Source organism: Triticum urartu, chromosome 2, assembly GCF_003073215.2.
Source record: "Triticum urartu cultivar G1812 chromosome 2, Tu2.1, whole genome shotgun sequence".
Classification (NCBI taxonomy): domain Eukaryota; kingdom Viridiplantae; phylum Streptophyta; class Magnoliopsida; order Poales; family Poaceae; genus Triticum; species Triticum urartu.
The window spans coordinates 153,840,197-153,912,285 of record NC_053023.1 but is presented as its reverse complement, the minus strand read 5'-3'; the positions used below and the strand labels follow the sequence as shown (position 1 = coordinate 153,912,285).

The window sequence follows — 72,089 nt, the reverse complement described above, 5'->3', positions numbered from 1 at the left end:
AGGACAAAAGATGTCATGCAAGTTCTTTTCCATAAGCACGTATGACTATATACGGAATACATGCCTACATTACATTGATGAATTGGAGCTAGTTCCGTGTCACCCTATGTTATGACTGTTACATGATGAACCGCATCCAGCATAATTATCCATCACTGATCCGATGCCTACGAGTTTTCCATATACTGGTTTATTCTTATTTACTTTCCCGCTGCTACTGTTACAATCACTACAAAATACCAAAAACATTACTTTTGCTGTCTTTACATTTGTTGCTGCTACCACCACTATCATATTACTTTGCTACTAAACACTTTGCTGCAGATACTAAGTTTCCAGGTGTGGTTGAATTGACAACTCAGCTGCTAATACTTGAGAATATTCTTTGGCTCCCCTTGTGTCGAATCAATAAATTTGGGTTGAATACTCTACCCTCGAAAGATGTTGCGATCCCCTATACTTGTGGGTTATCAAGACCTTTTTCTGGCGCCGTTGCCGGGGAGCATAGCTCTATTCTTTGAGTCACTTGGGATTTATATCTGCTGGACACTATGAAGAACTTGAGAGATCCAAAAACCAAGATCTATCCCTCAACTACGAGGGGAGGTAAGGAACTGCCATCTAGCTCTGCACTTGATTCACCTTCTGTTATGAGTATGTTTGCGACACCTACACCTGCTTTTGCTATTTGTTCTGATATGTCGCATGTTATTGATGATGCCACTTCTGCTATGCATGATACTCATGATGAAACTGCTTCTATGCCTGATACTATTGTGCCCCTTAGTGAATTTCTTGATGAAAAAATTGCTAGGGCTAGAGAAAAACAAATTATTGAATCTGAATATGATGATGATAGTGATGATGAAAATATGCCTGTTATTCCTAAAGGTTATCTTTTTGATAGGGAATCTTCTGCCACTATTTTTGCTTGCAAAGATAGATATGAGCTTAAGAGGTTATTGATTAAATGGAACAAAGAATCACTTAGAGATAAAATGAAACCCGATCATGCTTTTGCTACTTCACCTATATGTGTTCCTGATAAGGATTATGAATTCTCTGTTGATCCTGATATAATTACTTTGGTTGAATCTGATCCGTTTTATGGCTATGAATCTGAAACTATTGTGGCACATCTTACTAAGTTAAATGATATAGCTGCCCTGTTCACTATTAATGAGAGATCATGTTACCTCTATTTACTCAAAATATTTCCGTTCTCATTAAAGGGTGATGCTAAGATATGGTTTAATTCTCTTGATCCTGGTTGTGTGCTTAGTCCCCAGGATATGATTTATTACTTCTCTGCTAAATATTTCCCTGCTCATAAGAAACAAGCTGCTTTGAGGGAAATATACAACTTCGTGCAAATTAAAGAAGAGAGCCTCCCACAAGCTTGGGGGAGGCTTCTCAAGTTACTTAATGCTTTGCCTGATCATCCTCTTAAGAAACCTGAAATACTTGATATCTTTTATAATGGACTAACCGATGCTTCCAGAGATTACCTGGATAGTTGTGCTGGTTCTCTTTTCAGGGAAAGAACACCGGATGAAGCTGAAATTCTATTGAATAATATGTTGACAAATGAAAATAATTGGGCACCTCCTGAGCCAGCTCCCACTCCAATTACTGAGCCTATTCCTAAACCAACTCCGAAGAAGAGAGGTATTTTATTTCTCAGTCCTGAAGATATGCAAGAGGCAAAGAAATCTATTCAAGCTGAAGATGTTAAGAATTTACCTCCTATTGAAGAAATACATGGTCTTAATTCACCACCTGTTGAAGAAACATATGATCTTAATTATTTATTTACTGAAGAACCTCCTGATCCCGATATCCCGACATAGGTAGTAAAGGTAAATTCTCTCTATAGATATGATAAAGTTGAAGTCCCTCTTACTAAAATTGCTAGTCAGTGCTTGGATGAGTTTGATAACTTTATGTTTAAGCAAGACAACTTCAATGCTTATTTTGGTAGACAATTAAAAGAAAATGCTTATATGATTAGACGCTTGGGTGATTATATGGTTGATATTAAAGGTGAACTTAAACTTGTTAGCAAACATGCTTCTATGGTTACCACTCAAGTAGAACAAGTACTTAAAGCTCAAAAGGAAGTGCTTGATGAAATGAATAGTAAGAAAAATGATTATGCTGTTAGAGTGGCTACTAGAACTGGTAGAATGACCCAGGAACCTTTGTATCCTGAAGGCCACCCTAAGAGAATCGAGCAAGATTCTCAAAGAAATAATATTGATGTTCATAGTTCTTCTAAAAAGAAGAAGAAGAAAAATGATAGAACTATGCAAACTTCTAGTGAACCTATTGTTGAACCACCTGATAATCCAAATGATATTTCTATGTCTGATGCTGAAACACAATATAGTAATGAACATGAACCTAGTAAAAATATTAATGGTGATGTTCATGATGATGCTCAACCTAGTAATGACAATGATGTAGAAATTGAACCTGCCGTTGATCTTGATAACCCACAATCAAAGAATCAACATTATGATAAAAGAGACTTTGTTGCTAGGAAACATGGTAAAGAAAGGGAACCTTGGATTCAGAAACCCATGCCTTTTCCTCCGAAACCATCCAAGAAAAAGGATGATGAGGACTTTGAGCGCTTTGCTGAAATGATTAGGCCTATCTTTTTGCGTATGAGATTAACTGATGTGCTCAAAACAAATCCTTATGCTAAATATATGAAGGATATCATTACTAATAAAAGAAAGATACCGGAAGCTGAGATTTCCACCATGCTTGCTAATTATACTTTTAAGGGTGGAATACCAAAGAAACTTGGAGACCCCGGAGTACCTACTATACCTTGCTCCATCAAAAGAAATTATATTAAAACTGCTTTATGTGATCTTGGAGTTGGTGTTAGTGTTATGCCTCACTCTTTATATCGTAGACTTGACTTGAATAAGTTGACACCTACTGAAATATCTTTGCGAATGGCTGATAAATCAACTGCTATACCTGTCGGTATTTGTGAGGATGTGCCTGTTGTGGTTGCAAACATTACTATTTTAACGGACTTTGTTATTCTTGATATTCCCGAGGATGATAGTATGTCTATTATTCTTGGAAGACCTTTTATTAATACTGCAGGGGCTGTTGTTGATTGCAACAAAGGCAATGTCACTTTTCATGTTAATGGTAATGAGCATATGGTACACTTTCTGAGGAAACAACCTCAAGTTCATAGTATCAACTCTATTGGAAAAATTCCATCGATTATATTTGGAGGTTTTGAATTTCCTATTCCTACTATCAAGAAGAAATATGATATGCTTATTATAGGGGATGTGCATATCCCTGTTGAGGTAACTTAGTGTTATTCGAAATTTCTCCGGTTTCATGATTATCGGAATGAGTTTGTTAACAAGACTCGATCAACCTTGTTAGTGGATTCTTTTTGATGAGCATGAGATGGATGAAACTAGAAGCACAACCTTCTGTACCCTCTCTATATTTTCTGTTAATTAGTAGAAATAAAGTAAAAATAGTATTTTTCTGTCTGTTTCCTAACTTATCCGTGCAATATAAAAATATCCCGAAAATAAAAGTCCTCAGAATGCCATGCCAATTTAATATGATTTTTTCGGGAATATTTGAGGATTTAGTGTGCAAAAATTACCGCGGAAGGAGCTGTCACCTGGCCACGAGGGTGGTGGGCGCCCCCCCCCCTCTAGGGCGTGCCCCTACCTCGTGGGCCCACGGTGGCCCTCCTCCACTTATCACAGCACCCATCTTCTTCCTCTATCTCACACAAACCCGAAAAACCAACTCAAGCACGAGTTCCAGTCAAATTTGTGCTGCATAGGTGACCATGTTCTTGAGCTTGAATGTCAAATTTATATGGTTCCAAGTAGTTCTAATGCTTGATATGGGCTCTAGGCACTTGTAGGAGTAGTTGCTACCAGTTTTATTGAATTTGGTTTACTTTTATTTTGAAGTTACTAAAAATTTCAGATTGTTTCAAAAAAATGATGAGGAGATTATTGAGGGGCTCATCAAGCCAAAGCTCAAAGGAAAAGGCACCTAAGCCTAAGTATAATTTGCCACACACCGCGGAGATTCGGGCGTGTGAATGGCCTTCTGAAGATTTCTTGAGAGCAGTCGGTATCTATGAAGATTTTCATGAATTGGCTCACAATGCAGGCCTCACCGCTTTCCTCCACGACCAATGCGATCAGTATCTCTTACTCACAAATACCTTTGTGCAGAACTTTTATTTTCATCCTAGGAACTCACCACCTACGGTGGAATTTCATTTATACGATGAGCCTAAGGAGATGTCACTTTATGATTTCTGTTGGATTTTTTTAGTCCCTTTTGAGGGCAAGACAGAAGAACCACATCATGATGATGTGGCTAGGTTTATTGATAATATCACTGTAGGAGAAACCAGGAAGGTTTCCGATGAACGAATCACTAGCATACATTTTCATGTTTTGCGTTACTTTGCATTATTTGCTAGTCGTTGTTTAATTGGACGCAGAAATTCTGGAAACCTTAGTATCCCTGATTTAATTATTCTGCTCCAAGGTTTATATAGTGATAACACTTTTAGTTTGGGCGGTATTATTGCTAGACGGTTAAATATGAACCATACTAAGGGCCCCATCTTTGGAGGCATTTATGCCACACGCCTAGCAGCACATTTTAACATACCTATTAGGCATGCTGAGAAGGAAGAAAAAGTGCTACCCTATGTTTATCTAGATCATAAAAGTATGGTGGCACATGATTTTATTGTTAAAAATAGGGCAGGGGAGCTTAGATATCAATTGTTCTTCAATAAACATCATCCTGAGACTATTACCTTGCCTGCTCCTTCTTTGTTTAATTTGACTGTAGGCACGTACCTTGTTCCGTTGATGGCTATTCACGCCTACCGGAACCCTGCACCAGTCGAGGAGCCAGAACAGGAACCACAAGATGAGCCTCTACGAAAATCTGTTTATTCTTGGGATCCAAAGATGACTGTCAGCCAGTGGCAGTCAGAGTCTTCCTCTTCATCACAGTATGACCCCAACAACTATTATTATGGATATCCGCCAGGCCAGCCGTGGCCATAGACCAACTTAGGCCAAAAGCCTAAGCTTGGGGAGTACATATTTCTCATCGACATTACATTTATGTTCACACACACTCATTACTAGATGTCGGTGCTCATACTTTTTCACTGTAATATCCATGCTAGTTTATGTTCTTTTTCCTGCTTTCTTCTTGTGTGTTTGTTAAACCTTAAGAAAAACCAAAAAAATTAGTAGTAGTTTATTTTTCTGCTGCAGTAGTAATAATTAAAAAGAAAACCCAAAAATATTTCCCGTTCTTCTTCTGCCTGTTGGGAGCTTTCCCGTGTAAATAGTTTTATTTCTTTTATTTGGGGGTTAGTAGGAGAAGACCATAATTAAATTGCTGAAGTGGCTCTTATATGCATTATTGTTAAATTAACCAAAGAGCCCATATTGCCTTGTCTTCTCCTGTTTATTGAATGCTCGCAGATTCCAGCTTAGTCCAATGCACGTGCACTCTTATTATTATTCACACCGTTCGGTCGTGCAAGTGAAAGGCAATTATAATGATATATGATGGACTGACTGAGATCAGAAAAGCTGGTATGAACTCGACCTCTTTTGTTTTTGTAAATATGATAAGCCCGTCGTTCTTGATTCAGCTTATTATGAATAAACATGTTTGCAATGACAATTAGAGATCATAGTTGCTTGTGCCATGCTTGATTAGCTATGAGTTATAATGGTTTACCTTGCGTGCCAACATGCTATTAAAATGGTTATGATGTGGTATGATAGGGTGGTATCCTCCTCTGAATGATTTAAGTGACTTGACTTGGCAGATGTTCACGCATGTAGTTGAAACAAATCAACATAGCCTTCACGATATTTATGTTCATGGTGGATTATATCCTACTCATGCTTGCATCCAATGTTTATTAATTTTAATGCATGTACATGGCTGTTGTCGCTCTCTAGTTGGTCACTTCCTAGTCTTTTGCTAGCCTTCACCTGTACTAAGCGGGAATACTGTGTAACATCCCGATTCTCGGAATGTTTAAGAAAAAGTTCTCCAAAAATTAGGGCGAGAAAATTTCATTTGTTCTATTTGTTAACGAAGCTTAAATTGGACTTTTTCTAATTTGGAGGATTTAATTTGAACTAATGCCAACCTAAATTAAAATTTGATTTTACCTCTTCTCTTTTAGTCGGGCTTTATTTTCTTTTCAGCGGCATATTAAAATGTGCGCCTTTGATTTTCTTTGGTGTTTTTTTATATTCATTTGGCTTTGATTGAGTGTTATTTATTTTCGGGTTTCCCTAAAAGGGACTCCACTTATTTTCTATCTATCAAACTCCGAACAGAAATTCCAAGTCTCAATCCATATATCTCTATTCTGTGTGTATCTTATTTTCTTTTGTCCATCGCATAGGCTAATCCATCTATTTCTTTTGTTATATTCTCTCTCTCTCTCTCTCTCTCTCTCTCTCTCTTCTAGGGTGCATCCACATTTTTCTTCCAAACCGAACTGGCCAAGCCCGTCTCTGTTTTTTTCTTCTCTCTTCCCAGTATTCCACTTGGGCCTGGCCGATCTGGTCCATTACCCCAAGGGACACCTCTCCTCAGCTTCTCTGGACGTTCCCACTATCCTCTCATCCTCATCTTTTCTGTACGCTCCCACTACAGAAAGAAAGGAAACTTACATCATGAAGAAAGCCACCCACTAAATCCCTTTAATTGCTACCGTTTTCAAAGATAAATAAACTGCCCCATCTCCATCGAGCGAAACCTCCTCTCCTTCCTCTTCCCTTTGTACGTTCGTTCTCAACCTACAGAACATAAGAGAAAACCTACAGCCACCACACACACCCCTCCTCCAATTCCTTCAACTCTCAACCGTTTCAAGTTCTCAAGATATGTAGAAGTGTGTCTTGATCTACTCTTCCAATCCCACCACTTGTCATGCCCTCTCCCTTCTCTTTCTCTACAGAAACTCTCTCTTCAAAGAATGGTGCTCCATGGACGCCGGTGCTCGTTCCCGGTGACGTAGACCATCTCCATCAGCACCCTTGCGCCCCAAGGTCCATCTCCACACCACGAATCCATTCAAAGAAGAACGAACGCGTCCCGTAGACAACACACAAAGAATTCAGCATGTTCGTCTACACTGTTCATCGAGTTCGTCGGATTGATTCGTCGCGCTCGGTGAGCTTCTATCCAATTCCTTTTGTGCACCTTTAAAATATCACTCAAGTTATCTCCTAGACATCATGGTTCCTCCTATTTTTAACGGTGGTCGCGTTGATGCTATCTGTCGCATAAACCGTAGGTCATGGTCATATTTCCATCGCTTTTGTTCATCGTTTGATCTTGACCACAATAGAGGAAATGTTCTATATGGTTGTAGCAATCCCATAGTGGAGTTAGATTACTTGTTTAGTTAATCGAGTTTTATTATAGATTTTTGGTTGTTGATCGAACTGTTTATTTATATGTTATTTTCTTGTCTTCTTGATACGAGTAGGAGTGTGTGCTAGCTATCTCATAATTTGTGTGTGTCATATGGTTTACTATATTTAGTTTACTCTTATTTAAATTGCTAAAATAGTTGTACATCATTTCGGCTCGATATTGTGTGGTAGTATGTATTTCCCTTTTGTGCATGCGTACTAATATTTATGAATTATAGTCATGTGTAGTATTTTGTGTTTTTAATATAGATTGATTTTGAGTTACTAAACATCATATAATTTTGTAGTCATGTGTTATGCGAGTGTACAAGTTTTTGTGAATGTTTACCACGCGTAGAAGTTGATTGGTGTATTTAATTATCATTGTCCATACGTGCTTGGTGGGTGTTATTATTTTAATTAGATTTAGATCATTATTAGTGAAATATTTTATTTATTATATTAGTAGTATTTGGTGTTGTTTATTGTTCTATATTGAGAATGGGTACACATTTTTGGTGATATCTCCATGCATAGAACATGGTAGAATTATTGTCTTTGCCTGATTTCTTTAATTGTGAAATACTTAATGTCTCGACTATTTAATTTTGTTTAGCATGGCGTTATCATAGATATGGTTTACATATTCATTTTCATCCATGTCACATGTTGGTTTTAAATCATGCCATGTTGTAGGATATGATGTTTATTTTAATTGTGTGGTATCTAGTCGTTTACACTAGTAGTCATAAATTGGTATATTAACTTAGAACATTGCCATGCTTGTGGTGAATTGCTTGTCGTGGAATTATTATTTTTGTATGATATGAGAGTCACACATTATTGCATAGTGTTCCTCTTATTTTATAGATGTTTGGAATCCAATATAGATAAATGTTGCATTTCTTAAATTGGTGTTATGTTGATATTCTCAAATTTATGTTTTACTTTACCATTGGTTGTTAATTATCCTAGGTGTTTAATTACCTAGAATGATAGTTGTTCATACTTAGTTGATTGAGATGCCATGTTAGTACTTACTCAAAGTAGAATGCATATTTTTGATTATATGCCTACCATGTGATATACGGTTGCTAGTTTTTATCTTATATTCATGCTTTTGGTTATAGCTTACTTGGTAGGTATACATGATAGTAGTTTGATGATATCGCGTAGTTCTGTATCCTATGTCGTTGCAAGTGTAAGTGGTACTAGATAGGTAATGCAAGTCATCTTTGTTATTCCTGCTATGATATCTCATTGCTTGATGTTGTTGATGCCATGGCATAGATGTTCACTTGCTTACATGTTAATTGCTTACTCGGTGTGCTTATTTGTCATAACTAGTATGTAAGATTATGTGATCTTGCCATTCTTGATATTCATGTTAGTTGATATCAACTAAGTTATCTTATTGTTGTGAGTTGTATTCTATTGGTTTCATACTTTGGCATTCCGTGTGATGATCATTCATACTTAGCATTATACATTTGTATCTTGTTATTGCATTGTTGTATGCCTAGCATTTGATATATTTTGTTTACCTTTCTATTGCATTATGATATGCCTAGACATATTTCATGCAAGTAATCTTTCATGTCTTATGATGTTGCGTGTGTTATAGTTGCTTAGTTTAGTTCTTCCTTATAGATGTTTAACTTCATTACATCTTAGTATTATGAGTGTTTTAATACTTGTTGCTATGACTCATATACTTAGGACGAGTCATATGTCATGTGAGTAAGTTGTGCTTTGATCACACACTCAGTGTGTGCATCATGCTTTGTTATTGTAAGCATGTGGTGATAATATCATTGCTAGTGGTTATTGATATGAGTTATTCTTTATTATTAAGACCATGTAATAGTTTTGTATCTTCTCATGAGCACTTGTATGTTGAATGCTTGTGTTATTAGTAAATACATCTTTATGATCCTATACTCACATGCCGTGGGTGAGATGTGTAATCAGTTTGTACCATAGTTATTGGTTTATCTTTTGTTATATAAATGCTTACCAATAGCAGTTATGATTGGGGTTTAGTACTTGCTTGTTGTTAACCATTACACATATTTGGATTCATCCAAATATTTATGTGTGGTCGATTATTACGCTTAACCATACCATGTCTAGGATAGTTGTTCATCCATCCGTTCCATGTGTTATATAGTTTCTTGTTAATTGTTTGACAAATGAAAATGGTTTGGTACAATGGAGTGATCATATTTTATCTAAATATTTATTTATGGTTAACTTTTAAGTTTATCATGTCATGTTGTGTTTGTGTAGTTAAATGCATAGGACAGTTCCTTTTCATGTGTTGATGCCATTGCTTTTGTTATGTAGTTAGGTGTGATGTGTAGTGGGTACTACTAGTGGTTAGTATCATAGTTCATATTAAAACATTAGTACTGTTGGCAAGCCTTGATTATCCATCATCAACTAAACCATGTCAATTCATCGAGTCCTCTACTTACCTTCCAGTCGTGTTATCTCCTTTTGGAATCTCCATCTTGATCAGTATCTTGCTATCAATCCACTCTTAATTTGTTTTGGATGTTATTTGGATTTACTTTTGCTTTGGTATTTATTGTTTGTCTTTTGCTATCATTACGATGAGTAGGGAGTGACGACGATGTTGCACATGGACAGAAACAGGTTACCGAAGAAGGACTCAACAATGAAGGCATGCCTCCTTCTTTGATCATATTTATCCTATGTTTACAAAATTGCATTCTGTTTTATGGTTACTATATGCATGCTATTTTAATTCTTGTAGCTAGCATGTCGATTGGCACATTACCTTGATCCGCTTGTCGCCTATTCAATTGACACCTGAGTAGAATTATAGTATTCTGGTAGAGTAGAAATGCTCAGCCATGCTTATTACCCTATAGGTGCATTGTTGAATGACCTTTGAGTCATTGACACTTGAAACTTATCGGTGAGCTAGGCCGATTGGCCCTTGTTGATCTCCTCTACTCTCTTCTACTCTGGGTGAAACTTACCATCTGAATACTGGCGCGGGCGACAGCTGAATCAAGGATTGAAGGAGCGATTGGCTGCCCTTCACAGGTTGAAGGGGGCAATCAGTCATCCGTGCCGCATGAGGCCTAATAAGTCTTGGATTTGAAGATTGTGATAATAGTACAACCACATGCTATATGGGCACTGGCTTGGTTAATTAGTTAGTTCACTCTTATTGTAGTCATCGCCGTACCGCAGATGGGATAGCTGCCTGCGAGGAGTATCCTCGGCACAAAAGGGGGGCCCGGACTGTAAACTGCGGTTACTTCCGTGTTGAAACCTAGTGGTCTTGGCACAGTAAGTTTGGTCTAATGAAAGACCTCGTCACAATCTCCCTGCCGGTATACCAAATGGTGTACTACGCTAGCGACGGCTAGTGGCAACAAGTCGGGATTGTGTCGTGTGGGTAAAGTGTACAACGTCTATAGAGTGTAAAACTATTCGAATAGTCGTGTCCACGGTCAAGGACAGCACATGAATCTTTCTTGACGTACAGGACCTGTCTTACTTATTCCCTCTTTGCCCCTATGCTTGAAACCTATGAAGGACGTGAGTTGATCGAGGATCCTCACTTGATGAAAGTTGTTCTGGAAATAAAACATGTTTTCATCCAAAACTGCTTTTATCCAACTACTTTATTTGACAAACAAAATTAGCTTTATGCAAATGAGCCATAGAGCCTTCCTTTGAAGCCACATGTAGCTATTAGGTCCTTCCCCGAGGGAGGCATGTTGAGTACGTAATGTACTCATGGCAATAATTTTGTTGACAATAGAGTTGCATGAAGATGAAGGTGATGACTACGACTACTATGGCGATCCGTAGGAGTGAGGTCACGTGGACTACATCAACTGCCTGTGGCTGAGATGGAGTCGCTACGCATTGTACTTTCCGCTGTTTTCTGAATGTAATAAGTGTCATGAGACATTTATCTAGGCATGCCTTGTGGCAAGATATATTTAAAATTGTAATACCTTTTATGTATTGTGCAATGATATCATTTCACTGTGTTGTCAACAATGATCCTGGGGTTAACAAATATACATAGGAGGGTCTGGAAGTTTATTCTAGGTTCTCACATACTGCTTGTGCATCCAAACCCTTAAACCCCAAAGTTATTCCAGATGAGTCCACCATACCTTCCTATATGCGGTATCTACCTGCCGTTCCAAGTAAATTTGTATGTGCCAAAGTCTAAACCTTCAAATAAATATTCTGTTTTGAATGCTCGAATAGCTCATGTATCAACAAAGGTTGTCCTTATCTTCCGTGTTAGGCGGGTTATTCTCAAGAGGAGTGGACTCCGCTCCTCACTCACGAGAAAATGGCTGGTCACCGGGATGCCCAGTCCCATGCTTTATGCAAACTAAATCAAAATTAATTACAAACAAAACTCCCCCTGGGACCTGATGTATGTTGGAGGCACTCGTTGTTTTGAGCAAGCCATGGATTGATGCTTGTTGGTGGAGGGGGAGTATAAACTTTACCATTCTGTTTGGGAACCACCTATAATGTGTTTAGCATGGAAGATATCGCCATCTCTTAGTTGTTACATTGACAATGAAAGTATACCGCTCAAAATACAATTTATCTCTATTTCAAAATCGAGCTCTGGCACCTCTAGAAATCCCTGCTTCCCTCTGCGAAGGGCCTATCCATTTACTTTTATGCTGAGTCATCACCCTCTTATTAAAAAGCACTAGCTGGAGAGCACAGCCGTCATTTGCATTCATCGATGTTAATTTATTGTAACGCCCTCGATGCGGCTATATCTCCCACGTGTCGAAGCACGACTTAGAGGCATAACCGCATTGAAAGCAATGTCGCAAGTGAGGTAATCTTCACACAACCCATGTATAAAAGGGGAGGTAACATAGTTGGCTTACACTCTTCACGTCAATCAAGTACATAAATAGCATTACAACATTCAAACACTCATGGCCCGACTACGGCGCCAAAATAAAAGACAACCCAACATGCGACACGGTCCCGATCACCCCAACTGAGCTCCACTACTGATCAACTAGAACGAAACAACACAAAGAACAAGATCTTCATCGAGTTCCTCCTGAGCTTGGTTGCGCCATCTGCACGGACTCATCGGCACCTGCAAGCTGGTTTTGGAAGTATCTGTGAGCCACGGGGACTCAGCAATCTCGCACCCTCGCGATCAAGACTATTTAAGCTTATGGGTAAGGTAAAGGTATGATGTGGAGCTGTAGCAAGCGACTAGCATATATGGTGGCTAACATACACAAATGAGAGCGAGAAGAGAAGGCAAAGCACGGTCGATAAAAGTATGATCAAGAAGTGATCCTAAAACAACCTACGTCAAGCATAACTCCAACACCGTGTTCACTTCCCGGACTCCGCTAGAAAGAGACCATCACGGTTACACACGCTGTTGATTCATTTTAGTTAAGTTAAGGTTCAAGTTATCTACAACCGGACATTAACAAATTCCCATCTGCCCATAACCGCGGGCACGGCTTTCGAAAGTTCAAATCCCTGCAGGGGAGTCCCAACTTAGCCCATGACAAGCTCTCACGGTCAACGAAGGAATAGGCCTCCTCCCGAGACATTCCGATCAGACTCGGCATCCCGGTTCTACAAGACATTTCGACAGGGTAAAACTAAACCAGCAAAGCCACCCAGATGTGCCGACAAATCCCGATAGGAGCCGCACATATCTCGTTCTCAGGTCACACCGGATGAGCAAGACGTCGGGTAAGCCAGCCCAGAGTTGCCCTTGGTAGCCTCGGACATCGCTCAGTTGGACCAACACTCAGAGGAGCACTGGCCCGGGGGGGTTAAAATAATGATGACCCTTGAGTCTGCAGAACCCAAGGTAAAAAAGGCTAGGTGGCGAATGGTAAAGCCAATGTTGGGCATTGCTGGAGGACTTTTATTCAAGGCGAACTGTCAAGGGGTTCCCATTATTACCCAACCGCGTTAGGAACGCAAAATCCGGGAACATAACACCGATATGACGGAAACTAGGGTGGCAAGAGTGGAACAAAACACCAGGCATAAGGCCGAGCCTTCCACCCTTTACCAAGTATATAGATGCATTAATTAAATAAGATATATTGTGATATCCCACCAAGTAAACATGTTCCAACAAGGAACAACATCTCCATGTTCCAACAAGGAACAAACTTCATCTTCACCTGCAACTAACAACGCTATAAGAGGGGCTGAGCAAAGCGGTAACATAGCCAAACAACGGTTTGCTAGGACAAGGTGGGTTAGAGGCTTTGTATGGGAGGCATGATAAGCAAGTGGTAGGTATCGCAGCATAGGCATAGCAAAAGAGCGAGCAACTAGCAAGCAAAGATAGAAGTGATTTCGAGGGTATGGTCATCTTGCCTGAAATCCCGCAAGGAAGAAGAACGAGTCCATGAAGAAGACAAACGGACGTAGTCGAACGGGTCCTCACAAACACGACGTTACCGGAACCAACCCGAAGAAGCAACACCAGAAAAAGAAGCACACAACAAAGTAAACAACCAACACATGAACATGGTATGATATGCGGGATGCGGATGCGATGCATATGCATGATTGGACAAGGAATGCATGAACCTGGCCTCAACTTGGAAAACCAAGTGTCCACTGGAAAGATGAGATGAAATCGCTTGAAACGATATAAAGATCACCGGAATCGGAGTTACGGTTTGGAAATGGCAAGCGATTCAAATATGACACCGGTCTGCGATTTACAGCAAGTAGCCATCTAAATGCAATGAGATGACATGCTACAGCACCCAAACATGACAACAAAATACATGGCAGGGATGAATACAAGATGCTTAACAAAAGTCTAGCACTGAGCTACGGCCAATTCATCCATTAACAGGTTCAAACAAGCATGGCAAAAATGCATATGGCAAACAGATCTCAGACTTAGTGAAATTAACACTTGTCTGGAATTTCAGATCAGGTAGCACCTCTTCGGAGCAACAAAACTACATGCTACAGGACCTGAACATGGCAAAGTAAAGCATGGCATGGAGCTACTCAAAGATCTTAACAAAAGTCCCTTAGTGACCTTGAGCCAAAAGGGATCAGAAAATACAATTGCAAGCATGTGAACATGACTTGGTGAAAACTGGAGCATGCTGAAAACAGATATCAAGTAGGCATGTTTACGAGCTCGATGCACTCACTACAGAGCAAGTCATGATAATCTAAGCTTACACCCATCAAGAATACACAAAATGCAAGCTAGACATGGCAAGAACAATAACATAGCATGCATAGATCAACTACAACATCATCGGCAAAATCGCTAACAAGTAGACAATCTGCCCAGATTCACGAAGTATCAAAAGTAGAGCTCGATTGACTCAAGTTAGGGTGCTCCATAATTGCAAACAAAGACATGGATGGATAGAGCCCTACAAGATTAACAAAACATCCTTACTGATCATCCTCAAAAGAGGCACGGATCACTAGGAAACAACATGAACATATGGCATCATGAGAAAAACAGCTCAAGGACTTGGTGGAAATGCTAAGTCCCTGAAATCAGCATTACCAAGTGCCTCACTTTGCAAGCTTGTGCTAGTTACCACACACATCACAAAAATACATGGGTTGCACCTCTGGAAAGATGGCAAAACCCTTAACAAAACATATGTAGAGCTCATGGGCAAATCATGCACACAATAATCATGGCAAAAATGACAAATATCTAAATGGAGCAGCAGATCTGGCAATTATCTCAAGTAGCCCTCTTCTAACAGCATTTCGGGCATCAAGATGAACTCAAATGAAAATGATGCAATGGAATGAAATGATGTGCTCTCTGAGACGAACATTTTGATATGCTATATGCCCAAAATAGAGTTACTGATGCAAAGATATAGCATGATGAAAAACGCAAATTATTAGGGTTTGGGACGAAAAAGTCAACCTGAGACGATTTGGATCTGGATCTCACCGGCGCGGAAAACGAGGTTGGCCGAAACTGTAGCTCGCCAAAGTTTGGGGAGGAGCTGCGGCTGGAGTTCATCGTCGGAGAAGAAATCGCGGGACGGGGCGGAGGAGGTCGCCGGCGCCGGAGCTCGCGGTGGTTCCGGCGGGCGGCGGGCGGAGCGCGCCGGCGCCGGACGCGGGGCGGCTAGCGGCGGTCGGCGGCCGTGGCGGGGAGACGGCGGCGGCGGCTCGTCGGCGCTCCCAGGCACGGGGCGGCGATCGGAGCGCGGGGCGCTCGGGGCCTAGGGCGCCTCGGGCGGGCCTCCCGCGGGCCGCGGCGGGCCTCGGCGGCGCCGATGGAGAGGGAGGGAGGCGGGGACAGGTGGCGGCTCCTGGTTGGCCAGGCGCGGCGGCGCGGGGCGTGTCCGGCAGGAGCGGACACGTCCGGCGGCGGAAGAGATGAAAAAATTAGGGTTAGGGTGGTTTTGGATCTGGAATTTTCAGGGAGGAGACCATTTTATAGGTAGAGGGAGCTAGGAGAGTCCAAATGAGGTGCGGTTTTCGGCCACGCGATTGTGATCGAACGCTCTAGCTGATGGAGAGGGTTTTGGTGGGTTTTGGGCCAAATTGGAGGGGTGTTGGGCTGCAACGCACACGAGGCCTTTTCGGTCCCTCGATTAACCGTTGGAGCATCAAACGAAGTCCAAATGGTACGAAACTTGACAGGCGGTCTACCGGTAGTGAACCAAGGCCGCTTGGCAAGTCTCGGTCCAATCCGGGAATGTTTAATCCCCACACACAAAAGAAAGCTAGAAATGACCACCGGGGGTGAACGAAGCGCCGGAATGCAAAACGGACAACGGGGAAAAAGCTCAAATGCATGAGATGAACACGTATGCAAATGCAATGCACATGATGACATGAAATGAGATGCATGACAATGAAAACAACACACGGAGGCGAAAACCCGAACCCGAGAAAATAAAATAACTTAATGCCGGAAACGGCAAGAGTTGGAGTACAAATTGGGTAAGTTACATCCGGGGTGTTACAACACTCCACCATTACGAAAGGATCTCGTCCCGAGATCTAGGACTGAAAGAACGCCGGGTACTCAGAATGGAGGTGATCCTCGCATTCCCAGGTAGCTTCACGGTCGGAATGGTGTGACCACTTGACTTTGAGGAATTTGATTGACTTGTTGCGAGTCTTGCGTTCAGTCTCTTCAAGAATAGCAACTGGGTGCTCACGGTAAGAGAGATCTTCTTGGAGCTCAATGTCCTCGAAGTTGACGGTGCGGTCAGGAGTCTTGAAGCACTTCTGAAGCTGAGAGACATGGAACACATCATGAACATTTGCAAAGTTTGAAGGAAGCTCGAGTTGATAGGCGAGGTCGCCTCTCTTGCTGACAATCTTGAAAGGTCCCACGTATTTGGGGGCAAGCTTCCCTTTGATACCGAAGCGACGAGTACCTTTCATTGGAGAGACGCGGAGGTAAACATGATCTCCGATCTCGAAAGCCAAATCACGGTGCTTACTATCATAGTAGCTCTTCTGGCGGGATTGGGCTGCTTTGAGGTTATCTTGAATGACTTTGCACATTTCCTCTGCCTCTGTGATTAAGTCATTTCCAAGAAGCTGACGTTCACCGGTTTCAGACCAGTTGAGAGGGGTACGACACTTCCTGTCATACAGAATTTCAAATGGGGCTTTACCCGAACTTGCTTGAAAATTGTTGTTGTAGGAGAATTCAGCATAAGGAAGACAATCCTCCCACTTCATGCCGAAGGAAAACACACAAGCCCTGAGCATATCTTCAAGAATATGATTGACACGCTCGACTTGACCGCTAGTTTGAGGATGGAAAGCTGTCCTAAAGCGGATGTTGGTGCCCATGGCCTTCTGAAAAGAATCCCAAAACTTGGAGGTAAAGATGCTGCCACGGTCTGAAGAGATCACCTGTGGAATACCGTGCAGAGAGACAATTCGAGAGGTATAGAGCTCTGCCAATTGAGCTGCAGTGATTGACTCTTTGATAGGCAGAAAGTGAGCCACTTTGGTGAGTTTGTCGATGACAATGAATATAGCATCATTGCCACGCTTGGACTTTGGAAACCCAGTCACAAAGTCCATCTCAATGTGGTCAAACTTCCATTCTGGAATGGCAAGAGGTTGGAGGAGACCAGCTGGCCTTTGGTGTTCTGCCTTCACTCTTCTGCACACATCACACTCATTTATGAACTGAGCAATCTCGCGCTTCATTCGAGTCCACCAATAAGCCTGCTTGAGGTCCTGATACATCTTCGTGCTCCCAGGGTGGATGGAGAAGAGAGAATTGTGAGCCTCATTCATGATCACTTTACGGAGGTCACCTTTGGGTACAACAATACGATCCTCGAAGAAGAGAGTGTCCTTGTCATCAAGGCGGTAGCACTTGTACTTGGGTTGACTCTTGGCAATCCCAATCTTCACCTTTTTCACCATAGCATCAAGAAGCTGGGCTTGGCGAATTTGGTCTTCCAAGGTGGGAGAGACTTGAAGGTTGGCGAGGAAACCTTGAGGAACAACTTGCAGATTAAGTTTGCGGAAAGCTTCACAAAGCTCGGGTTTATAAGGCTTGAGAATCAGACTATTGCAATAACCCTTTCTGCTCAATGCGTCAGCAATCACATTGGCCTTGCCTGGAGTATACTCGATACTCGGATTATACTCTTGAATCATTTCGACCCATCGAGTTTGCCTGAGGTTGAGATTAGGCTGAGTGAAGATGTACTTGAGACTCTTGTGGTCAGTGAAGATGTCCACTTTTCTTCCCAATAAGAGATGTCTCCAAGTCAAAAGAGCGTGCACAACTGCCGCCAACTCGAGATCATGAGTGGGGTAGTTCTTCTCATTGGGCTTCAACTGGCGGGAGGTATAAGCAACAACTTTCTTCTCTTGCATCAACACTGCGCCAAGACCTTGGAGAGAGGCATCACAAAAGACCTCATACGGCTTGGATTCATCAGGCGGAGTCAGAACTGGAGCAGTGATCAATTTCTCTTTCAAAGTGTTGAAAGCAATGTCACACTCCGGAGACCAAACGTACTTGACGTGCTTCTGGAGAAGATTCGAGAGAGGCTTCGCGATCTTGGGGAAGTTTTCAACAAATCTTCGACAATAGCTTGCGAGACCGAGGAACCTACGGAGTTGCTTCACGTTCTGAGGAGGTTCCCAATTCACAATTGCAGACACCTTCTCAGGATTCACCGCAATGCCCTTGGCAGAGATGATATGACCAAGATAAAGAACCTCATCGAGCCAAAATTCGCACTTGGAGAACTTGGCATAGAACTTGTGTTCCCTCAACTTATCGATTACCAAACGCAGGTGCTTGGCATGATCTTCCTTGTTCTTCGAGAAAACCAGAATGTCGTCGAGATAGACCAAAACGAAGTCATTGGTGTAGGCATTGAAAATGAAGTTCATCATGCGAGAGAAAGTCGGAGGAGCGTTGACGAGGCCAAAAGACATGACAGTGTATTCATATGAACCATAGCTTGTCCTGAAAGCCGTCTTGGGAATATCTTGCTCACGGATTCGAATATGATGATAACCCATACGGAGATCAAGCTTGGAGAATACTTGGGCACCTTTGAGTTGTTCGAACAGCTCGTTGATGTTGGGAAGTGGGTATTTGTTCTTGATGGTCTTCTTGTTCAATGAACGATAATCAACACAAAGTCGGTCCGTTCCATCCTTCTTCTTCACAAAAAGAACACCACAACCCCACGGAGAAGAACTAGGCTGGATGAGACCCATTCTTTCTTGAATATCAAGTTGCTTCTTTAGCTCCTTCAACTCTTCAGGTCTGAGCTTGTAAGGACGCTTGCACACTGGTTCCGTGCCAGGCTCAAGATCGATGACGAATTCAACTGGCCGGTGCGGAGGTATTCCTGGAAGCTCTTCTGGAAAGACGTCTTGATATTCGCAAACGACTGGAATCTGCGAGATGGCATCGAGTTCACCCTTCTCATTGAGAGAAAACAGACGGATGGTATCATCACGAGCGGCAAACACAATTACATCCTCAGACGAATGAGTCAATTGAATCTGCCTGGCTACACAATCAAGCTGAGCCTTGTGCTTAGAAAGCCAATCCATTTCGAGAATAAGATCAATATCCGAGTCACCCAGAACATTTGGAGAGGACAAGAACTTATAGTCACCCAAAGTGATTGTAACATCCGGAACGCATACTCGAGATGTCATTTGACGGGCCGGAGAGACAATAGCCAACGGTTTCGGCAACACTTGAGTAACAAAATCATGCTTAGATGCAAAAGGTCTCGAGATGAAACAATGCGATGCACCAGTGTCAAAAAGAACTCTTGCGGGAATATCGTTAACAGGAAGGTTACCCATGATGACATCTGACGAATCCTCTGCCTAAGCTGCATTCATCAAGTTGACCTTGGCGTGCTTGGCGTTATGCTTGACCACAGCTGTACTTGCCGATCTCACAGGAGGAGGAGGAGGGAGGCGCCTCTGATTGAGACACTTGTTGGCATAGTGACCCTTCTGTTGGCACTTGTTGCACGTGACCTCTGAAAGCGGACGGTGGTACGGAGCACTCGATCTTGGAGCTTGAGACGAAGTCTTATTCTGAAAGCCAGGGTTGGGTGGGTGGTAAGATCCACTGCCACCTTTGCTCTTCTGCTGATACGGCTGACGGAACGGAGGAGGAGGAAGCCAATACTTCTGCTGCTTGGCCACTTGAGTAGAGGAAGAAGGAGTAGCATCTCTGACTCGCTTCTTGGAAGCATCACACCTCAGTTGAGCAGCCTCTTGCTTCAATGCCATGTTGTAGAACTCATCGTACCTCAAAGGCTCAAAGAGAACAAGAGCTAGCTGGATTTCTTCTCTGAGACCACCCCTGAACTGGTATATCATGCTCTTCTCATCAGGTACGTCCTGCTTGGCAAAGCGGGTGAGCTTCTGAAACAACTTTTTGTAGTCATAGACAGACAAAGAGCCTTGCTTCAGGTTGCGGAATTCCTCAGCTTGCTTTCAACCATGCTCTGGGGAATATGATGAGCTCGGAAATCTCGACGGAATTCATCCCAAGTGATAACACGTCCACCTCTGGAGTCCTTGCACTGCTGGAACCATTCTGCAGCTTGATCTTTGAGTTGGAAGGAAGCGAACTTGACAAAGTCCTCAGGCCTGACGTTACTGCACTCGAAATGCTTGCACAGATCCACAAGCCAATCGTCAGCATCGGTTGCCTCAACACAATTGTTGAAAGTCTTTGGCCCATTAGCAAGGAACTGGTTGAGTGTAGGAAAGTGATTCTGATTGTTGCCTTGGTTCCCTTGGTTGCCTTGATTGCGCTCTTGGAGAATTTGCATGATCAACTGTGTGTTTGCATTGGTTGCAGCCATCACAGCTTGCCATGCCTCCGGAGGAGGTGGAGGTGGTGGTGGATCAGGATTTGGAGTCGTGCGTGATGGAGGAGCCATCCTGAAGAGGTTGACATCCATTAGCACATTGATAGACAAATATTGAAGCTGAATCCAACGGAATGAAAATTGCAACATATAGTCTTCACATCCGAACAAAATGAATGAATGCATTCCTCTTGAAATGGTCACATATCCATAAATTGAGAAGCCACTTAGAATTTAGGTAGAGAAATAAATCAACAAGGTACGGATCAAGAACGAATAATCGGTAAGAAATCCCAATCTCAAACCAACTATCCGTGGAAGAAGAACTAGAGCTACTAGAATTCCCACCTATGAAACTCCCGAACCTTTCCGGTTATGCAATCAGGTGTTGGGGATACAGGGGAAGCATAATATCTCACCCAAATCTAGCAAATCCTACATCCAGCTGTATCCATCCTTCAACACATAACCGAGAAAAACTTCGGAAACCATCTACCTCAACCTTCGAAAAGCATCCGTTATACAAGTTATGGCGATACTCCTGAACTCCCGCCCCAGTACTGGGTGGCGTCGAGGTTATCTCACCAACGAACTGCATAAAAGAGATTTTCGATGTCGGCGTACTAAACTCAGGTATTCCAGAACTGCAATGATCAAATTATGACGACAACACCTCAGAGCTCAACTCCCCGGGACACTTCCACAAAACCCCTGACAGGAGGCACCAAGACAATGTTCTCGTCATAAAACCATCAGAACAATTCCAAGATACCCGCGTGATCCTAATTTTTTTAATGAAATTTGAGAAGAGAAGAGTCAAAACTCTACGTCAGGATGCCTTACCAGAGCGATGAGGAGACTGGGAAGTAAAAAAAATTCCTAAACTCTCTGATATATAATTCCTAAATGACTCAAAACATTTTTCTAGACACAACTCGGCCGCTAATAACGATCAAGCAATGGGGCTCCTAAGGTCGGGGAAGGCTCTGATACCAACTTGTAACACCCTCGATGCGACTATATCTCCCACGTGTCGAGGCACGACTTAGAGGCATAATCGCATTGAAGGCATATGTCGCAAGTTAGGCAATCTTCACAACATCCCATGTAATATAGATAATAAAAGGGGAGATAACATAGTTGGCTTACACTCGCCACGTCAATCAAGTACATAAATAACATTACATCATCCAAACACTCATGGCCCGACTACGGCACCAAAATAAAAGATAACCCAACACGCGACACGGTCCCGATCACCCCCAACTGGGCACCACTACTGATCATCAGGAAAGGAAACATAGTATCGTTGAGAGTCCTCATCGAACTCCCACTTGAGCTCGAGCGCGTCACCTGGAGCGGAATCATCAGGCCCTGCATCTGGTGTAATAGTAATCTGTGAGCCACAGGGACTCAGCAATCTCGCACCCTCGCGATCAAGACTATTTAAGCTTATAGGTAAGGCAAGGTAAATATGTGGAGCTGCAGCAAGCGACTAGCATATATGGTGGCTATCCTGTTCGCAAAAGAGAGCGAGAAGAGGAGGCAAAGCGCGAGCGAGAAACTAGAGAGCAACCTGCGCAAGCATTAATCCAACACCGTGTCCACTTCCCGGACTCCGCCGAGAAGAGGCCATCACGGTAACTCACACGGTTGATTCATTTTAATTAAGTTAAGGTTCAAGTTATCTACAACCGGACATTAACAAATTCCCATCTGCCCATAACCGCGGGCACGGCTTTCGAAAGTTCAAATCCCTGCAGGGGAGTCCCAACTTAGCCCATGACAAGCTCTCACGGTCAACGAAAGAATAGACCTCCTCCCGAGACGTTCCGATCAGGCTCGGTACCTCGGTTCTTCAAGACACTTCGACAGGTTAAAACTAATCCAGCAACACCGCCCAAATGTGCCGACAAATCCCGATAGGAGCTGCACATATCTCGTTCTCAGGGCACAATCGGATAAGCAATCCGTACAACTAAAACCAGCCCTTGAGTTTCCCCGAGGTGGCGCTGCAAGGGGATCTAGGGTGGACCAACACTCAGAGGAGCGCTGGCCCGGGGGGGGGGGGGTTTAAATAAGATGACCCTCGGGCTCCGGAAACCCAAGGAAAAAAGAAGGCTAGGTGGCAAATGGTAAAACCAAGGTTGGGCATTGTTGGAAAATCTTTAATCAAGGCGAACTATCAAGGGGTTCCCATTATAACCCAACCGCGTAAGGAACGCAAAATCCAGGAACATAACACCGATATAACGGAAACTAGGGCGGCAAGAGTGGAACAAAACACTAGGCGAGAGGCCGAGCCTTCCACCCTTTACCAAGTATATAGATGCATTATGATAACATGGCAATATAATGATATCCCAACAAGTAAATAAAGTTCCAACAAGGAACGGTCTCCAATCTTCACCTGCAACTAGCAACGCTATACGAGGGGCTGAGCAAAGCGATAACATAGCCAATCAACAGTTTGCTAGGACATGGTGGGTTAGAGGTTTGACATGGCAATTTGGGAGGCTTGAGAGAAAGTGGTAGGCATCGTAGCATTGGCATAGCAAAAGAGCGAGCAATCTAGCATAACAAAGATAGTAGTGATTTCGAGGGTATGATCATCTTGCCTGCAAAGTTGTCAGAGTTGACTGGATCCTCGAAAGCAAACTCAACGGGCTCCTCGTTAGCGAACTCGTCTTCCGGCTCTACCCAAACAAGACAAACAAAAAACAAGGACACAATCAACCATGTGCAAGGATCAAACAATATGATGCAAGGATGGTATGCGATGCGGGATGCATATGCAAGATTTGACAAGGGATGCATGAACCTGGCCTCAACTTGGAAATCCAGGTATGCCACTGGAAAGATGAGATGAAATCGCTTGAAAACAATATAAATAACGCCGGAATCGGAGTTACGGTTTGGAAATGGCAAGCAATTGAAATATGACCACGTTCTGCGATTTACAGCAAGTAGCCATCTAAATGCAAAGAGATGAACAAGCTACATCACCCAGACATGACAACAAAATACATGGGAGGGATGCATTCATGATTCTTAACAAAAGTCTAGCACTGAGCTACGGCCAAAGCATCCATTAACAGGTTCAAACAAGCATGGCAAAAATGCATATGGCAAACTGATTTCAGACTTAGTGAAATTAACACTTGTCTGGAATTTCAGATCAGATAGCACTCTTTGGAGCAGCAAAATTACATGCTACAGGACCTGAACATGGCAAAGTAAAGCATGGCATGAAGCTACTCAAAGAGCTTAACAAAAGTCCCTTAGTGACCTTGAGCCAAAAGGGATCAGAAAATACAGTTGCAAGCATGTGAACATGGCAAAAACATAATCAGTTCTCAGACTTGGTGAAAACTGGAGCATGGTGAAAACAGATATCAAGTAGGCATGTTTACGAGCTCGATACACTCACTACAGAGCAAGTCATGATAATATAAGCTTACACCCATCAAGAATACACAAAATGCAAGCTAGACATGGCAAGAACAATAACATAGCATGCACGGATCAACTACAACATCATCGGCAAAATCGCTAACAAGTAGACAATCTGCCCAGATTCACGAAGTATAAAAAGTAGAGCTCGGTTGACTCAAGCTAGGGTGCTCCATAATTGCAAACAAAGACATGGATGGATAGAGCACTACAATATTAACAAAACATCCTTACTGATCATCCTTAAAAGAGGCACGGATCACTAGGAAACAACATGAACATATGGCATCATGAGAAAAATAGCTCAAGGACTTGGTGGAAATGCTAAGTCCCTGAAATCAGCATTACCAAGTGCCTCACTTTGCAAGCTTGTGCTAGTTACCACACACATCACAAAAATACATGAGTTGCACCTCTGGAAAGATGGCGAAACCCTTAACAAAACATATGTAGAGCTCATGGGCATATCATGCACACAATAATCATGGCAAAAATGACATATCTAAATGGAGCAGCAGATCTGGCAATTATCTCAAGTAGCCCTCTTCTAACAGAATTTCGGGCGTCAAGATGAACTCAAATGAAAATGATGCAATGTAATGAAATGATGTGCTCTCTGAGACGAACATTTTGATATGCTATATGCCCAAAACGGAGTTACTGATGCAAAGATATAGCATGATGAAAAACACAAATTATTAGGGTTTGGGACGAAAAAGTCAACCCGAGACGATTTGGATCTGGATCTGGATCTCGCCGGCGCGGAAAACAAGGTTGGCCGGCACTGTAGCTCGCCGAAGTTTGGGGAGGAGCTGCGGCTGGAGTTCGTCGCCGGAGAAGAAATCGCGGGACGGGGCGGAGGAGGTCGCCGACGCCGGAGCTCGCGGTGGTTCCGGCGGGTGGCGGGCGGAGCGCGCCGGCGCCGGACGCGGGGCGGCTAGCGGCGGTCGGCGGCCGTGGCGGGGAAACGGCGTCGGCGGCTCGTCGGCGCTCCCAGGCGCGGGGCGGCGATCGGAGCGCGGGGCGCTCGGGGCCCAGGGCGCCTCGTGCGGGCCTCCCGCGGGCCGCGGTGGGCCTCGGCGGCGCCGGTGGTGAGAGAGGGAGGCGGGGACAGGTGGCGGCTCCCGGTTGGCCGGGCGCGGCGGCGCGGGGCGTGTCCGGCGGGAGCGGGCACGTCCGGCGGCGGAAGAGATGAAAAAATTAGGGTTAGGGTGGTTTTGGATCCGGAATTTTCGGGGAGGAGACCATTTTATAGGTAGAGGGAGCTAGGAGAGTCCAAATGAGGTGCGGTTTTTGACCACGCGATCTTGATCGAACGCTCTAGATGATGGAGAGGGTTTTGGTGGGTTTTGGGCCAAATTGGAGGGGTGTTGGGCTGCAACACACACGAGGCCTTTTCGGTCCCTCGGTTAACCGTTGGAGCATCAAACGAAGTCCAAATGGTACGAAACTTGATAGGCGGTCTACCGGTAGTGAACCAAGGCCGCTTGGCAAGTCTCGGTCCAATCCGGGAATGTTTAATCCCCACACACAAAAGAAAGCTAGAAATGACCACCGGAGGAGAACGAAGGGCCGGAATGCAAAACGGACAACGGGGAAAAAGCTCGAATGCATGAGATGAACACGTATGCAAATGCAATGCACATGATGACATGAAAAGAGATGCATGACAATGACAACAACACACGGAGGCGAAAACCCAAACCCGAGAAAATAAAATAACTTAACGCCGGAAACGACAGGAGTTGGAGTACAAATTGGGTAAGTTACATCCGGGGTGTTACAAGTACATCTCAAGCTCGCATAGTATAACCACGATCTCTTCCTGTAGCCTTCTGAGTTGCCTCACGCCAATCGACTTCCGAGAGATGACGTCGAAAAAGTTGCATAGGCCAAATAGCGTTTCACGGACGTGCGCGTCCATGATCCCATGGATTGCAAATGGAAGTATCTGCGTCATCAGCACGTGACAGTCGTGAGACTTCATCCCGGTGAACTTCTGCTTCACTGGGTCTAGGTATCTGCTTATCTTCCCCGCGTAACCGTAAGGAAGTTTTACTCCTAGAAGGCAGGTGAAAAACTGCTCGATCTCCTCCTGACTTAGAGTGAAGCACGCGGGAGGGTATTCATTTCTGGTCTTCTTGGCCTTTTTGCCTTTGCGATGACTTTCTGTGTCCTGCTTCGCCTTATCATCATCATCATCATCATCATCATCATCATCATCATCATTATCATCATCATTAGCGTGAAGCTCCTGCCTGATGCCCATTGATTTCAAGTCTGCCCTTGCTTTCGGCCCATCTTTGGTCCTCTCTGGCATGTTGAGCAGGGTACCAAGCAGACTCTCGCACACGTTCTTCGTGATATGCATGACATCAAGGCTGTGAGGCACACGGTGGATCTTCCAGTACGGCAAGTCCTAGAAAACAGACCTCGTTTTCCATACCTTCAGCAGCGGTTCTGGCGCCTTTCGCTTCTTTCCCGGCTCTGGCACCTTTTGCTTTTTTCCCGGCAGTGGGAAGTCTTTCCAATTTTTCAACAGCTCGTCTATTTCCTCGCCGCTCCTCGTACATGGGCATTTTCGGGGTTCGGTTTCACCATCGAACAGATCCTTGCGTTTCCTCCACGGGTCATCGTCGCGAAGCCACCTTCGATGTCCCATGAACATGGTTTTCGAAGACCCGGGATCTCTATCTAGCTGGCGATACGTTGTGTCATCCATGCACCTTACGCATCCAGAAAATCCGTGGACTACCTGCCCCGCGAGATATCCATAACCGAGATTGTCGTGCACCGTCGTGAGCAGTGCGGCTCTCATAGGGAAATATTCTTTCTCTGCGGCGTCCCACGTATTGGCTGGCGTTTTCCACAGCGTGTCTAGCTCCTCCTTCAGCAGCCCCAGATACAGATTTATGTCGTTCCCTGGTTGTTTCGGCCCTTCAATTAGCATACTCATGTGAATGTACTTCCTCTTCATGCACAACCAGGGGGAAGGTTGTACATCCACACAAACACAGGCCAGGTGCTATGTGTGCTTCTCTGGCTGCCAAACGGATTGACTCCATCGGTGCTCGCGCCCAGCACGATGTTCCTTGGATCCTTCCCAAATTCTGGGTATTCGAAGTTCAACGCTTGCCACTGGCTCGCATCCTTAGGGTGACTCATCATCTTGTCTTTTTTATTTATCTTCGGATCATTTGCATCATCTTCCCGCTTCTTCTCCTCCCTATCCGCGTGCCAACGCAGGAGCTTTGCTACCTTAGGGTCCGCGAAATACCGCTGCAGACGAGGAGTGATCGGAAACTACCACACCCATTTTCGAGCATGCACACATGGTATTTAACGTGCGGTAAATCCAGAGGACACACGATTTTCTTCGCCTCCTCGAAACTGGTCGGGCACTTGTTCCCCTTGGGAAGACGTTCGTGCCAGAATGACATGTTCTCGTCGAAGCATGCGTCGGTCATTTTGTGTTTTACCTTCATCTCCAGAGCCATGAGCGTTACTTTCAGGCGGGTATCCTCGGGCCTGCATCCTTCATACAATGGAGTAACCGCGTCTATCTCCAGTTGATCCAGCTTGGCTTTCTCTCGGGCGGCAGCTCTTGCGTTATCCGTCTGCTTGAGAAGCAGCTCTTGAATATGAGGGTCCTGCACCTAGCCTCCATCGTCGTCTGCTCCGGCATCTTCATCTTCATGATCATGCCCTTCGTCTTGATCTTCCTCATCATCATGTACGACATCTTCTACATGATGACTGTGTACAGCATCACCGTCGTGATCATGTCCTGGAGATTCTTTGTCTTCTCGCCCGCCCTCGCCATGGTGGTACTTGTCTTGTTGCCCTTCCTCATTTCTTGCCCGGCCCCCATGGACGACTTCATAGTCATCTTCATCACCTTGCCACCGATAGCCATCCATGAAACCACGCAAGAGCAGGTGGTCCCGCACCTGCCCGGAATCCGGGTCCGCAATAAGGCTCTTCAGCTTGCATCTTCGACACGGACATCTTATCTCCGTCTCATTCTTTTGAAGCATCTCGGCCTTCGCGGAGCTCAAAAACCTATTCACGATGCCTTCAGTCATCGTGCGGACCATGGTCGCCTGTGGGGTAGAGCAAAACGATATTTTAGAACCAAGAAAAAATTTGGCATGACCTTCCCTAAAAATAGGACCAAAAAGAATGCATAGTGCCAAAATTCTCGCCGAAACGGAAATGAATCAAAACATTCCGGCAAAATATTGGCAACTATCGTATTTCAAATACCGGTACCTTCAAACACAAACATATATGCAACACCACAAACACATGCAACACCACAAACATACATAGATCTAGTTAGGCCACAAAAAGTGCATGTGCACGTTGTTGGAGCGAGCTAGGGAGAAAAAAGTAGATCTACATCATGAAGATAGCTTTCCCCTTACTTACCTATCAAAAAAAGGTAATTTCACCACTTAATTTTGATGAATCTATGGTGGAAATGAGGTGAGGAGGAGGAGGCAGCCGAAAGCTTGGAGAAGGAGGTGGAGGGAATGAAGTGGGGAAAGTGAGTGGGTAGGTGTGGGGCTGTCCAAAATATCTTGTTGGGGTCCCAGGTTACTAATGGCGCATCACCAGCAAATGCGCCATTAGTAACCCTGGTTACTAATGGCGCACCTGCAGGTGGTGCGCCATTAGTAGTTTTGCAAAAAAGTAAAAAAAAATATACTAATGGCGCACCGGGTAATAGTGCGCCATTACTAGTTTAAACTAGTAATAGCGCACTGTGAAACGGTGCGCCATTAGTAGTTTTGCAAAAAAAAGAATAAAAAAATTACAGTAATGGCGCACTGTCTGCCTGGTGCGCCATTACTAGTTAGAACTAGTAATGGCGCACTTCGACCTGATGCGCCATTAGTTTGTATGGAAAAATGGAAAAAAAATTAATACTAGTGGCGCACCCTGTTTCTGGTCCGCCATTAGTGTCTTCCACATTAATGGCGCATCACCAACCGGTGCGCCATTAGTATATAGTAGTGGCGCACTGCTTCCATGGTGCGCCATTAGTATCAATCCTATCTATAGCCCTTTTCCTAGTAGTGATGTCTTTGTTTGCAATTATGGAGCACCCTAGCTTGAGTCAATCGAGCTTTACTTTTGCTATATTATGTTCCTGGCAGATTGTTAACATGTTTAGCAATTTTCCGAGCTTGTTGTTATTGATCCGTGCATGATATGTTGTTCTTGCCATGTTTAGCTTCTATGCGATGTATACTTGCTGGGTGTATGCTTAGTTTGTCATGTCTTGCCTTGTGGTGAGTGCATCGAGCTCGTAAACATGCCTACTCGTTATCTGTTTTGCATGCTCCAGTTTTTCACTAAGTCTGAATCTGTTAACGATAATTGCTATGTTTATGTAGTTGCAATTGTATTTTCTGGTCCCTTTTGGCTTATGGTCGGTAAGGGACTTTTGTTGTATGCTTTGAGTAGGTTCATGCCATGCTTTGCTTTGCCATGATATGTTCCTGTAGCATATAATTATCGTGCTCTAAACATTGCTTCCTGATGATAAATTCCTAACTTGTGGTTAATTTCACTAAGTCTGTAACCTGATATCTTTTGCACTTTTGCCATGCTTGTTTGAGCCTGCTATTGAGTGAATTAGCTGTAGCTCAGTGTTCATCTTTTGTCAAGCATCTTGAGTGGATCCCTGCCATGTATTTTGTTGCTATGTTAGAGTGTTGTAGCTTGTTGTTCTTGATGCATTTAGATGGTCTCGTGCTGTTAATCGCAGTTCGGTGCCATATTTGTTTTGCTTGTCATTTCCAAACCATGCATCCGATTCCGGTGATCTTTATATCGCTTTCGACCGAAATCAACTCCTCTTTCCAGTGGCACTCTTGGTTTTCCAAGTTGAGGCCAGGTTCAATCATTCCTTTCCAAATCATGCATATGCATCACATATCACATCCCGCATATCATAACATGTTTGCATCATATTGTTTGAGCATTGCACGTGGTTGATTGTGTTCCTTTTTGCTTGTTGTTCTTGCTTGGATAGAGCCGGGAGACGAGTTCGTGTTCGAGGAGCCCGTTGAGTACGCTTACGAGGATCAAGTCAACTCGGAGAACTTTGCAGGCAAGATGACCATACCCTCGAAATCACTTCTATCTTTGCTTGCTAGATGCTCGCTCTTTTGCTATGCCTATGCTACGATACGTACCACTTGCTTATAATGCCTCCCATATTGTTAAGCCAAGCCTCTAACCCACCTTGTCCTATCAAACTGTTGTTTGGCTATGTTACAGCTTTGCTCAGCCCCTCTCATAGCGTTGTTATTTGCAGGTGAAGATTGGAGTTTGTTCCTTGTTGGAACATGGATATTTGTTGGGATATCACAATATCTCTTATTTATATTAATGCATCTATATACTTGGTAAAGGGTGGAAGGCTCGGCCTTATGCCTAGTGTTTTGTTCCACTCTTGCCGCCCTAGTTTCCGTCATATCGGTGTTATGTTCCCGGATTTTGCGTTCCTTACACGGTTGGGTTATAATGGGAACCCCTTGACAGTTCGCCTTGAATAAAACTCCTCTAGCAATGCCCAACATTGGTTTTACCATTTTCCACCTAGCCTCTTTTTCCCTTGGGTTCCGCGGACTCAAGGGTCATCTTTATTTAAAAAACCCCTAGGCCAGTGCTCCTCTGAGTGTTGGTCTGACCGAGTAGACTGTGGGGCCCCCTCGGGGCAACTTGAGGGTTGGTTTTACTCGTAGGATGTCTCATCTGAGTGTGCCCTGAGAACGAGATATGTGCAGCTCCTATCAGGATTTGTCGGCACATTCAGGCGGTGTTGCTGGACTTGTTTTACCATTGTCGAGTTGTCTTGTAACCGGGATGCCGAGTCTGATCGAATTGTATTGGGAGAAGGAATATCCTTCGTTGACCGTGAGAGCTTGTGATGGGCTAAGTTGGGACTCCCCTGCAAGGATTTGATCTTTCGAAAGCTGTGCCCGCGGTTATGGGCAGATGGGAATTTGTTAATGTCCGGTTGTAGAAAACCTGAAACCTTAACTTAATTAAAATGCATCAACCGCGTGTGTAACCGTGATGGTCTCTTCTCGGCGGAGTCCGGGAAGTGAACACGGTGTTGGAGTTATGCTTGACGTAGGTTGTTCTAGGATCACTTCTTGATCATAGTTTCTCGACCATGCTTTGCCTTCTCTTCTCGCTCTCATTTGCGTATGTTAGCCACCATATATGCTAGTCGCTTGCTGCAGCTCCACCTCATACCTTTTACCCTACCCATAAGCTTAAATAGTCTTGATCGCGAGGGTGTGAGATTGCTGAGTCGCCGTGACTCATAGATACTTCCAAAACCAGTTTGCAGGTGCCGATGATATCGTGCAGGTGACGAAACCGAGCTAAGGAGGAGCTCGATGAAGATCGTGTTAGTTATGTTGTTCTGTTTCTAGTTGATCAGTAGTGGAGCCCAGTTGGGACGATCGGGGATCTGTGTAGCATTTGGGGTAGTCTTCTTTTATTTTGGTTCCGTAGTCGGACCTTGATTGTATCTAGATGATGTAATGCTTTATTCATGTATTGTGTGAAGTGGTGATTGTAAGCCAACTATGTATCTTTTTCCCTTATGTATTACATGGGTTGTGTGAAGATTACCTCACTTGCGACATTTCTTACAATGCGGTTATGCCTCTAAGTCGTTCTTCGACACGTGGGAGATATAGCCGCAGCGTGGGCGTTACACACCACTAGAGGGGAGACAACATACATCTCATCAAAATATCGAACGAATACCAAATTCACATGACTACTAATAGCAAGACTTCTCCCATGTCCTCAGGAACAAACGTAACTACTCACAAAGCATATTCATGTTCATAATAAGAGGGGTATTAATATGCATAAAGGATCTAAACATATGATCTTCCACTAAATAAACCAACTAGCATCAACTACAAGGAGTAATTAACACTACTAGCAACCTACTAGTACCAATCCCGGACTTGGAGACAAGAATTGGATACAAGAGATGAACTAGGGTTTTGAGAGGAGATGGTGCTGGTGAAGATGTTGATGGAGATTGCCCTCTCCCGATGAGAGGAGCGTTGATGATGATGATGGTGGTGATGATTTCCCCCTCCCGGAGGGAAGTTTCCCCGGCAGAATAGCTCCGCCAGAGCCCTAGATTGGTTCCGCCAAGGTTCCGCCTCGTGGCGGCGGAGTTTCGTCTGAGAAGATGGCTTATGATTTTTTTTCTCATCGAAAGGCTTCATATAGCAGAAGATGGCCATCGGAGGGCCACCAGGGGGCCCACGAGGTAGGGGGCGCGCCCAGGGGGGTAGGGCGCGCCCCCACCCTCGTGGGCAGGGTGTGCCCCCCTGGTGAACTTCTTGCGCTCAGTATTTTTTATATATTTTGAAAACGTCTTTCGTGAGGTTTCAGGACTTTTGGAGCTATGCAGAATAGGTCTCTAATATTTGCTCCTTTTCCAGCCCAGAATCCCAGCTGCCGGCATTCGCCCTCTTTATGTAAACCTTGTAAAATAAGAGAGATTAGGCATAAGTATTGTGACATAATGTGTAATAACAGCCCATAATGCAATAAATATCGATATAAAAGCATGATGCAAAATGGACGTATCACTCACCTACCTTAGGATTCTCTAGATCCCACTTATCTCATCCCAGATAAGAATGAAGTTTTGCATATTTTGAAGGATATGAAGTTAAATGCCTCTCCAGGACTAGATGGATCTAATGTTGAATTTTATCTAGCTGCTTGGGAATGGACAGGTGAGGAATTTACTCACTTGGTGGTCGATTTTTACAAAATGGGTATTTTACCACCTCACATTAGTGATACTAACATTGCACTCATTCCAAAAAAGCTTGTTCCCCATGTCCCGATGGATTATCGTCCCATTAGTCTTTGAAATGTTATTTATAAAGTCATTGCTAAATCCTTAGCCAATCGTCTTAAGCCGCATCTTCTTGATTATATTGACCCTGCTCAACAGGCCTTTATTGAGGGTAGAAGAATTAGTGACAATATCATTATTGCACAGGAAATCACTCACTCTTTTGCCCTTAAATCTTGGAACAATCATGCCTTCATGCTTAAAATTGATCTTGCTAAAGCTTTCAATCATTTGGAATGGGACTTCATGTTGGGAATCGTTGCATGGAAAAACAAAAAAAATCTACGCACACGCAATGATCTATTCATGGATATGCATAGAAACGAAGGGGAGAGTGTGTCTACGTACCCTCATAGACCGTATGCGGAAGCGTTTATCAACGCGATTGATGTAGTCGAACTTCTTCGCGCTTCAACCGATTAAGTACCGAACGCACGGCACCTCCGCATTCTGCACACGTTCAGCTCGTGACGTCCCTCGCCTTCTTGATCCAGCAAGACGTCGAGGTAGTAGATGAGTTCCGTCAGTATGACAGCATGGTAACGGTGATGATGAAGTGATCCTCGCATGACTTCGCCTAAGCACTATGAAAATATGATCGGGGTTCTAAACGGTGGAGAGGGGGCGCCGCACACGGCTAAAAAATTGTCTGGGGTGTGCTAGGCGCCCCCCGTATATATAGGTGGGAGGGGGAGGGGAGAGGCCAGGAGGCACCCCAAGTAGGACTGAATCCTACTTGGGCTCCTCCCTAGCCGTGCGCCCCCCTGCCATATCTATCGGAGGGGGAAGGAAAGAGGGGGGGAGGGGGAAAGGAAGGGGGATCCTATTCCCTTTCTTTCCTTTCATCCTCCCCCTTTCCTTCTCAACCTTTTTTAACACAGTACATACGCAAGCGCTCATATACACGCGCATACACTCACCCCTATGAACACACACATGCACACCCTACCCCTCCGAAAGACTGAGCCGGCATATCATATTGAAATTTATGAAGTCACTGTAGGCACCTCATCATCAACGGGAACGTCTCCTCCCACTAAATGCGCATCGCCGGAAATCCTGAAATAAATCCAGGAATAAATGCGAGCACCAGGATTTGAACCCTGGTGGGCTGGGGATACCACAGTCCCTCTAACCATCCAACCACAGGTTGGTTCACCCTTTCCTTATCCACCTTGGCCGGCCCATATGGGGGGCACACCAGCCCCTTGTGGCTGGTGCGTTTCCCCTCTTGGCCCATAAGGCCCATATATTTTGTCGGGGGTGCCTGGAACCCCTTCCGATGACCCGATAAGTACCCAGTACCCCCGAGACACTTACGGTGTCCGAATACCATCGTCCTATATATCAATATTTACATCTCTACCATTTCGAGACTCCTCGTCATGTACGTGATCTCATCTGGGACTCCGAACAACGTTCAGTCACCAAATCACATAACTCATATAATACTATATCGTCATCAAACGTTAAGCGTGCAGACCCTACGAGTTCGAGAACTATGTAGACATGACCAAGACACCTCTCTAGTCAGTAACCAATAGAGGAACCTGGATGCCCATATTTGCTCCTACATATTCTATGAAGATCTTTATCGGTCGAATCGTTATGACAAGTAATTCACTTTGTCCATCGGTATGTTACTTTCCCGAGATTCGATCATCGTATCTTCATACCTAGTTCACTCTCATTACCGGCAAGTCTCTTTACTCGTTCCATAATAAATCACCTCATGACTAACTCCTTAGTCATTTTCTTGCAAGCTTATGATGTGTATTACTGAGAGGACCCAGAGATACCTCTCCGATACTCGGAGTGACAAATCCTAATCTCGATCTATGCCAACTCAACAAACACCATCGGAGATACCTGTAGAGCATCTTTATAATCACCCAATTATGTTGTGAAGTTTGATAGCACACAAGGCATTCCTCTGGTATCCAGGAGTTGCATAATCTCATAGTCGAAGGAATATTTATTTGACATGAAGAAAGCAATAGCAATAAAGTTGAACGATTATTATGCTAAGCTAACATATGGGTCTTGTCCATCAAATCATTCTCCCAATGACGTGAACCCAGTTATCAAATGAAAACTCATGTCCATGGTTAGGAAACCTTAACCATCTTTGATTAATGAGCTAGTCTAGTAGATGCTCAGTAGGGACATGGTGTTTCTTTATGTATTCACACATGTATTAAGGTTTCTGATCAATACAATTCTAGCATGAATAATAATCCTTTATCATGAATAAGTAAATATAAAATAACAACTTTATTATTGCATCTACGGCATATTTCATTCACTTTATTGTTTCTACTCGGGCACGTAAAGGGTTGCATGATCATTTCATAAATTTGATCTACGTGTGTATTTCTTCTCCTACTTTATCTATGGTCATTAATGGTCAACCTTCGCACAAATTTAGAATTTCTAGAGGTATTCATCAAGGTTGTCCTATGTCCCCTTATTTGTTTGTGATTGCCAATTTGCCATTAATGAGTTGTCTCTTTCTCTCAGTGAGGCTCTTGCTACTAACAATTTGCAGGGAATTTCACTTGGACCAAATTTCCCCCTATTCACTCTCTGTTGTTTGCAGATGACCTGCTTGTTTGTGGGCAAGCTACTGATGTCTACTACACAACCTTCTTCTTGTAGACTCATGTTGGGCCTCCAAGCGTAGAGTTTTGTAGGACAGTAGCAAATTTCCCTCAAGTGGATGACCTAAGGTTTATCAATCCGTGGGAGGCGTAGGATGAAGATGATCTCTCTCAAACAACCCTGCAACTAAATAACAAAGAGTCTCTTGTGTCCTCAACACACCCAATACAATGGTAAATTGTATAGGTGCACTAGTTCGGCGAAGAGATGGTGATACAAGTGCAATATGGATGGTTGATATAGGTTTTTGTAATCTGAAAATATAAAAACAGCAAGGTAGCAAGTGGTAAAAGTGAGCGAAAATGGTATTGCAATGCTAAGAAACAAGGCCTAGGGTTCATACTTTCACTAGTGCAAGTTCTCTCAACAATGACAACATAATTAGATCATATAACAATCCCTCAACATGCAACAAAGAGTCACTCCAAAGTCACTAATAGCGGAGAATAACCGAAGAGATTATTGTAGGGTACGAAACAACCTCAAAGTTATTCTTTCTGATCGATCTATTGGGCTATTCCTATAAGTGTCACAAACAGCCCCAGAGTTCGTACTAAAATAACACCTTAAGATACACATCAACCAAAACCCTAATGTCATCTAGATACTCCAATGTCACCACAAGTATCCGTGGGTTTGATTATACGATATGAATCACACAATCTTAGATTAGTCTATTCAAACCAACACAAAGAACTTCATAGAGTGCCCTAAAGTTTCTATCAGAGAGTCAAGACGAAAACATGTGCCAATCCCTATGCATAAGTTCACAAGGTCACAGAACTCGCAAGTTGATCACCAAAACATACATCAAGTAGATCACGTGAATATCCCATTGTCACCACAGATAAGCACATGCAAGACATACATCAAGTGTTCTCAAATCCTTAAAGGCTCAATCTGATAAGATAACTTCAAAGGGAAAAATCAATCCATTACAAGAAGGTAGAGGGGGAGAAACATCATAAAATCCAACTATAATAGCAAAGCTCGTGGTACATCAAGATCATGCCAAATCATGAACACGAGAGAGAGAGAGAGAGATCAAACACATAGCTACTGGTACATACCCTCAGCCCCGAGGGTGAACTACTCCCTCCTCATCATGGAGGGTGCCGGGATGATGAAGATGGCCACCGGTGATGATTTCCCCCTCCGGTAGGGTGCCGGAACAGGGTCCCGATTGGTTTTTGATGGCTACAGAGGCTTGCGGCGACAGAACTCCTGATCTAGGTTCTGTTCTGGAGCTTTGGGGATTTATAAGAGGCGTTGGCGTGGGGAACAAGTCAGGGGGGCCCACGAGGAGACCACAAGGATGGAGGGCACGCCCTAGGGGGGTGGGCGCCCTCCACCCTTGTGGATGCCTCGTGGCTCTTCTCCAATATCTTTTTGTTCCAGTATTTTTTATATTTTCCAAAAATAATCTCCGTCAATTTTCAGATCAATTGGACTCCATTTGATATTCCTTTTCTGCGAAACTCATAAACAAGGAAAAACAAAAACTAGCACTGGGTTCTAGGTTAATAGGTTAGTCCCAAAAATCATATAAAATAGCATATAAATGCATATAAAACATCCAAAACAGATAATATAATAGCATGGAACAATCAAAAATTATAGATATGTTGGAGACGTATCAGCTACTGTTCAGGAAGCTACCTCAATGGCCCAACTCATCCACCATTTCCGCTCCATTTCAGGTCAAACACCAAACTGGACCAAATATGCCATAATGTTTAGTTCTCATGTTAGTTCAGCTGTCATTCAGGAGTTAAAGTAGATTTTCCCTGTTCCTAATATTGACAACAATTTTCCCACCTTGGTCATCCATTATTCTCCCGGCTAATAATAGAACTCCAGCTTATAATTTTGTTCTGGATAAATTTGTAAACAAGTTGCCTACTTACAAGGCCAACATGCTCTCTCATGCGGCTAGGCTTGAACCGATTCAGTATGTTTTCTCTGCTATTCCTGTGTACTATATGACCAATATCTTGTTTTCTAAGAAATTTTTAGCCAAACTCATTGCTATTATTAGAAATTTTTGGTGGACAGGTGTTAGGGACAATATTTCTAGCAGGAGTCTTTGTCTTAGGGCTTGGAAGGATATTTGTAACTCAAAGCAAGAAGGTGGACTTGGTGTTAGAAATTTGCAGGTTATTAATGAAGGTCTGATCATCGCGGCTGCTTGACGCCTGGCAAAAGCCCCTTTTCCCCATCTTCATCTTGTTCTCAAGTCCAAGTATTTTTCTGATGCTTCCATCTGGACTGCTAGTTCTACCACTCCAAAGTCAGCCTTTTGGTCTTCCATCCTTAGGATGATGCCTAAGCTCAAAGCTCATTCATTTTACTAGTTGACACAAGGTAATGTCTCTATTTGGAGTACCCCTTGGTGCCCTCTTTGGACTTCTGTTTATGATCAGCTCATCATTCAGCCTCATGGATATGTTTACCCTTCTCTGGTTAAGGATCTTTGGCTACTTGATCACAAACTTTGGAATGTTAATCTCATCAACAATCTCTTCCAGCAGCCTTTAGCTTCTACTATTATTCAAACTGATATTATTCATGAGGACTGTCCAGATATTCTTTGTTGGGATCTAACTCCTAATGGTCTCTGTACTTCAAAATCTACTTACAAACTTTGTCTGCAGATATTCATGCCAACCAGAGACATACTCCTTCACAAGTTCCTTTGCAGGTGAAAAATCTTCTCAAAATGATTTGGAAGCAAAATATGATGATTCCAAGGGTCCAAACATTCGCTTGGAGACTCCTCAGGAAAGCTCTGCCTACATGTTTGAGGACTAGTCGTTTCTCTATTCACATTTCTCAATTTTGCAGTATATGTGGCCAGTAAGAAGATGGAATGCACATGTTCTTCTTTTGTAATTTTGCGAGAGTTGCTTGGTTTTCTCACCCGTGGTTCATTAGAACATATGTGTTAGTTCAGAGTTTTTCCAGTATGGATAGCATTATCCTTGCTTTGCTAAATATGAATCATCCTCATGCTTCTGTCCCCAATATCCTCAATTTTATGTGGTGTCTTTGGAAAGCTAGGAACGACAATCTTTTTGACAGGAAAAAGGTTTTCCCTTACCATGTCCATATTGCTGCTACTGCTCTGTATAATGATGCAAATGATCTTGTCCAACATACTCATTTACAGCCTCAAAATCCTACCCCTACCTGTACCTCAATTCCTACTAATCACATGCCTTTGGAGGGAAGAACAATAAGTCTGACCTTCTAGTAGCAGGGACAAAAGTATATTTTGATGCAGCTTTCCAGTGCAAAAAAATCCCAGGTTTACCACAAGGTGCTGCTGCTACTGGTATTGGTCTTTACCTCTCCTTGCCGCAGGATCAGATGAAGGTTAATGTACAGATTCAAGCCTCTGCTAATATCACAAGTTCTCCTTTGCAAGCTAAAGCTTTGGCCCTTCTTTTAGCAGCTCAAGTGGCCAAAAGGCTATGTATTTCTCAGCCCACTTTCCTTATTGAAAATCTATCTTTGGAGTCATGGGTGGCTAGCTGAAAGATTAAGGAATCTACTACTCCATGGACTAGAAAAGTTCTGGCTGATTTCTTTTGCTACTTCTCAGATCTTCAGTCCCAGGTGTTTCACATCTCCAGGGAGATCAATGGTGTTGCTCACAATGTAGCTCACCAGGTTCTAAGATCAGTGGTAGAACCTGACATATGTTGTTTCGCTTCAGCTCATCGGAATATGACTTGCCCTGTAGTTTGTCTTCTCTCTAATTTCTAATTTCAGGGCTTTGTAATTCATGTTGTGCGTTGTTACTGAGCTGAAATGAAAAGGTTTGATGCCTCGTACGCCTTCTGTTGTTAAAAAAAGTTGAGGTTAAGGCCGAAAGTTTGCAGAGAGAAGCCCATGGCTGCAGAATGCAAACTGAACAAGAGTCCAGGAATTACCTATTGCGTTGTGTTTCTTCTTTGAGAACTTTTACATACTCGCATAGCCATTGAAGCGAACTCCCACCGTTCACTCGTCCATCATGAACGAACGCCGTACTCACCTCAAAGGTTCAAACCACAAGAAAAAACAAAACCACGTATACAAGACTGCCAAGTGCAAATATGTCACATGCCTTACCGGTAATAATATCTACCAAACACTTATAGACTGTCTCAGCCTCTCAGGACAAGACACGTGCATTGCGTTGCCCTTCCCTGTGATGCATCCATGTTCCCGCTTTTCCTCAATCGCAAAATGAAGCTGGTACTGTCCAATAAATGATGTAGATGTAAAAATAACTAACTTTTACATTTTTAAGGCTTTAAAATCCATTTTTAACAGATGATGTAGATGTAAAAAATATTACATCCCTGAAGGAGATGTAAAATACAACACTCAAGATGCAAATATACACCTCCATCCACAGGAAATGCAAAATGGTTGGTCGCGCGTCAATCGCCAACCGCTGTTTTACTTTCTTTCCCCAACCTCATCTTCTTCCTCTCGTCTTCCCGCCGCATTACCGCCGCGCCCGCCCGCCCGCCGCACGACGCCAGATCCGCCCACTCCACCACCCCCACCGCCAGTTCCGCCGCGTTTCGCCCTCCGCCAGAAGCCACGAATCAGCCGTTTTTCCGCCGCCCTGCGGTCACCGCCCGATTCGTCGTCGCTGTCGTGTCTGCCATCGCCACAGCCAGCACCCGACCGCCAAGCACCCGCATAGCCACCACTGCACAGTCGCCCCGCCCGCATCCTCGCGAATCGGCCGTATTTGCCGTTCCACCACTGCCTCCCGGTTCTCGCCGCCACCATGTTCGCCGTCGCTGCAGCCAGCACTCGACCGCCAAGCACCACCCCGCCCGTAGGCCTGCAAATCAGCCGTATTTCGTTCGCCATCGCCTAGTTCGTCCACCACCACCCGCCGCCGCCATGCTGTCGAAGAAGCTCCCAAAGAGCAAGACGGGGTTCTTCGGCGTGCGGGTGAATCCGTCCGCCCACTTTGGCGTCGAATTCACCAACATCGACCGTCGCTTATGGATCGACACGTACCCCATGGCTGACAAGGCCGCTCGTGCCTACGACATGGCAGTGTGGCGTGCTGGGAGGCCGAAGACGGACCCGAACTTCCCAGAGATCGAGACTTGGGCAGATGCGGAGTTTCTCGTGCCAGAGGGCATTCAGATGGAGAAGATACCGAAGAAGAAGACAAAGAAGAGGCCAGCCATTATCGTTGGTCTTGGCGATAGTGACGAGGCGGCGATGGCGAGGTTCGCGCGGGAGCATCCGGAGTATGTCCAGGCCGACCAGGAGTTCTTTTGGAAGTGCGACGCCGAGCAGAAGAAGAAGGAGGAGGTGAAGAAGGAGGACGAGGCCGACCCCTCGACGGTGATCCGCGTCGAGTCGTCGGAGGAGGACGACAAGGGGTTCAAGGGGGGCTCCGATAAGGACGACTACGGGATGCCCTAGGACGATGAGTACTTTGGATTAGTTATATTAGTCATTTAATTATGTTTAAACTATGCATGAATTATGGTTGAACTATGTATTAATAAAGTAGTGGTTCAAGTTTCTAGTTTTTACCTCCCTACTTTGCATCATCTATTGGAGTTGCTCTTTTATATCTCCAATATACATCATCTGTTGGAGTTGCCTCAGTTTCCAAGACGTAAAATGCACTTTTTAAAGATGTAAAATTTTACATCTCCTGTTTTAGATCTCCAAATTAAGATGTAGATGAAAAATACCTAACTTTTGCATCTCCGAGGACCAAAAACACCTCTCCAACAGACGGTGTAGATGCAAAACAAATTACATCTCCGCGACGCTACAACACCTCGCGATGCAAATTTGCATCTCCAACTACAGGAGATGTAAAAAGAGCAGCCGCATGCCAACCGCCTGTCATTTCAGTTCTCCTCCCCCATCTTCATCCTCCCGCCACCCACCGCCGCCCCACCGCTCGGCCGCCGCCCAAATCAGCGCGCCGCCGCTGCCCCGCCGCGGATCCACCTCCGCCTCCCTGTCCGCCTCCGATTCCACCTAGTTTCGGCCGCCACCCGCCATCGTACGGCCCGAATCGGCCCGCCGCCGCTCCACTCCGCCCTGACCCCGCCGGGCTGCCCCGCTCCGCCCAAGCTCCACCCCGACCCCTTCCCCTCCAGCTCGACACCGCCGCCTCCGCCCCGACCATATCGCCTCTGCACCAGCTCCGTCGCGCACTACCTCGATCCCACCGCCTCCGCTCCGACACCGCCTCTATCCCGTCGTCTCCGCAGCGCCCCACACCGTCGCTGCACCGCACCGCCCTGCCCCGCCCCGCCCCGCCCCATCGTCGCCATGCCGTCGAGGAAGACCTCGAGGGGCAAAACGAGGGTTCTTCTACGTGAGGCCGAAGCCCTCCGGCAACTTCGGGGTGGAGTTCAGCGACGCCGGCCGCCGCTTTTGGCTAGGCACCTACCCCACCGTCCACGAGGCCGCGCGTGCCTATGACGTGGCGGTGTGGCGTGCCGGGAGACCGAAGAAGGACCTCAACTTCCCGGAGATCGAGACCAAGTCGGATGCGGAGTTGCTCGTGCCGAGGGGCATTCGCATGGAGGAGATCACAACAAAGAAGACGACGACGATGACGAAGAGGCCCGCCATGTCGTCAGTCCCGACGACAGCGACGAGGCGGCGATGGCGAGGTTCGCGCGTGAGCATCCGGGGTGTGTGCAGGCCGAGCAAGAGTTCTTCTCGAAGCACGTCGTCAAGGGGAAGGAGGAGGACGAGACCGCCCCCTTGACGGTGATCCCCATCGAGTCCTCGGAGGAGGAGGACGAGGGTTGTGACGACCCGTACAAGGATGAGTTCTGGGAGCAGTTCAAGAGCTCCGATGACGAGTAGTTTTATCTTCGGTGTAGTTCAAGTAGTAGTAGTTCGAACTAGTAGTGGTTGAGTTTGCTGTGCTTTTTATTAATTAGAATTATGTTTAATTATGTTTGAAATGAAATAATAGTTGAATTTGCTATGTTTGAAGTATAGGTTTCAAATGAAAGTAATTGAAGTATAGTTTTACATCTTCATTTGCAACTTCTATTGGAGTTGCTTTTTTACATCTCCAATATACATCTTTTGGTAGAGTTGACACCTTTGGAGATGCAAAAGACACTTTTCGAAGATGTAAATTTTTACATCTCCAAATTTGCATCTTCTGTCGGAGATGCTCTTACAGAGAAAGTAGCAGCAGCAGCGGCACGGCCCACCTGACCAACGACCCGCCTGCAGTTCACTGCCCTTTGCTCCGGCAAGCCTGCCTCAGGGGCATGGGCGGGTCTGAGAGCCCGCCGCCGACGATCTGATCAAAGACGAACTTGTTCGCCGCCTCGGTGAAGTGGACGCCGTCCCAGCTCACTCTCCTGGCCGGGTCGTCGCAGGATTTTCCCAGCACCACCCACTTCCCCTTCACCAGCACCTTCCCGCCACAACCAACCTTCGGGTCGAAGTTGTACGGGCCAGCGTCGTGCCCGCAGCAGGTGAGCAGAGGGTCGTCGAAGCCTGCAGACCAGAACGCCCAGCCTCAGATTTCTCCAGGACACTACGTACGCAAGCAGCAGCTACACGTATGCATTGTTCATCCAGCCATGGGCCATGGCGCATTACCTAGCTTGCTGGCTTGGCTGATCAGCTTGTACTTGGCGGCGTAGACATCGACGTAGGTGAACGCGGCGTCAGGGTAGGTTTTCCGAAGATGAGCCACTGTTTCCTTGAGCCTCTGGTTGAAGAGTTGTGCGACCTTGTTGTAGGTGACAGAGCAGCCAACATTGTCCTTGACCGCGGCGATGTCGGGCCGGCGAATGAGGGCGTAAGGCAGGCAGCCGATAGGCCCCGTGCTGTGGATCCAGAAGTTCCTTCCACCGAGCACATGCACGCTCTGCAGATCAATTCTTCAGTCAGTCAGTTGTCGAGCCAGCCTACTAGCTTGGTCATGTGATGGTGATCTTCATAAGACGTACCTGGATTATTGAGGTGAGCCTCTCCATGAGCTCAGGAATGAACGCTACGACTTGTTCACTCGTCATGTTCGCGAAGTAGCCCGCGGTGATGTCGTTTTGGCCGATGTCGAAGGTGTACAGCGCCTGGGAGAAGTACTCGGCCTTTGGCAGGAGCTCCCTGTAGATGCCACCTACATACATGGGAGTAAGATAAACAGAATGGATCTTCAGTTCTGTGTACTAAAACTTCGTACTAAGATAGGCCAAATTTGGTCTAGTTGTTACCACCTTTGTTGTTGTAAACGAACTGGCTTCTGTTGATGAACTGTTCGAATTCCCAGGACTGCACGTCCAAGGAGATGGGGCTGAACCCGGAGAGGAACAGGGATGTGTTCTGTCGGCTGATTGTCGAGCCGGCTGTCGCGAAATTGGCCCCCTGCGAGAAGTTGCTCCCTATTGAGTTGAGGTACGCACTTAGGTAAGGTATTCCCAGGTTTTCAGCTGCAGCATCAGCGGAAAAAAGATAAAGTAGATCATTAGCACATTGCAATGTGGCAATAGATTGTGATGAGTTCTAATTTCTGTTTCTACCCGTCCACTGAGCATTTCGCTTTTCTCAGCTAGCCTAAAAATAGCACCAAACACTGGCATGTTTTGCCTCCAACATTTCTTGTTTCTAGTGTCCTGGTTCTGAATTCTTTCAGACCAGTTTTGGCAACAAATAGCTCGATTTAGCCTTTTTGCTGAAAAATAGTCGTGCCATCGTCTTCCTAAAGCAACTTGTAGTGCAGGATCAAGCTAGTGGCCCATTGCCCTCCACTAAGAATATATTTAAAGCAAAGCATCCACACATGCTCTGACACTGCAGCAAAAATCTCTCCCGCCAATAATTAATGTACGGTGTCTCTTTATATAATACGATCACGCTGCTCACGTTTGTTCGTCGTTCCATTTTTCTAGCCACCTATCCAACCACCTCAAGCTTTCCTGACACTTAAGACCAGCCAAATTATTTATTTTTTCATACGACCTGTACTGGCCGGGTTCCACTATCAGAAGATAACGGAACATAAGTGATCTAGGTCTTACTTAGGAAAGTAGAATGCAAGGTCTCTAACTAGCCAACTAGGTGTCACCTAATGCTAACGCCAGCAGAAAGTAAAAATGAAGTGTTGCAGGATTATTAGTCTTGCACACTAGCCTTGTTTCTTGAGAAGCACAATAGCCCTCTTGGAATTACTTCTGAGTTATTTTGTTTGTTTGATTAAACAATATGAAAAACGTAAAATTCTAAGAGGTTTGAGTTGATGATAACTTTCTAGTATGAAATAGAGTGTAAATGGATCCTCGGGGAAAATTCCGACCTACGAATCTGGAAAACACGCATCGAAAAGATTTCAGTTCTGCCAAATTCTCTGGAACTGTCGTTAACCAAAGGAACAATTATTAAATCAAAGAGGCATTAACCTAACGTTTCTTTCTGTCCCTCTCAAATCAGCATCCCATTGTCAGAAAGGAAAACCAGCATCCCGAAAGCCAGAAGAGTACTGGTGCACGATAGTACTACTCTCCAGCTGCAACCCAACACAAAATCTTCCCGTGACGATGGCATGGCAGTGGCATCGTTCGAGTGATGTTCCGCACATGCAGCTGACTAGCCTTTCTGTTGGATTGCACAGGACGGTGTCGGTAGGCAGCTGACTGGCTGGCGATCGATGGCGTGCCGGGTCCCGGATGGGCGCATGGGCGTGGCATCATTGCCACGGCACGGGCGCTCGCACGCGCGTGGCGGCGGGGCCAAAGTGCAGCTTGCTTCGGCCATGCTCCGGCGGCGCGTAGTCCAAGGCCGCCGCTTTCCGGCGATGAACTGATGCCCGGCTGTGGCCGGACAACAACCGCAACTTATTCAAGGCAGGATGTGAAATGAAATGGGCTTTCAGATCTTCTTGAGCAACAAAAGGTGGTATGTAGGGTAGAAAAGTCTTGTTCTGCTTGGCCCTTTCAGGAGACATCCCTTCTTTTTTACTGTACTACTCTATACTATTCCAGGAGTACTTCCAGGATCCAACGGACTAGGCATGTACAATGCATAACCTCAAGGTGATGCCTCGCATGCCATGTATGATCGGATATGACGTAAAGTAGGTTCGGATAGGGAAGCGGGATCCTCTTCAGGAGGCAGGTGCTTGAAGAGAAAAAGTATGATCCGGTGACAAAAACTGAAAAGATTGGAGTGAAAATAGAGATGCATGTGTACTAGAGTCTTTATTTTCTATTTCTTAATGAGGACCACTAATGATAGCTTGCATTGGAAAGAAAAAATAAATATAGATGCCTCAAATTATTTTTTATCATGGGGCATATGTATCCATATGCCACCATTGTACATGCCCTCAGTAATGCACAACAGGGGGTGACAGACTGACAGTGACACGAAGTCACAAAGTAACGCAAACAACATCCTACTCCAGCTCTTAGCATTTTATTACTCCAAGAGAAGTTGTTAATTAACTTTTTACAAGTTAATTTTACTGTACTCCTACAGGTTACTGCGTGTCTGCCAACTTTTATTCTCCTTCAGAACTCTTAGAAAGCGTATAACTACGCTGTAGTACTACGACGTTGGCTTTCAAAATTGCCTTCGCAGCTGCACCGCTACACATGGAACGAATTAAGGCTATATTTATTGGCTCCTGCAAGTGAAGGCGGTAGGTTTCGGCCTTATCAACCCGTGGGCCCTACGTGCAGCCGTGCAGAAGAACCGAGGGATAGATCGAACGGGTGAAAAGTAATAAGAAAAGTATCCTTGAAAAAGTAATAAGAAAAAAAATTCACAGTAGTAATACTACAGCGACTTTGAAGAGCTCCTGACAGTACTGAGAGTTTGAGACATTTTTTTTTGTTGCGAATACTGAGAGTTTGAGACTGAAGGCGCTCCCAGCGAGCGAAGACGTACGTACCGATGAAGTCGATGACGAGGCGGCCGTCGCAGTAGCGGCCGGCGGGCATGCCGAAGAAGGTCCTGCCGTTGGGCGGCGGCGCGGCGCCGAAGGCGGCCGACAGCCCGCCCGTGTCCGAGTTGGAGTCCCCGAAGTTGAACACGGCCGGGAAATGGCAGTCGGCGCCCGCGCCCGCGCCCGCGGAGACCTGCAGCAGCAAGAACAGCAGCGGCAGCAGCGCCGCGGTTCCGGCCGTGGCGGTGCGGCCAGAGGCACCGGACGTCATTCCGTGGGTCAGGTGAGTGTGGCCGCACTGAGGGACGGGGGTGAAGGACGAGTGCGCGCGGGCGGGGAGGACGGGGCGCCGGTTGCAGCGGGATGGTGGGGTTTTGAGGGGGTCGCGGGATGGGGGGATGGGTGGATCGGCGGATAGAGATGGGCGAGTGTGAGATGAGCACAAATGCGGGGCGCAGGATTTCGGGCCGATAGCGATAGGGGGCGTGGCGTGGTGGGGGTGAACGGTGCGATGACGGCGCCGATGCCCTCCCTGCCTTTGGAACGATGCGTCCGTGGCGTGCGCGCGGGCGGGCGGTGTTCCGTTGGACTTTGGTGGATCACGTTACGCAAAGTCCGCAAAAATAAATAAAAATGTTATTCTTATCTAAATGATAAATGTCACACGTGTGTCGCAAAGCAACATAGCTCAAAAGTCTTCATTATCATCCGTTTTGCCATATCAAAACAGATGACATTAAAGAAAATCTTTTTGGTTTTACGAATTAAAAATGTTTTATCTTCTAAATAAAAAATCTGATTAAAAATCCGTCTTCATTATTAAATCCGTCTTGACAAGATCTTTAAAACTAGATTCCAAGTTAATATTTTTAATGATTTTCTTTTTGCCAAAAGTTGCCATAAAGTTTACACTAAAGTTGCCATGACATGCTTCATCTAGTTTTTTATTCTAGATTTAAAGCTACCATTGTATTTCATCTATTTTTTAGGGCAAATTTTATTAATTGACCATGGAATTTTTTTAGTATTTAACCACGGCAAATTTAATTCATGGATCATGGCATTTTTTAGTAATTCAACATGGCAATTTCAGTTTATAGATCATGACAATTTTAGTATTTTGGCTATGTCAATTCTAGTATTTTGACCATGGCAAATTTTAGTGCATGTATCATGGGAAATTTAAGTAATTCACCATGGCAATTTTATTTTATGGTTCATGGCAAATTTAGTCATTGATCATGCATTTTTAAAGTAATTGACAACAGATTTCTTTTTAATTATGAACCATGTCAAAATTATTTAATGGATCATGAGAATTTTCTGGGATTCACCATGGTAAGTTTAGTTTCTTAATTCCCTTTTAATAATATGTCAAAATTTATATAAACGTAGAAGAAAGGGTAACTCAAACATATCATGGCAACTTCAATCTAAACACCATAGCAATTTATGTGCAATAGACATGGCAATTTTAAACCCAAAAAAAGCCGTCGGAACATATCGGTATGAGATATAATTTTGACTCGTCGCAACAGATTTAATGGTGAAAACGGATTTTCTATCGGATTTTTCATTTAAGAGATAAACATTTTTAAAAACTGAAAATCCAAAAAAATTCCTACATAAATGCATGCGGTGACGTGGCAATCCATTTGCTATAGAGACGTGCGATGCGCCTCCGTCTCTGCCACACGTGTGGCATCACTTCTTCTTCATCTATTTCTTCATTGGGCACTATTTCACCAGTGCCCATTAGCTTGATAGATTCCTCAGGAGGCATTTCATCTAGCACAGCAGGCAGGTGTTCTCTTTGTGAGTTGTTAGTTTCATCGAACCACACATCTACAGTTTGAACAACCTTGTTGCGATAGGTGTTGAAGACTCTGTAGGCATGCGAGTCATTTCCGTAACCAATCATAAAACCCTCATGTGCTTTCAGTGCAAATTTGGAATTGTGATGTGAATCTCTAATCCAACATTTAGCACCGAAGACTTTGAAATAACTTACAATGAGTTTTTGGTCAGTGAGGAGCTCATATGAAGTTTTCTTGAGGAATTTGTGAAGATATACCCGATTAATGATATGACAAGCAGTATCAATTGCTTTAGGCCACCATCGATGAGGTGTCTTGTATTCAACATGCATAGTGCGGGCCATCTCAATGAGTATCATGTTCTTGCGTACAACAATTTTATTCTGCTGAGTATAAGGAGCAGATAGCTCATGAGTAATACCAAGTTCGTCAAGATAGTCATCAAGGCCTGTGTTCTTGAACTCGGTGCCACTGTCGTTTCTGATATGCTTGATCTTAATGCCATAATTCTAAAAGAAATATGCCCTAGAGGCAATAATAAAGTTGTTATTTTTATATTTCCTCATTCATGATAAAGATTTATTATTCATGCTAGAATCGTATTGATCAGAAACCTAAATACATGAGTGAATACATAAACAAATACTGTGTCCCTAGTGAGCCTCTACTAGAGTAGCTCGTTGATCAAAGATGGTTAAGGTTTCCTAACCATGGACATGTGTTGTCATTTGATAACGGGATCACATCATTAGGAGAATGATATGATGGACAAGACCCATTCGTTAGCTTAGCATATTGATCGTTTAGTTTATTGCTATTGCTTTCTTCATGTCAAATACATATTTCTTCGACTATGAGATTATGCAACTCCCGGATACCGAAGGAATACCTTGTGTCCTATCAAACGTCACAACGTAACTGGGTGATCATAAAGATGATCTACAGGTATCTCCGAAGGTGTTTGTTGAGTTGATATAGATCGAGATTAGGATTTGTTCCTCCGAGTATCGGAGAGGTATCTCTGGGCCATCTCAGCAATACACATCATAAGCTTGCAAGCAAATGACTAAGAAGTTAGTCACAAGGTGATGTATTACAGAATGAGTAAAGAGACTTGCGGTAACAAGATTGAACTAGGTATGAAGATACCGACGATCGAATCTCGGGCAAGTAACATACCGATGGACAAAGGGAATTACGTATGTTGTCATAACGGTTCGACCGATACAGATCTTTGTAGAATATGTAGGAGCCAATATGGGCATCTAGGTTCCGCTATTAGTTATTGACTAGAGAGGTGTCTCGGTCATGTCTACGTAGTTCTCGAACCTGTAGGGTTCGTACGCTTAACGTTCTTTGATGATATAGTGTTATATGAGTTAAATGATTTGGTGACCGAATGTTGTTCGAAGTCCTAGATGAGATCACAGACATGACAAGGAATCTCGAAATGGTCGAGAGGTAACGATTTATATATAGGACAGTGGTATTTGGACACCGAAAGTGTTTCGGGATGTACCAGAAAAAAATCGAGTCATCGGAAGGGGTTCCGGGCACCCCCCCCCCGGCAAGATATGGGCCTTATGGGCCAAACGAGGGGACAGACCAGCCCACAAGGGGGCTGGTGCGCCCCCTCCCTTGTTTGGCCATCCCTAGGGAAGGAAAAGGGGGAGGGCTAGCCCCTCCCGCCTTTCCCTCTCATGGTAGAAAGGAAGGGGGGCGCCACCCTCCCCTGCCTTTCCCCGCACTCCAAATAAGGAAAGGGGGCGCAACTTGGGAGGGACCCTAAGGAGGATTCCTCCCACTTGGGCACCTCCTTTGGCTGCTCCTCCCTCCCTCTCACCTATATATATGTGGGAGGGGGCTCCTAGCACACAAGAGACAATTGCCTAGTCGTGTGCGGCGCCCCCCTCCACCGTTCACACCCCGGTCATATTTTCGTAGTGCTTAGGCAAAGCCCTGCGGAGATCACTTCACCATCACCGTCACCATGCCATCGTGCTGTCGGAAATCATCTACTACATCGCCGTCTTGCTAGATCAAGAAGGCGGAGGACGTCACCGAGTTGAATGTGTGCAGAACGCGGAGGTGTCGTACATTTGGTGCTTGATCCGTTGGAGCGCGAAGAAGTTCAACTACATCAACCGCGTTGTTAAACGCTTCCACGTACAGTCTATGAGGGTACGTAGACACAATCTCCCCTCTCGTTGCTATGCATCTCCATGGATAGATCTTTCGCATGCGTAGAATTTTTTTTGTTTTCCATGCAACGTTTCCCAATAGTGGCATCTGAGCCAGGTCTATGCGTAGATGATATGCACGAGTAGAACACAAAGAGTTGTGGGAGGTGATAGTCATACTCCTTACCACCAACGTCTTATTTTGATTCGGCGGTATTGTGGGATGAAGCCGCCCGGACCAACCTTACATGTCCACGCACATGATACCAGTTCCACTGACTGACATGCAACTAGTTTTGCATAAAAGGTGGCTGGCGGGTGTCTGTTTCTCTTAGTTTAGTTGAATCGAATTTGACTGTGGCCGATCCTTGAAGAAGGTTAAAACAGCAAATTTGATGAATCACCGTTGTGGTTTTATGCATAGGTAAGAACGGTTCTTGCTAGAAGCCCATAGCAGCCACGTAAAACTTGCAACGACAAAGTAGAGGACATCTAACTTATTTTTGCAGGGCATGTTGTGAAGTGATATGGTCAAGATATGATGTGATATATGCTAATGTATGAGATGATCATGTTTTGTAATATTGAGAACCGGCAGGAGCCTTAGGGTTGTCGATTTATTGTATGAAGTGCAAGCGCCATGCAATTGCTTTACTTTATCACTATGTGTTAGCGATAGTTGTAAAAGCAATAGTTGGCTTGACGACCTTGATGCAATGACGCTACGATGGAGATCATGGTGTCAAGCCAGTGACGATGGAGATCATGACAATTCTTTGGGGATGGAGATAAAAAGCACAAGATGATGGCCATCTCATGTCACATATTTTGATTGCATGTGATGTTTATCTTTTATGCATCTTATTTTGCTTAGAACGACAGTAGCATTATAAGATGATCCCTTCACTTAATTTCAAGATAAAAGTGTTCTCCCTGAGTATGCACTGCTGCTACATGATACGTCTCCAACGTATCTATAATTTTTGGATTGTTCCATGTTATTATATTACCTGTTTTTGATGTTTAATGGGATTTAATATACCTTTTTATATTATTTTTTGGACTAACCTACTAACCAAAGGCCCAGTGCAAATTGCTGTTTTTTCGCCTATTTCAGTGTTTCGCAGAAAAGGAATATCAAACGGAATCCAAACAGAATGAAACCTTCGGGAGAGTTATTTTTGGAACAAACTTGATCCAGGAGACTTGGAGTGGACTTCAAGAAAGAAGCGAGGAGGACACAAGGCAGGAGGGCGCGCCTCCCACCATCGTGGGCCCCTCGCAGCTCCACTGACCTACTTCTTCCTCCTATATATACCCATATACCCTAAAAACATCTGGGAGCACCACGAAACCCTACTTCCACCGCCGCAACCTTCTGTACCCGTGAGATCCCATCTTGGAGCCTTTTTCGGCACTCCGTTGGAGGGGGAATCGGTCACGGAGGGCTTCTATATAAACACCATAGCCTCTCCGATGATGTGTGAGTAGTTTACCACCGACCTTCGGGTCCATAGTTATTAGCTAGATGGCTTCTTCTCTCCCTTTGGATCTCAATACAAAGTTCTCCTTGATTCTCTTGGAGATCTATTCGATGTAATTCTTTTTGCAGTGTGTTTGTCGAGATCCGATGAATTGTGGGTTTATGATCAAGATTATCTATGAACAATATTTGATTCTTCTCTAAAATCTTTTATGCATGATTTAATATCTTTGCAAGTCTCTTCGAATTATCAGTTTGGTTTGGCCTACTAGATTGGTCTTTCTTGCAATGGGACAAGTGCTTAGCTTTGGGTTCAATCTTGTAGTGTCCTTTCCCAGTGATAGCAGGGGAAGCAAGGCACGTATTTTATTGTTGCCATTGAGGATAAAAAGATGGGGTTTATATCATATTGCTTGAGTTTATCCCTCTACATCACGTCATCTTGCCTAATGCGTTACTCTATTCTTATGAACTTAATACTCTAGATGCATGCTGGATAGCGGGCGATGTGTGGACTAATAGTAGTAGATGCAGAATCATTTTGGTCTACTTGTCGTGGACGTGATGCCTATATACATGATCATGCCTAGATATTCTCATAACTATCCGCTTTTCTATCAATTGCTCGACAGTAATCTGTTCACCCACCGTAGAATTTCTATCTTGAGAGAAGCCACTAGTGAAACCTATGGCCCCCGGGTCTATCTTCCATCATATTATTTTCCTATCAACTTGCTATTTCTATCGTTGTTTATTTTGCTATCTTTACTTTCCAATCTATATCATAAAAATACCAAAAATATTTATCTTATTATCTCTATCAGATCTCACTTTCGTAAGTGACTGTGAAGGGATTGACAACCCCTTTATCGCGTTGCTTGTGAGGTTCTTGTTTGTTTGTGCAGGTACTAGGCGACTTGCGTGTTATCTCCTACTGGATTGATACCTTGGTTCTCAAAAACTGAGGGAAATACTTATGCTACTTTGCTGCATCACCCTTTCCTCTTCAAGGGAAAACCAACGCATGCTCAAGAGGTAGCAAGAAGGATTTCTGGCGCCGTTGCCGGGAGGTTGCACCAAGTCAAGTCAAGACATACCAAGTACCCATCACAAACTCTTATCCCTCGCATTACATTATTTGCCATTTGCCTCTCGTTTTCCTCTCCCCCACTTCACACTTGCCGTTTTATTTGCCCTCTTTTACGTTCGCCTCTTTTTGCTTGCTTCTTGTTTGCTTGTGTGTTGGATTGATTGTTTGTGACGATGGCTCAAGACAATACTAAACTGTGTGACTTTTCCAATACAAACAATAATGATTTTATTAGCACTCTGATTGCTCCTCTTACCAATGCTGAATCTTGTGAAATTAATATTGTTTTGCTGAATCTTGTCATGAAAGATCCGTTTTCTGGCCTTCCTAGTGAAGATGCCGCTACCCATCTAAACAACTTTGTTGATCTATGTGATATGCAAAAGAAGAAAGATGTGGATAATGATATTGTTAAATTGACGCTATTTCCATTTTCTCTTAGAGATTGTGCTCAAACTTGGTTTTCCTCTTTGCCTAAAAATATTATTGATTCATGGAATAAGTGCAAAGATGCCTTTATCTCTAAGTATTTTCCTCCTGCTAAGATCATCTCTCTTAGAAACGATATTATGAATTTTAAGCAACTTGATCATGAACATGTTGCACAAGCTTGGGAGAGAATGAAATTAATGATACGTAATTGCCCTACTCATGGATTAAATTTATGGATGATCATACAAATTTTTTATGCTGGATTGAATTTTGCTTCTAGAAATCTTTTAGATTCGGCCGCGGGAGGCACTTTTATGGAAATCACTTTAGGAGAAACTACTAAACTCCTAGATAATATTATGGTTAATTATTCTCAATGGCACACCGAAAGATCTACTAGTAAAAAGGTTCATGCTATAGAAGAAATTAATGTTTTAAGTGGAAAGATAGATGAACTTATGATTTTTTTTGCTAATAAGAGTGTTTCTTCTGATCCTATTGATATGCATTTGTCTACTTTGATTGAGAATAATAATGAATCTATGGATGTGAATTTTGTTGGTAGGAACAATTTTGGTAACAACGCATATAGAGGAAATTTGAATCCTAGGCCGTTTCCTAGTAATTCCTCTAATAATTATGGTAATTCCTACAACAACTCTTATGGAAATTTTAATAAGATGCCCTCTGATTTTGAGACTAGTGTTAAACAATTTATGATTTCGCAAAAGAATTTCAATGCTTTGCTTGAAGAAAAATTGCCTAAGATTGATGAGTTGGCTAGGAACGTGGATAGAATTTCTCTTGATGTTGATTCTCTGAAACTTAGATCTATTCCACCTAAGCATGATATCAATGAGTCTCTCAAATCTATTAGAATTTCCATTGACGAGTGCAAACAAAGAACCGCTAGGATGCGTGCTAAAAAAGATTGCTTTGTAAAAGCGTGTTCTTCTAGTTTTCACGATAATAAGGATGAAGATCTAAAAGTGATTGATGTGTCTCCTATTAAATATTTGTTTTGAAATATGAATCTTGATATTGATGGGACTGTAGATGAGTCAACTTTAGTTACAAGGCGTCCCAATGATTCAAAGTTTTTAGATTTTGATGCAAAAATTGGTAAAAGTGGAATTGAAGAGGTCAAAACTTTACATAGCAATGAACCCACTATTTTGGATTTCAAGGAATTTAATTATGATAATTGATATTTGATAGATTGTATTTCTTTATTGCAATCCGTGCTAAATTCTCCTCATGCTTATGATCAAAATAAAGCTTTTACCAAACATATCGTTGATGTCTTAATGCAATCCTATGAAGAAAAGCTTGAATTAGAAGTTTCTATCCCTAGAAAACTTTATGATGACTGGGAACCTACTATTAAAATTAAAATTAAAGATCATGAATGCTATGCTTTATGTGATTTGGGTGCTACTGTTTCCACGATTCCAAAACTTTGTGTGATGTGTTAGGTTTCCATGAATTTGATGATTGTTCTTTAAATTTGCATCTTGCGGATTCCACCATTAAGAAACCTATGGGAAGGATTAATTATGTTATTATTGTTGCAACTAGGAATTATGTTCCCATAGATTTCATTGTTCTTGATATAGATTGCAATCCTACTTGTCCTATTATTCTTGGTAGACCTTTTCTTAGAACGATTGGTGCAATTATTGATATGAAAGAAGGAAATATTAGATTCCAATTTCCATTAAGGAAAGGCATGGAACACTTTCATAGAAATAAAATTAAATTACTTTATGAATCTATTATGAGGGCCACTTATGAATTGCATACCAAAGATGACACTACCTAGATCTATTCTTGTTTTTATGCCTAGCTAGGGGCGTAAAACGATAGCGCTTGTTGGGAGGCAACCCAATTTTATTTTTGTTTCTTGTTTTTGTTTCTATTTAGTAATAAATAATTCATCTAGCCTCTGTTTAGATGTAATTTTATGTTTTTAATTAGTGTTTGTGCCAAGTAGAACCTTTGGGAAGACTTTGGGGAAGTCTTTGCGATCTTGCTGTAAAAAACAGAAACTTTAGCGCTCACGAGATTTGCTGCCATTTTTTACTGGAGAGTTCAATTAGGTTGATTATTTTTGTAGATTATTAATAGACAAATTCCTCACGTCCACCAATTTATTTCAGAATTTTTGGGGTTACAGAAGTATTTGAAACCTATAGATTACTACAGACTGTACTGTTTTGACAGATTCTGTATTTCGTGTGTCGTTTGCTTATTTGGATGAATCTATGGCTAGTATCGGGGGGTATGAACCATAGAGAAGTTGGAATACAGTAGGTTTAACACCAATATAAATAAATAATGAGTTCATTATAGTATCTTGAAGTGGTGGTTTGTTTTCTTATAGTAACGGAGCTCATGAGATTTTCTGTTGAGTTTTGTGTTGTGAAGTTTTCAAGTTTTGGATAAAGATTTGATGGATTTTGGAATAAGGAGTGGCAAGAACCTAATATTGGGGATGCCCAAGGCACCCCAAGGTAAAATTAAAGGACAACCAAAAGCCTAAGCTTGGGGATGCCCCGGATGGCATCCCCTCTTTCGTCTTCGTCTATCGGTAACTTTACTTGAGGCTATATTTTTATTCACCACATGATATGTGTTTTGCTTGGAGCGTCTTGTATGATTTGAGTCTTTGATTTTTAGTTTACCACAATCATCCTTGCCGTACACACCTTTTTGAGAGACACACATGAATCGGAATTTATTAGAATACTCTATGTGCTTCACTTATATCTTTTGAGCTAGATAATTTTGCTCTAGTGCTTCACTTATATCCTTTTAGAGCACGGTGGTGGTTTTATTTTATAGAAATTATTGATCTCTCATGCTTCATTTATATTATTTTGAGAGTCTTTTAGAACAGCATGTTAATTTACGTTGGTTATAAAATTAGTCCTAATATGATAGGCATCCAAGATGGGTATAATAAAAACTTTCATAAAAAGTGCATTGAATACTATGAGAAGTTTGATACTTGATGATTGTTTTGAGATATAAAGATGGTGATATTAGAGTCATGCTAGTTGAGTAGTTGTGAATTTGAGAAATACTTGTTCTAAAGTTTGTGATTCCCGTAGCATGCACGTATGGTGAACCGTTATGTGATGAAGTCGGAGCATGATTTATTTATTGATTATCTTCCTTATGAGCGGCGGTCGGGGACGAGCGATGGTCTTTTCCTACCAATCTATCCCCCTAGGAGCATGTGCGTAGTACTTTGTTTCGATAACTAATAGATTTTTGCAATAAGTATGTGAGTTCTTTATGACTAATGTTGAGTCCATGGATTATACGCACTCTCACCCTTCCACCATTGCTAGCCTCTCTAATACCGCGCACCTTTCGCCGGTATCATACACCCACCATATACCTTCCTCAAAACAGCCACCATACCTACCTATTATGGCATTTCCATAGCCATTCCGAGATATATTGCCATGCAACTTACCACCGTTTCATTTGTTATAACACATTACATCATTGTCATATTGCTTTGCATGATCATGTAGTTGACATCATATTTTTGGCAAAGCCACCTTTATAATTCTTTCATACATGTCACTCTTGATTCATTACATATCCCGGTACACCGCCGGAGGCATTCACATAGAGTCATATTTTTTTCTAGTATCGAGTTGTAATTTTTGAGTTGTAAGTAAATAAAAGTGTGATGATCATCATTATTAGAGCATTGTCCCATGTGAGGAAAGGATGATGGAGACTATGATCCCCCCCACAAGTTGGGATGAGACTCTGGACAAAAAAAAGAGAAAAAGAAGGAGGCCAAAAAAGGCCCAAATAAAAAAATGAGAGGAAAAGAGCGAAGGGACAATGTTACTATCCTTTTACCACACTTGTGCTTTAAAGTAGCACCATGATCTTCATGATAGAGAGTCTCCTATGTTGTCACTTTCATATACTAGTGGGAATTTTACATTATAGAACTTGGCTTGTATATTCCAATGATGGGCTTCCTCAACATGCCATAGGTCTTCGTGAGCAAGCGAGTTGGATGCACACCCACTTAGTTTCTTTTGTTGAGCTTTCATACACTTATAGCTCTAGTGCATCTGTTGCATTGCAGTCCCTACTCACTCACATTGATATCTATTGATGGGCATCTCCATAACCCGTTGATACGCCTAGTTGATGTGAGACCATCTTCTCCCTTTTGTCTTCTCCACAACCACCATTCTATTCCACTTATAGTGCTATGTCCATGGCTCACGCTCATATATTGCGTGAAGATTGAGAAAGTTTGAGAACATCAAAAGTATGAAACAATTGCTTGGCTTGTCATCGGGGTTGTGCATGATTAAATACTTGGTGTGATGAAGATAGAGCATAGCCAGACTATATGATTTTGTAGGGATAACTTTCTTTGGCCATGTTGTTTTGAGAAGACATGATTGCTTTGTTAGTATGCTTGAAGTATTATTATTTTTATGTCAATATTAAACTTTTGTCTTGAATCTTTCGGATCTGAACATTCATGCTACAATAAAGAAAATTACATTCAGAATTATGCTAGGTAGCATTCCACATCAAAAATTCTGTTTTTATCATTTACGTACTCGAGGACGAGCAGGAATTAAGCTTGGGGATGCTTGATACATCTCCAACGTATCTATAATTTTTTATTGTTCCATGCTATTATATTACCTGTTTTGGATGTTTAATGGGCTTTAATATACCTTTTTATTTTATTTTTGGGACTAACCTACTAACCAAAGGCCCAGTGCAAATTGCAGTTTTTTTGCCTATTTCAGTGTTTCGCAGAAAAGGAATATCAAACGGAATCCAAATGGAATGAAACCTCCGGGGAGTTATTTTTGGAACAAACGTGATCCAGGAGACTTGAAGTGGACGTCAAGAAAGAAGCGAGGAGGCCACGAGGCAGGAGGGCGCGCCCCCACCCTCATGGGCCCCTCGCAGCTCCATCGACCTACTTCTTCCTCCTATATATACCCATATACCCTGAAAACATCCGGGAGCACCACGAAACCCTATTTCCACCGCCGCAACCTTCTGTACCCATGAGATCCCATCTTGGGGCCTTTTTCGGCGCTCCATCGGAGGGGGAATCGATCACGGAGGGCTTCTACATCAACACCATAGCCTCTCCGATGATGTGTGAGTAGTTTACCACAGACCTTCGAGTCCATAGTTATTAGCTAGATGGCTTCTTCTCTCTCTTTGGATCTTAAGACAAAGTTCTCCTCGATTCTCTTGGAGATCTATTCGATGTAATTCTTTTTGCGGTGTGTTTGTAGAGATCCGATGAATTGTGGGTTTATTATCAAGATTATCTATGAACAATATTTGATTCTTCTCTGAAATCTTTTATGCATGAATTGATATCTTTGCAAGTCTCTTTGAATTATAAGTTTGGTTTGGCCTACTAGATTGAGCTTTCTTGCAATGGGAGAAGTGCTTAGCTTTGGGTTCAATCTTGCGGTGTCCTTTCCCAGTGACAGCAGGGGCAGCAAGGCACGTATTGTATTGTTGCCATCGAGGATAAAAAGATGGGGTTTATATCATATTGCTTGAGTTTATCCCTCTACAACATGTCATCTTGCCTAATGCGTTACTCTGTTGTTATGAACTTAATACTCTAGATGCATGCTGGATAGCGGTCGATGTGTGGAGTAATAATAGTAGATGCAGAATCATTTCGGTCTACTTGTCACGGACGTGATGCCTATATACATGATCATGCCTAGATATTCTCATAACTATGCGCTTTTCTATCAATTGCTCGACAGTAGTCTGTTCACCCACCGTAGAATTTGTTATCTTGAGAGAAGCCACTAGTGAAACCTATGGCCCCCGGGTCTATCTTCCATCATGTTATTTTCCTATCAACTTGCTATTTCTATGTTGTTTATTTTGCTATCTTTACTTTCCAATCTATATCATAAAAATACCAAAAATATTTATCTTATTATCTCTATTAGATCTCACTTTCGTAAGTGACCGTGAAGGGATTGACAACCCCTTTATCGCGTTGGTTGCGAGGTTCTTGTTTGTTTGTGCAGGTACTAGGTGACTTGTGTGTTATCTCCTACTGGATTGATACCTTGGTTCTCAAAAACTAAGGGAAATACTTACTCTACTTTGCTGCATCACCCTTTCCTCTTCAAGGGAAAACCAACGCATGCTCAAGAGGTAGCAAGAAGGATTTCTGGCGCCGTTTCATCGTTTCGAGACACCACGTGATGGTCGGGTGTGATAGACTCTACGTTCACATACAACGGGTCTAAGATAGTTTTGCACATGCAGAATACTTGGGTTAAACTTGACGAGCCTAGCATGTACATACATGGTCTCGAAACACTGGAGACCGAAAGGTCGAACATGAGTCATATAGTAGATATGATCAACATAAATATGTTCACCATTGATGACTACCCCATCTCACGTGATGATCAGACATGGGTTAGTTGATTTCGATCATGCATCACTTAGATAACTTGAGGGATGTTTATTTAAGTGGGAGTTCTTAAGTAATTTGATTAACTGAACTTAATTTATTGTGAACTTAGTCTTATAGTTTTGCATATCTATGTTGTAGATCAATAGCTCGCGATATAGCTCCCCTATTTTTGATATGTTCCTAGAGAAAACTAAGTTGAAAGATGATGGTAGCAATAAAGCGGACTAGGTACGTCATCTGGGGATTATCCTCATTGCTGCAGAGAAGAATTATGTCCTTGATGCACCGCTTGGTGACAAACCTGTTGGAGGAGCAGATGCAGACGTTATGAATGTTTTGCAAGCTCGATATGATGACTACTTGATAGTTTAGTGCGCCATGCTTTACGGCTTAGAACCGAGACTTCAAGAAACATTTTGAATGCCATGGAGCATATGAGATGTTCGAAGAGCTGAAAATTGGTATTTCAGATTCATGTCTGTGTCAAGAGGTATGAGACCTCTGACAAGTACTTTGCCTACAAGATGGAGGAGAATAGCTCAGCCAGTGAGCATGCACTCAGAATGTCTGGGTACTAATCGCTTGAATTAAGTGGTAGTTAATCTTCCAGATAAGATAGTGATTGATAGAGTTCTCTAGTCACTATCACCAAGCTACTAGAACTTCATGATGAACTATAATATGCAAGGGATGACAAAAATGATTCCCAAGCTCTTCGCGATGCTGAAATCGGCGAAGGTAAAAATCAAGAAAGAGCATCAAGTGTTGATGGTTAACAAGACCACTAGTTTTCAAGAAAAAGAGTGAGGGAAAGAAAGGAAACTTAAAGAAGAATGGCAAGCAAGTTGCCACTCCCGTGAAGAAGCCCAAAGTTAGACCCAAGCCTGAAATTGAGTGCTTGTACTGCGAAGGAAATGATCACTGGAAGTGGAACTGCCCCAAATACTTGGCGAATAAGAAGGATGGCAAAGTGAACAAAGGTATATTTGATATACATGTTATTGATGTGTATTTTACTAGTGTTCGTAGTAACCCCTAGGTATTTGATACCGGTTCAGTTGCTAAGATTGGTAACTCGAAACAGGAGTTGCAGAGACTAGTTAAAAGCGAGGTGACGATGTGTGTTGGAAATGATTCCAAGGTTGATATGATCACCATCGCACACTCCATCTACCTTCGAGATTAGTGTTGAACCTAACTAAATGTTATTTGGTGTTTGCGTTGAGCATGAATATGATTAGATCATGTATATTGGAATATGTTTATTCATTTAAGTTAGAGAATAATTGTTGTTCTGTTTACATGAATAAAACCTTCTATGGTCATACACCCAATGTGAATGGTTTATTGAATCTCGATCGTAGTGATACACGTATTCATAATATTGATGCCAAAAGATGCAAAGCTGATAATGATAGTGCAACATACTTGTGCCACTGCCGTTTAGGTCATATTGGTGTAAAGCGCATGAAGAAACTCCATGCCATGGACTTTTGGAATCACTTGATTATGAATCATTTGATATTTGTGAACCATGCCTCATGGGAAAGATGACTAAAACTCCGTTATCCGGAATAATGGGGCGAGCTAACGACTTATTGGAAATAATACATACCGATGGATGTGGTCCGATGAGTGTTGAAGCATGCAGCGGGTATCGTTATTTTCTGACCTTCACAGATGATTTGAGTAGGTATGGGTATATCTATTCGATGAAACACAAGTCTGAAACATTTGAAAAGTTCAAAGAATTTCAAAGTGAAGTGGAGAATCATCGTAAAAAGAAAATAAAGTTTCAACGATCTGATCGCGGAGGCGAATGTTTGTGTTATGAGTTTGGCCTTCATTTAAAACAATGTTTCACAACTCACGCCACCTGGAACACCATAACATAATGGTGTATCCGAACGTCACCGTAACCTTACTTTATTGGAAATGGTGCATTCTATGATGTCTCTTATCGATTTACCACTATCATTTTGGGGTTATGCATTAGAGACAGCCGCATTCACGTTAAATAGGACACCATCTAAATCCATTGAGACGACACCGTATGAACTATGGTTTGGCAAGAAACATAAGCTGTCGTTTCTTAAAGTTTGGGGTTGCGACACTTATATCAAAAGACTTCAGCCTGATAAGCTCGAACCAAAATCGGAGACGTGTGTCTTCATAGGATACCCTAAGGAAACAATTGGGTACACCTTCTACCACAGATCCAAAGACAAGATCTTCGTTTCCAAGAATGGAACATTTCTAGAGGAGTTTCTCTTGAAAGAAGTGAGTGGGAGGAAAGTAGAACTTGATGAGGTAATTATACCTTCTCTCAATTTGGAAAGTAGCAAATCAGAGAAATCCGTTCCCGTGATGCCTACACCAGCTAGAGAGGAAGCTAACGATGATGATCATGAAACTTCAGATCAAGTTACTACTGGACCTCATAAGTTGAACAGAGCACGTTCCGCACCAGAGTGGTATGGTAATCCTGTCCTGGAAGTCATGTTACTAGACCATGGCGAACCTACGATCTATGAAGAAGCTATGATGAGCCCAAATTCCGATAGATGGCTTCAGGCCATGAAATCTGAGATAGGATCCATGTATGAGAACAAAGTGTGGACTTTGGCGGACTTGCCCGATGATCGGCAAGCCATTGGGAATAAACAGTTTTTCAAGAAGAAGACAAATGCTGATGGTAATGTCACCATCTACAAAGCTTGACTTGTCGCGAAATGTTTTTGACAAGTTCAAGGAGTTGACTATGGTGAGACCTTCTCACCCGTAGCGATGCTTAAGTCAGTCCGAATCATGTTAGCAATTGCCACATTTTATAATTATGAAATTTGGCAAATGGATGCCAAAAGTGCATTCCTTAATGGATTTATTAAAGAAGAGTTGTATATGATGCAACCAGAAGGTTTTGTCGATCCTAAAGGTGCTAACAAAGTGTGCAAGCTCCAGTGATCCATCTATGGACTGGTGCAAGCATCTCGGAGTTGGAACATACGCTTTGATGAGGTGATCAAAGCATATGGTTTTATACAGACTTATGGTGAAGCCTGTATTTACAAGAAAGTGAGTGGGAGCTCTATAGAATTTCTAATATTATATGTAGATGACATATTATTGATTGGAAATGATATAGAATTTCTGGATAGCATAAAAAGGATACTTGAATAAGATTTTTTCAATGAAAGACGTCGGTGAAGCTACTTATATATTGGGCATCAAGATCTATAGGGATAGATCGAGACGCTTAATAGAACTTTCACAAAGCACATACCCTGACAAGATTTTGAAGAAGTTAAAAATGGATCAGTCAAAGAAAGGGTTCTTACCTGTGTTGCAAGGTGTGAATTTGAGTAAGACTCCAAACCTGACCACATCACAAGATAGAGCGAGAATGAAAGTCATTCCCTATGCCTCAGCCATAGGTTCTATAAAGTATGCCATGCTATATACCAGACATGCTGTGTGCCTTTCCATGAGTTTGGCAAGGGGGTACAATAGTGATCCAGGAGTAGATCACCAGACAGCGGTCAAAATTATCCTTAGTTACCTAATAGGATTAAGGAGATATTTCTTGATTATGGAGGTAATAAAGAGTTAGTTGTAAAGGTTTACGTTGATGCAAGCTTTGACGCCGATTCAGATGACTCTGGGTCTCAATCTGGATACATGTTGAAAGTGGGAGAAATTAGCTAGAGTAGCTCCATACAGAGCTTTGTAGAAATAGAAATTTGTAAAATACATACGGATGTGAATGTACCAAACCCGTTGACTAAACTTCTCTCACAAGCAAAACATGATCACTCCTTAGTACTCTTTGGGTGTTAATCACATGGTGATGTGAACTAGATTATTGACTCTAGTAAACTCTTTGGGTGTTGGTCACATGGCGGTGTGAACTATGGGTGTTAAATCACATGGTGATGTGAACTAGATTACTGACTAGTGCAAGTGGGAGACTGAAGGAAACATGCCGTAGAGGCAATAATAAAGTTGTTATTTTTATATTTCCTTATTCATGATAAAGGTTTATTATTCATGCTATAATTGTATTGATCAGAAAACTAAATACATGTGTGAATACATAAACAAATACCGTGTCCCTAGTGAGCCTCTACTAGACTAACTCGTCGATCAAAGATGGTTAAGGTTTCCTAACCATGGACATGTGTTGTCATTTGATAACGGGATCACATCATTAGGAGAATGATGTGATGGACAAGACCCATCTGTTAGCTTAGCATATTTATCTTCCATTTTATTTCTATTGCTTTCTTCATGTCAAATACATATTTCTTCGACTATGAGATTATGCAACTCCTGGATACCGGAGGATTGCCTTTGTTGGGGAACGTAGTAATTAAAAAAAATTCCTATGCACACGCAAGATCATGGTGATGCACAGCAACGAGAGGGGAGAGTGTTGTCCACGTACCCTCGTAGACCGAAAGCGGAAGTGTTAGCACAACGCGGTTGATGTAGTCGTACGTCTTCATGATCCGACCGATCAAGTACCGAACGCACAACACCTCCGAGTGCAGCACACGTTCAGCCCGATGACGTCCCTTGAACTCCGATCCAGCCGAGTGTTGAGGGAGAGTTTCATCAGCACGACGGCGTGGTGACGATGTTGATGTTCTACCGACGCAGGGCTTCGCCTAAGCACCGCTACAGTATTATCGAGGTGGACTATGGTGGAGGGGGGCACCGCACACGGCTAAAAGAACAACTTGATCAATTGTTGTGTCTATGGGGTGCCCCTGCCCCCGTATATAAAGGAGCAAGGGGTGGTGGGGCCGGCCAGGGAGGAGGCGGGCCAGGAGGAGTCCTACTCCCACCGGGAGTAGGACTCCCTCCCTTTCCTAGTTGGAATAGGATTCGGGAGGGGGAAAGAGAAGGGAGAGAAGGAAAGGGGGGGGGCGCCGCCCCCCTCTCCTTGTCCTATTTGGACTAGGGGGGAGGGGCGTGCGGCCCAGCCCTGGCCGCCTCTCCTCTTCTCTGTAAAGGCCCACTAAGGCCCATTTACCTCCCGGTACTCTGGTAAAATCCCGATTTCACCCGGAACACTTCCGATATTCAAACATAGGCTTCCAATATATCAATATTCATGTCTCAACCGTTTTGAGACTCCTCGTCATGTCCGTGATCACATCCGGGACTCCGAACAACCTTCAGTACATCAAAACATATAAACTCATAATATAACTGTCATCGTAACGTTAAGCGTGCGGACCCTACGGGTTCGAGAACTATGTAGACATGACCGAGACACGTCTCCGGTCAATAGCCAATAGTGGAACCTGGATGCTCATATTGGCTCCTACATATTCTACGAAGATCTTTATCGGTCAAACCGCATAACAACATACGTTGTTCCCTTTGTCATCGGTATGTTACTTGGCCTAGATTCGATCGTGGGTATCTCAATACCTAGTTCAATCTCGTTACCGGCAAGTCTCTTTACTCGTTCTGTAATACATCATCCCGCAACTAACTCATTAGTTGCAATGCTTGCAAGGCTTAAGTGATGTGCATTACCGAGAGGGCCCAGAGATACCTCTCTGACAATCAGAGTGACAAATCCTATTCTCGAAATACGCCAACGCAACAAGTACCTTTGGAGACACCTGTAGAGCACCTTTATATTCACCCAGTTACGTTGTGACGTTTGGTAGCACAGAAAGTGTTCCTCTGGTAAACGGGAGTTGCATAATCTCATAGTCATAGGAACATGTGTAAGTCATGAAGAAAGCAATATCAACATACTAAACGATCAGGTGCTAAGCTAATGGAATGGGTCATGTCAATCACATCATTCTCCTAATGATGTGACCCTGTTAATCAAATGACAACTTATGTCTATGGTTAGGAAACATAACCATCTTTGATCAACGAGCTAGTCAAGTAGAGGCATACTAGTGACAATCTGTTTGTCTATGTATTCACACATGTATTATGTTTCCGGTTAATACAATTCTAGCATGAATAATAAACATTTATCATGATATAAGGAAATAAATAATAACTTTATTATTGCCTCTAGGGCATATTTCCTTCAGTCTCCCACTTGCACTAGAGTCAATAATCTAGATTACACAGTAATGATTCTAACACCCATGGAGCCTTGGTGCTGATCATGTTTTGCTCGTGGAAGAGGCTTAGTTAACGGGTCTGCAACATTTAGATCTGTATGTATCTTGAAAATTTCTATGTCTCCCACCTGGACTAAATCCCGGATGGAATTGAAGTGTCTCTTGATGTGCTTGGTTCTCTTGTGAAATCTGGATTCCTTCGCCAAGGCAATTGCACCAGTATTGTCACAAAATATTTTCATTGGACCCGATGCACTAGGTATGACACCTAGATCGGATATGAACTCCTTCATCCAGACTCCTTCATTTGCTGCTTCCGAAGCAGCTATGTACTCCGCTTCACAAGTAGATCCCGCCACAACGCTTTGTTTAGAACTGCACCAACTGACAACTCCACCGTTCAATATAAACACGTATCCAGTTTGCGATTTAGAATCGTTTGGATCAGTGTCAAAGCTTGCATCAACGTAACCATTTACGATGAGCTCTTTGTCACCTCCATATACGAGAAACATATTGAGGGAGTCCTGGATTAGGGGGTGTTCGGGTAGCCGGACTATACCTTCAGCCGGACTCCAGGACTATGAAGATACAAGATTGAAGACTTCGTCCCGTGTCCGGATGGGACTTTCCTTGGCGCAGAAGGCAAGTTTGGCGATGCGGATATTCAAGATCTCCTACCATTGTAACCGACTCTATGTAACCCTAACCCTATCCGGTGTCTATGTAAACCGGAGGGTTGTAGTCCGTAGGCAATCAACTCCATATACAACAATCATACCATAGGCTAGCTTCTAGGGTTTAGCCTCCTTGATCTCGTGGTAGATCTACTCTTGTATTACCCATATCATCAATATTAATCAAGCAGGACGTAGGGTTTTACCTCCATCAAGAGGGCCCGAACCTGGGTAAAACATCGTGTTCCCTGCCTCCTGTTACCATCCAGCCTAGACGCACAGTTCGGGACCCCCTACCCGAGATCCACCGGTTTTGACACCGACATTGGTGCTTTCATTGAGAGTTCCTCTGTGCCGTCGCAATCAGGAAGGATGCCTCCTCCCGTCTTTAAAGATGGCACCGTTGCTAAGGGAGCCTTGGCTGTCGGCCAAACTCTCCGGCTAGGTGGTTTCCTCATGACCGCATATTCGGCTGTTGCGCCGACGGTGACCTCTCGGGTCATCAAAAGCAACCTACACGTCGGCTCGGAGCTCATCGAGCAGCTAGATCCAATGGAGCTATCTTTCGTAAACGAGCTCTTGGATCGCATCGCCGCCCTGGGGGTCGCTACGGATTATGACCAGGTTGGGCTTAAACCCGATCTAAGAGAAATTAACTCTCCCCAAGTCACCCACCACGTTGCCGTGGTAGAGGCGCAGTGCGGCGACCCTTCATCTATTTTAAGGACTAGCTACGTCCGAATTCCCGACTCCTCCAAGCCGGATACCTGTGGAGAGGAGGATGTAACTCAAGACCTGAGCTTAGGATCAGGCAACGGGCTAGATTCGTTGGACAACATCCAAGAATCCGAACTTCAGAGTTCGGAAACTCTTCGGCCTCTAAATCTTGGATTGGGTGAGGTTTCAGATTCAATGACACCCGCCCACCCGAACATAAGCGATCTCTCCCAAATCAGGCAGAGGCCCGAGGAAACAGTACATTATTACTAGGCTAGATTCCTCCTGGTTATGAACAGGATAAAGGATTGCCGTGAGGGAGACGCAATCTCAATTTTCTGCAGTAATTGCACGGACGAGGGAATCCTTAACGCCGTAAGTCGTCGTGATATTACACGCTTCGCTGACTTGGCGTCCATAGTACAAAAATACTGTGCGATGGAAAGCGCCTGGAAAACCGAAATAAAATTTTGGGATAATCCGGCCTTGAATAGTAATCCCGTCCGAACTAAGAGGGTGCATCATCATAGGACACCCGGGATAAACACCAAAAAGCCAAAACCCTCTACAGGGCATGGAACCGTACTGGAAAGGTGGCTTGATGGACCCTATAGAATCCACAGTACAGAGGACGCCACACCAACTCACAGCCTTAGAGCATGTTGGATACTCTGGCAGGTGGCCAAAATTGGTGAGGACCTCTTAATTCTGGAGGCCGCAGAAAGCCAGCCCGAGGACACCAGTACCGTTCTCACAGTCTTCGAGACTTTCGCATCAAACAGTATGCGAAAAAGAACACTCCGCAGCCTCGCCAAAGTCTATCAAGTTGCAACAATAAATCCATGGAGCGACACTGCTATTACCTTCAACGCAAGTGATGAACCTAGATTCCGAACAGCCCGAGCACCAGCCGCATTGGTCCTCAGTCCCATAGTGGACGACTTTCGCCTCACCAAGGTGCTCATGGATGGAGGCAGCAGACTGAACCTCATTTATGAGGAAACCCTTCAAAAAATGGAAATAGACTGGAACCGCATCAAGCGAAGCAGCACAACCTTTAGAGGAATAATCCCCAGTCAGGAAGCGCGCTGCACAGGAAAAATCACACTAGATGTGGTGTTCGGCACGCCGGATTATTACAGGTCCGAAGAAGTCACGTTTCAGGTGGCCCCGTTCAAAAGCGGATATCACGCTTTACTGGGACGGGAAGCATTCTCAATCTTCCAAGCAATACCCCATTACGGGTACATGAAGCTTAAGATGCCCGGGCCGAACGGAATTATCACTCTAGCTAGTGATCCGGACGTAGCACTCTGCGCTGAAAACAAGACGGCCGCATTAGCCCTTGAGGCACTATCCGAAGCCTTAGCGGCCGAGGAACTGACCGCGCTGCGCTCCACGGTTAACAGGGATGATGTGATACTCGATAAGAGATCCAAATCCACATCCTTCAAGCCAGCTGACGAAATAGTCAAATTCCAGGTCCATCCAACGGACCCCAATAAAACAGCTTCCATCGGGGCACGACTGAACCCTGATGTAGACGCCGCACTGCGAGAGTTCCTACGAGAGAACTGGGACATTTTCGCCTGGCACCCTTCAGACATGCCAGGGATCCCACGCAGGCTGGCCGAACACAGCTTAAATATCCTAAAAGGATTCAAACCTGTCAAACAAGCCCTTCGGCATTTTTCCGAACCCAAGAGACAGGCTATGGGAGAGGAGCTAGCCAAGCTATTGGAGGCCGGATTCATTAGAGACATAAAACATCTGGACTGGCTAGCAAACTTGGTGATGGTACCAAAGAAGGACAAATCCTGGCACCTGTGTGTCGATTTTAAAGACCTCAACAAGGCTTGCCCAAGGGATCCCTTCCCCCCTCCCCCGTATCGATCAAATTATCGATGCCACCGCAGGACACGACTCGTTGTGTTTCCTCGACGCATACTCCGGATACCATCAAATCAAGATGGCAGAATCAGACCAAGCCGCAACAACATTCATCACACCATACAGCCCATTCTGCTTCAACACAATGCCCTTCGGGCTGAAAAATGCCGGCGCAACATATCAGCGCATGATCCAGACATGTCTGGCAAATCAGATCGGCAAAACAGTGGAGGCGTATGTTGATGATGTGGTCGTCAAATCAAGACATGTCGAATCTCTAGTAGACGACTTGAGGCTTACATTCGATAACCTCCGAAAATATGACATCAAGCTCAACCCGGAAAAATGCGTGTTAGGCGTTCCAGCCGGAAAGCTCTTGGGCTTCATTGTATCCGGTAGAGGAATTGAAGCAAATCCAGCCAAGATCCGAGCTTTGTCACAATTGGATATCCCAAAGGACCTCAAACAAATAGAAAAATTAACCGGATGTGTGGCGGCTTTAAGCCGCTTCATCTCCCGCTTGGGAGAAAAGGCACTACCCCTCTATCGCCTCCTTTGGCGCACCGAACACTTCGAGTGGACGGAGGCCGCCACGGCTGGACTTGATGAAATAAAAGCCATATTGGCAACAAACCCAGTCCTGGCCGCGCCGAACAGCGGTGAACCAATGTTATTGTACATTGCAGCAACACATCAAGTTGTCAGCGCAGTGCTCGTTGTCGAGCAGGAAACGGATGGACACAAATTCCCCCTTCAAAGGCCGGTCTACTACGTATCCACTGTCCTCACTCCATGCAAATCACGGTACCCGCATTATCAAAAGATTGCATACGCGGTATTCATGGCATCCCGGAAGCTACGACACTACTTTCAAGAGTGTTCCATAACAATAGCCTCGGAAGTACCACTCAACGATATTATCAACAACCGCGACGCAACGGGCCGGATTGCAAAATGGGCCATCGAGCTTCTCCCGTTCGATATAACCTATAAGCCACGGCGAGCTATTAAATCGCAAGTTTTGGCCGACTTCGTCGCAGAATGGACGGAGGCCGAGCTCCCTAAAGAGTACGGCACATATTCAAACTGGATTATGCATTTCGACGGCTCCAAAATGTTGGCCGGACTGGGGGCTGGCGTCGTCCTGACGTCCCCCACAGGAGACACAGTCCAATATGTGCTCCAAATCATGTACATGGATTCCAACAATGCAGCCGAATATGAGGCCCTCCTACATGGTCTCCTGATAGCAGTATCCATGGGTATCCAGCGCCTAGAGGTACGCGGGGATTCAAACCTCGCGATATCCCAAATAAATGGAGACTTCGACGCCAAGGACCCAAAAATGGCAGCTTACCGCAACGCCGTCCTAAAAATGTCAGCTCGGTTCGAAGGGCTGGAGTTTCACCATATAGCCCGAGAAAACAATCAAGCAGCGGACGTCCTGGCACGCATCGGAGCAAAACGCGATGCAGTCCCCCCAACATCTTTTTGGAAAGATTGTTCAAGCCATCCGTAGCATGGGAGGGGGAACCCGCAAATAACAGCCCGGACCCAGCCGCACCACTCGACGCCGAACAATCTGACACAATTGGAGGCTCTGCCAATGAAATTACACCTTCAGCCCACGTAATAATGGCGGTCATCGCCCCGTGGACAGAACCATTCCTAGCCTACCTTACTAGGCAGGAACTCCCGGAGGACCAAAACGAGGCCCGCTGCATAGTGCGGTGATCTAAAGCCTATAGAGTCCATGAGGGAGAGCTTTATAAGAAAAGCACTACCGGAGTCCTTCAAAGGTGAATCTCCGAAGAGGAAGGGCGGAACCTTCTGGCTGAAATTCATGCCGGACTCGGTGGTCACCACGCCACTGCTCGGTCCCTTGTTAGCAAGGCTTTCCGTACAGGCTTTTATTGGCCGATGGCCCGGGCAGACGCTCAGGACCTAGTCCAACGATGCGCTGGTTGCCAACTTTTTGCCAACCAAAGCCATATGCCACCCACCGCACTCCAAACTATACCCATCACCTGGCCTTTTGCGGTCTGGGGGCTTGACATGGTCGGACCCCTTAAAGGCGGGACCGATAGGAAAAAATACTTACTGGTCATGGTGGATAAATTCACCAAATGGATAGAAGCCAAGCCTGTTAAAACGGCCGAATCCGGACCTGTGGTAGACTTCATATCCGGGGTTGTACACCGTTATAGAGTCCCCCACAGCATCATAACCGATAACGGGACAAACTTTACCGCTGACAAGGTAAAACTCTGGTGCAAAAACATGGGCATCAAGCTCGATTATGCTTCCGTCTATCACCCAAAAACCAACGGCCAGGTCGAACGTGCAAATGGTCTTATCATGAGCGGTATTAAACCCAGACTGGTGCGGTCCCTCAAGGAATCTAACACGCACTGGGTAGAGGAGCTC

The 72,089-nt window shown here is 43.9% G+C and overlaps 1 protein-coding gene across 1 annotated transcript; it reads right to left on the bottom strand.

Moving 5' to 3' along the window:
- Positions 1-42,894: 42,894 nt before the first annotated feature.
- On the bottom strand, positions 42,895-47,245 carry LOC125536491 (GDSL esterase/lipase ACHE-like). Its single transcript, XM_048699718.1, has 5 exons — positions 46,810-47,245; positions 44,138-44,350; positions 43,871-44,040; positions 43,518-43,788; positions 42,895-43,412 (listed from the first exon to the last, which is right to left on the bottom strand). Exons 1-5 carry the CDS (start codon positions 47,072-47,074, stop codon positions 43,144-43,146), a joined length of 1,188 nt encoding a protein of 395 aa, XP_048555675.1. The 5' UTR covers positions 47,075-47,245; the 3' UTR covers positions 42,895-43,143.
- Between the last annotated feature and the right edge of the window lie 24,844 nt (positions 47,246-72,089).

Coding starts and splice junctions, on each gene's coding strand:
- LOC125536491 (XM_048699718.1), bottom strand. CDS start 47,074: ATGACGTCCGGTGCCTCTGGCCGCACCGCCACGGCCGGAACCGCGGCG. Junction 44,351..46,809: donor CCTCGTCATCGACTTCATCG/GTACGTACGTCT, acceptor CTGATGCTGCAG/CTGAAAACCTGGGAATACCT. Junction 43,413..43,517: donor CAGCCAAGCCAGCAAGCTAG/GTAATGCGCCAT, acceptor TCTGGTCTGCAG/GCTTCGACGACCCTCTGCTC.